The sequence below is a fragment of the Maylandia zebra genome, linkage group LG7 (assembly GCF_041146795.1).
Source record: "Maylandia zebra isolate NMK-2024a linkage group LG7, Mzebra_GT3a, whole genome shotgun sequence".
NCBI classification, from domain to species: domain Eukaryota; kingdom Metazoa; phylum Chordata; class Actinopteri; order Cichliformes; family Cichlidae; genus Maylandia; species Maylandia zebra.
Window position 1 is genome coordinate 61,055,340 of NC_135173.1, and position 57,204 is coordinate 61,112,543.

Below are 57,204 nucleotides of genomic sequence, written 5' to 3' on the forward strand. Positions count from 1 at the left end.
ACCCCGCTGGACACGCCATTGCAAATCAAATCACTTTTATTGTCACATCACATGTGCAGGTACATTGGTACAGCACATGTGAGTGAAATTCTTGTGTGCGAGCTTCACAAGCAACAGAGTTGTGCAAAATACAATAATGTAAACAAGCAAAATACAAGAATGGCTACATCTGAAACTAATAAATATATGTACAATATATAATAGTATATGCATTTCTGGATGTGTATACTAAATATTTTTCTACGTGTGTGTGTGTGTGTGTGTGTGTGTGTGTGTGTGTGTACACATATTTTACAAATTAAATAGAGTAAACAATAAATAAAATATATAAAAATATACAGAGTTGAGACATGTTGAGACACTCTCGATTTTTGAGAAAATTAAAGGATTTTAAGTGTGCCTTATAGTGTGGAAAATACATTATACAGAAGAAAAGAATATATCGTGATATATATCGTTACCGCACATGCTTCAAATTATATGCGATATGAATTTTAGGCCATATCGCCCAGCCCTAATTTCAAGCATCCGTACGAACCCTGTATACGCTATTGTTTGTTTTGTGGTGTTGCAAAATAAACTGTTTATGGCAATATTTTTTTCATGGTTTTGATGGTCACTGTAGTTGCTATTTTATTTCTTAAAGTTCTCTCCTTCTCTTATACTTACAATAACCATACTATGGACGGACAAGCGACTGTTTTTACGCGTACTTTCGTTACCAACAATGACGGTAAAACCATTGTATGGCTCCACCATCCGCTTGTTTATTTTCCACATAAACCTTTCACAATAAAGCTCGAGTTTCTGTTGAGACTTTTCAAAATAAACTGAAATGATATATATTATTCTCAAACATAAAATTTCAGAATATGCAGCAAACAAATGACCTCAAATAAAAACATCAAGTAACTATAAAATGGCGCTTACAGTCACCATGCAGATGAAGGCACAGAGAATACCAGCATGGCCAGCAAGGATGAGGCAGAACCAGCTAGCTCCAAGCAGAAGGACCAGTCAAAACAAGTCGAGGACCTTGTTGTTAAACCAGGCGCTACCTCTGTAGCATGGACATGGTTTGGTCATGAAAAGTCTGACACGGCCCAGAAAACTGTACTATGCAAATTATGCCACAAACTGGTCCCCACCACCACTCAAACACGACAAACTTCTTTAACCACCATTTTAACCACCACTTCTTTAACATGTAATGTATTTACATTACATTAATGTATTTAAAAAACATCGCATGAGAAAGTGTGTCCACCTTCTCATGTAATGTTTTTTAATTATTTTTGCTACTTTTTACATTGTATATACATACTGAAGACATCAAATATTGAATTGAATAAAAATAAAATTGAATTGAAATATATACAGACAAATGGAAGTTCGGGAATAAATTTATTGAGATATATACCCATAGCATGCAAAATATCACACAGAAAGTACTTTAAATATTTTTAAAAAACAGTTAAAGTGATGCTTTTTCATAATCAAAAACTTACATACAATCACAATTAAGTCATCTGTGTATACAGTGGCATTTGTATACACAACACACTAATTCACAGAAATGAGTCATACTGTTTAAAAATGCAAGCTTTTGCTTTCAGTGAATGTTCATAGTGTCTTAGATCCAATCATTTACCACCCAGTACTAACACAGAAGTGACTAAAGTCAGTTTTCATTCTATACGAAAAGAGTTGTAACAGTTCCAACACACTGCCCTTACTTCCTTATTAACAATCAATATATATTCATCAACAATCATGTAGTTCGGGGCAACTAAGATCCTTTGATTCCCTGTTTTAGTTTAACAGGATGATATAGAACCTTTACAGCTTACCAGACCAGAAAAAAATGAACCACTTGTGGCTTTTCTGTAACTGTAAAAAAGTCAACAAAAATAAAATGACACGAAAAGAGAAAATGTTAAGATTTAAATACAGATTCAAGAAAGAAAGTTCAGAAATACAGTTCTGTTTGATTTTTGGTTGTTCACATGAATACCTACAGAAAAACATTAATGCAGTTTTAACACGCAGTTATGCATTTTTGCTGAAATTTACTACAAAAGATAGAAAAATAGTTTTTGTGTTACAGTTGGCAGCAGAGTGGATGGGCTCAGAGATGATAGTAATGAGGAGTGGTTGGTGCAGCCAAGTCACATGATTAAGCAGGCTGTCTTGGCGGTGTGAGGCGCTCTCTGCGAAATCAACCAAATCTATAATCAAACTGTTTTATAGCACACATCGGAAACATTCATTTTTTCAAAAACTTGTATTTTGTTAAACTGTACCAAATCCCAACAAGTGTGACCCAGAATACTAGACTTGTCACATACATAGTTTTAGTTTGAAAGTCTGATACACAAAAATTATTCTAGAAATCCACATACATTTGAAGTGACATGAATCATGTCAAACTTGCCTCAGTTCCACTGTTTTGAAGGCAGATGAATTTGCCACCTCTGTCAATCTCGTCAGTATAGATGGGTCCTGTGGCTGAGGCAGTGTGCACTTTTGACATTGAGCTGCTGGCGTTTTGTTCCCCTATGTCAACACGCTTCCGCTTTCCCTGAGTGGTGCACACACTTCCACTGCTGGATGAGCCTCGAGACATGGTTTCATGAGATGAAGGACTTTGAGACAGCTTTAGCCTAAAGAAAAGCAAAGTTAAAGAGTTCTGCGTTATCAAAGCTTTTCAGAAGGGATGTCAAAAGATGAGCCAAAATTTTTGTTTCCTCACCTTTCTTCTTCTCCTTCCAGAAGCTTACGATAGATGTTTATCTCCATGTCCAGGGCAAGTTTAACATCAAACAACTCCTCATGCTCATGAAGTTGCTGCTGCATCTTTGCTTGGATCTCAGCCACCTCACGTTCTTTGTCTGCTAGCATTTTGCGGCTCGTATTTTTTTCCTTTACCAATGCTGCCTCCAGCTCTGCTATACGTTCACGCCAACCATGAGTCTCAATATTTGCAAAGAAGACAGAGGTGAACAAGCAAGTCCACAGTGTCATTCAGCAGTGCTTTAATTTTGTTAGCTTTGTGATCTGCGTGACAGCATTGTTCAAATGTATTTGGTAAATTTCTTTAGGATTTAGGTTAATACTAATCAGTATTGAAATGTAAGTAAGTTAGGATGTTGGGGTTTTTTGTTTTTTTTTACTTTAACTTTAAACACAGGTAGTTTTGTAGAGCCAGATTCTTTGGCATGTAAGTTATATTTTGGCATCATTTTTTTCATGACATCTTAAAAATGTCATAGGATTGGATGGGCTACAGTAAAAAATAGAGTTCTGACATGATCAGTATTTATGTCTCTAAACTTCTGCAGCTATTATGTCAATGTATAGAAGACAGTTGTAAAAACTCATACTGATAGCTATCGAGACAGTCATTATATGACATCAATCTTCTAAATTAAGAAACATTGAGGCAAACACCTATTGCTCTACAAGTCTATACATTCTTGCGACATTGGAATATGTATTATTGTATTGAAATTGTAAATGAAGAGCATTAAAAAAATCTCTCTGAATATCATATCAAAGTTTCATCTATTAATAGCTTCCTGAATTCTCTTTCCCTACTCATGCATGCACTTAACTCAGGGTGAACATATGTAGAACACTACTCTGATCATCCCTTATGGAACTGCAAACTCACCATCAATGTTAATCAGCTCAGTTTATTTCTAAACTCAGATCATTTAACATCCTTCCTGTAATGGAACCATGGTCTGTACTCACACTTAGAACTAAGAAACACAGGCATTTTGGCTGACAGAAATTAAAGCCTTATACGTAAGATAAAAAGCCAACCTCCTTCTGCAGATCAACTAGCTGCGCAGTGAGGCTCTCGATCGTAAGGGCAGACTCTCTGAGCTCCCCCTGAGCCATGTTGGCTGATGCGGCTTTCATCTATGATAAGCGATGCAGATCTTCTGGCTGGAGACAAATATACAAATGTTTCCAGATTCAACAACAGCAACAGTTTCACACCCTGAAAGAGGAACTAAGTGCCGTCAGTGACTTCCTGACATACAGGAAGTTATGTTTACAGTTCTCTTCGCTTTCGTATGGGTGCTACTTTAACATGTTACTTTCTCTGCATGAGCAGACTTCAGCTGGTATCAACATACCGCATTCTGCAGTATATTGTCAATAACTGTTTAACATTCTGGTGTCTACAGCAGATTGCATTCAGTTGATTTCATCTTCAGATCTTAAGATTTTAATTAATCAGACACAAATTTTCTACTAAAGTAAAATACTACATTTAAAAAGCCCTTAGAAAAGACACCAAATAAGAACAAACATTGTTGTAACTGTACATAAAGAGCCTGATGTAACCGGATAGTCCAGTAGATTCCTTCACGCAACAGCTTGCATGATAGCTAATATACAGGACAACAGCTTCAAGCACAGCTTAATAGTGATTGTAGTAAGCAAATCTCAGTTTCAACTGTGAAGGGAAGACTTCAAGCTTGACAGGACGAGTTGCAGCTAGAAAGCCATTGCTAAGACGTCAGAATAAGACAGATAAGCTTGCCTGGGCCTTGTACCACCACCAGTGGACTTCTGAAGACTGAATCAAAATTTGAAATCTTCAGTTCATCACACAGGATCTTTGTACAGCATAGAGTAGGCGAAAGGATGGTTCCACAGTGTGTGGCGTCAAATGTCAAACATGGAGGTTTAATGTCTCTAAATCGATTCCATGATTTGTTTGTTTTTTTTACTCCAATTGCTTATTTGTACTATGCTTTCATTTCAGAGTGCAATGAGACAAACTGCATAATTTTCAATAAAAATTTGGAAATATTGGGGTGTTCTAAAACTTAAAACCCCAATATCAAATAATACCATGTTCTAGCTATAAAAAAATTAAATTAAAAAAGAGAATAATTATAGTCATTATTATCTACTTTTTAAGTCTGAATCTTATTGTCTTAGTCTAAATTTGTTATAGTATTACAGAAATAATTGTTTTGTTATGGAGAATGTATACACTTTTACCTCGGTTACCTTTACTAATCAATTTGAGTTCATCTTCCAATGCTGACAGAAGACTAACTGCTTGGTGCCATTCTTGTGCTTCTGTAGACTGCAAGAAGAAGCAGAGTCCTCAAGTTTTTTACTTAGTGATTTCGAAATCATTTGTACTCTGGGGCTTGGGGGCTTCAGTCATGTGTAGCTGGTAGGGTGTAGATATGATATAATATGATGTTGCTGTCGATGAGTAGTTATATGCTTTATGTGTTTTTGTGCATTCAGGTTCATTTAAAGAATGATCGTAATAGATCATTAGAGTTAAAGGAACATCACATCGTGGACCCCACCCAGCAGGGTCATATCTTCTCTGAGCGTCGCATCATAATGGAGGTCCACAGTCCATTTACTATCCGGTCAGACTGACCTTTCATAGTGTATGAATTATTCTGATGCAATTCAAAATGTGCTACGCTGTTTCAGAACATCAAAATTATTCTCAAAATGATCAATAATATTTTTTTTCTTGATGTCGCAATCATACCCCTTCGTAGAGTGAGACAGGCAATCTATGTTGCCTGTGAACAATCAATGAACAGAGGGCTTGGCTTACTAGAACAACTGACATCACCTACAGTGCTGTTTTGAGATCCCCCACTCATATCTGGCATCAAGTGATCTCAATCTATAGACCAGATAAGATGCTTATCATTATACAAAATTATACAGAACAATTATACAAAAATTATACATTATACAAATGTGTAAAACAAAATTTTAGTCCACTCTCAAGATCCAATTGAATTCAATTCAGTTTTATTTTTTATAAAAAAATTAATGGTTTTTATCCTGTGAAAAGTGCTATATAAATAAATTGATTAGATTTGACTATTTATGCAGCAGCAAATCACAACAACTGTCACCTCAAGGTGCTTTATATTGTAAGGTAGACCCTGCAATAATACATACAGAGAAAAACCCAACAATCATATGACCCCGTATGAGCAAGCACTTTAGCAACAGTGGAAGGAAAAACTCCCTTTTAACAGGAAGAAACATCCGGAAGAACCAGGCTCAGGGAGGGGCGGCCATCTGCCGCAAACAGTTGGGGTGAGAGAAGGAAGCAGGACAAAATGCATGCAGTGGAAGACAGCCAGAGATTGATAACAAGTGTGATTCAGTACAGAGAGGTAACAAAGTGAGTGATAAAGGTGACTGACAAAGAAATACTCAGTGCATCATGGGAATCCCCCAGCAGCCTATTGCAGCATTACTAAGGGTAGCCCAAAGTTTTAAGCCTAATCTTAAAAGTAGAGATAGTGTCTGTGTCCCGAATCAAACTGGAAGCTGGTTCATAGAAGAGGGACCTGAAAACTGAAGGCTCTCCCTCCCATTCTACTTTTAAATACTCTAGGAACAAGAAGCCTGCAGTGTGACGGCGAAGTGCTCTAATGTGGTGATATGGTACTATAAGGTCATTAAGATAAGATGGGCCTAATTATTTAAGACCTTGTATGTGAGGAGCAGGATTTTGAATTAAATTCTGGATTTAACAGGGAGCTGAAGGGAAGCCAATACAGGAGAAATATGCTCTTTCTTTCCAGTCCCTGTCACTACTCTTGCTGTAGCATTTTGGGTCAACTCAAGGCTTTTCAGTGAGTTTTTAGGACCTCCTGATAATAATGAATTACACTAGTCCAGCCTAGAAGTAATAAATGCATAAATGATTTTTTTTTTAGCGTCACTCTGATTCTAGAGATATTGTGCAAATGTAAGAAAGCAGTCAATCAATTTTTGGCAAATACAGGAAATCAGTTTTTGTCAGCCGATCACTTTTTGGCACAACACCCGGTCGTGCACGTCTTGATTTCTGCTTCATATGGCAAGCCGTTAGAGCCATAAATCGCCACTTTCCTAACCCGTTTGGTTAAGAAATGGCGTAAAAAACGCCGTTTAATTATTCAAAACGCCGAAAAAAGCGGCGTTCTGTTCCGACAAACGCCGCTTTTTCCGCCACTCGGATGGCGCCCTGAACGCACCATCCGAGTGACGTAAAAAGCGGCGTTCAAAGACAGACGGAAACGCCGTTTTTTACGTTACTCGGCACAAAACGCCGTTTTTATGCATCTTTGAACGGCGTTTTTTACGGCGTTCTCTGCCAGCTGTAACGGCGTTTAAAACGGCGTTTTATTGAAATTATGCAGGGCACTCCCCATGGTTCCCTCATCCAATTACTTTCAACTCATTTCACCCAATCAAAGAAGAGGAAGTGCAGACCACACTAATGCATCACCGATTCACCTTGCTGCTAAGTGATTGCCTATTCAGTACCAGTGCTTGTCACAGTATTCACTTGTATTATAATCCCACTATGCATTTTGATGTGTTTAAGGCATGATCGAGCAAACAAACGACAGAATACTTTTTCTGAAACCTTAACTGTGTTACCTGTTATGGCAGCTAACAGGTAATGAGCAGAGCTAGCTCTGCTCATTTCTGAGCTTCTTTCTTATTTTCCTCTTTACTTCTCTTAACCTTTAACTTATGTTTTAGCAATCAGATCCTGCCATCTTGCATTACCGCTTCGTGCTAGTTATGTTGACTTTTCTCTTCTTTTGTCTCCACTTTTTTCACCCGTGTTTGGACACTCGGCGCATGGCTCCTTTGTTTACATTAGGGATCAGCTGTTAGCGCTGCGCCCTGCAGCTGCGCTACCGGCAGACAGACCCTACATCCCCAGTGAGGGAAGAAACGGGGGTGATGTCTCCCGAGGACACCTCACACACCATCTCTCCTTCCTGTAATCACTTTAAATGTGAGATCGCTCCCTGATATGATTGAGGAGCTAATGACGCTAACACGGTCACAGTGGCAGTATCCCGGCACTGCCCGGTACTCCCTCTGTGAGTAGGCTGCCCGGCTTCCAGCTGCTGCGGGCGGACAAGACGAGAGACAGCGGTGAGAGGAAAGGAGGGGGGCTGGCAGTGTTTGTTAAAGACGGTTGTGGTATCTCTGGGCACATCGCTGTGAAAGAACAACTCTGCAACACAGACATTGCGCTATTAGCGGTTAGCATCCGTGGAGGCAGCCTGTGACTCTCTGTGGTCCGCAGACTGCAAACGCAATCTCCGAGAGCTCTTCTTCTAATATCAGGGGACTTTAATCATGTCTCGCTGGACTCCACACTGCCCACCTTCACCCAGTATGTGACCTGCCCCACCGTAGGCAATAAAACATTGTACTTAATGTATGCCAATGAAAAAGTGGCATACAGTTCATCAGCTCCCCCTGCCCAGGGAAGATCCGATCGTAACCGAGTGCGTCTTGTCCCTGTGTGTGCAGCCCTTACTGTGCAGGGAGCCACTAATCACCCACGCAGTGCAGAGATGGTCCACGGAGGGCATATAAATAAATAATAAAAGCAAGTAAATGACAGTATGCTCTTTCTGAAACAAACGGAGACCTTAACTTTTATCAAAATACCGTTTTACTCAGTTTAAAGTAATACCACTGTATAATAGCCTTCACATTTAATAATGTTAACAGTATCTCATGAATATTTTTGCCCTTTCAACATGCATTAAAAAATAGATATACAGTTTTGAATCAGACCTGTATGTACGTTTTCTCAAAAGTGACATAAATAAGTAATCTCAAGAACCTGAAATAATAGTTTCCCATGTAAACTGGAGATGTCCTTGTCAATGTCATCAGAGTACTGTGGATGTCTTACACGAATTTGAAACATAAAACCAGAGTGGCACATGACAGTGTTGCACATAACATAACTAGTTTATATGACATGAAGTTATAAAAAAAAAAAAGAATCCATGTAACTTGGTAATGGCTTCTTTCTGATAACTGTCGGCTGCAGTGTGCATTATCTTGACAAAAGTATAAGATACTGAACCCACTGATATGATGTGGTGGAGGAGCACAAATACCTGGACACCCACATATATACATTTGCTGAACTGGAAGATCAAAACAGAAGCTGTACACAAGCAGTGTATGGGCAGGCTATTTTTTGTGAGCAAGCTTGTGCAGCGCACTTTGATGTGTTCTTCTTGGATCAGGAGAGCAAGCTCTGTGATTGGCTGCACTTCGGAAGCTGTGGTGGAGAGGAAGTGAGTGAACAAACTGCCATGCATCATGGATATTCCTCTCAATCCACCTCACCAGGTACTTCTCTAAAAGTGTGACTCAGGTCTGTTGCCCCAAAGGATACAGGAAATGTTAGATATTTTAGTATTTTGGGAGCATGTACTGAATACCTTTTTTGATGATATTATACAAAGGACCCTGTTTCTGCAATGCCCTTTGTTTGAACTTCATCTCCTCTTGCTGCGACCCCACGGGCAACTTCCTTTGGCCTGCTGGTCTGGAAAATCCAACAGTTCATCTATATGTAAAGAAGGCACTTAAACTGGAACAGGCATAGCTGCGTTGATCCTGCTGTGGTATAGTGGGACAGTGCATTCCTCGAGTGCACATCAAGTTTGCAGCCTGCTAAAGATCACACACCATTGATTATGTGCCTCTAGGTATATATGGTTAAACATTTCCTAATGCAAATAACTACATGCAGTATTCTACCATGTGCAAACTTATATCACTAAAGGATTCTAACTGTCTAGTGTTTAATGGACCTGTCAAAAGTATGTTGAGATTATAGAAGGCCCCTTTCAGAGCTAGGGGGAACTTCCTTATATGGTTGTAACTTGTAACTTGAAACTTGTTGACACACGAACCCTTCTGCCTATAAAAACCCTGCACAGAAGAATAAACTTTGAGTTGATTTTGGGAAAGCAGTCTCTGTATCATTTTGTTCTCCCAGGCTACTCCCGGCGCTGTAACTAACCCGCTGAACGGCATACCTGAGCTTACTTTGAATAATTAATCTTATACAAAACTCTGCTTATCGCTGCCCACGTCTCGAAGGAAACTGGATCCACGGATGACCCGGAAGGAGAGATTTCTTTCAGGAAATGCACTGATTTCCATGACAAAATTCACAACAACACAGACACAGGTCGGTTTTTTGAAACGGGTGTTTATTACTTGGGCCTTCTCTCCTTGGCTTCACCATCACCAGTACGGGAGGACAGGGAGCGATCTCACATTTAAAGTGATTACAGGAAGGAGAGATGGTGTGTGAGGTGTCCTCGGGAGACATCACCCCCGTTTCTTCCCTCACTGGGGATGTAAGGTCTGTCTGCCGGTAGCGCAGCTGCAGGGCGCAGCGCTAACAGCTGATCCCTAATGTAAACAAAGGAGCCATGCGCCGAGTGTCCAAACACGGGTGAAAAAAGTGGAGACAAAAGAAGAGAAAAGTCAACATAACTAGCACGAAGCGGTAATGCAAGATGGCAGGATCTGATTGCTAAAACATAAGTTAAAGGTTAAGAGAAGTAAAGAGGAAAATAAGAAAGAAGCTCAGAAATGAGCAGAGCTAGCTCTGCTCATTACCTGTTAGCTGCCATAACAGGTAACACAGTTAAGGTTTCAGAAAAAGTATTCTGTCGTTTGTTTGCTCGATCATGCCTTAAACACATCAAAATGCATAGTGGGATTATAATACAAGTGAATACTGTGACAAGCACTGGTACTGAATAGGCAATCACTTAGCAGCAAGGTGAATCGGTGATGCATTAGTGTGGTCTGCACTTCCTCTTCTTTGATTGGGTGAAATGAGTTGAAAGTAATTGGATGAGGGAACCATGGGGAGTGCCCTGCATAATTTCAATAAAACGCCGTTTTAAACGCCGTTACAGCTGGCAGAGAACGCCGTAAAAAACGCCGTTCAAAGATGCATAAAAACGGCGTTTTGTGCCGAGTAACGTAAAAAACGGCGTTTCCGTCTGTCTTTGAACGCCGCTTTTTACGTCACTCGGATGGTGCGTTCAGGGCGCCATCCGAGTGGCGGAAAAAGCGGCGTTTGTCGGAACAGAACGCCGCTTTTTTCGGCGTTTTGAATAATTAAACGGCGTTTTTTACGCCATTTCTTAACCAAACGGGTTAGGAAAGTGGCGATTTATGGCTCTAACGGCTTGCCATAGCTTCAAGGCACTGCAGCGCGTCGCATGTGGGTGAGAGCCCCTCTCCCCTGTCTGTCTGACCGAAAAGTGTACGAAGACGGACAATTTTGGGGGACCATAAATCCTGCAGATTAAGCATTGACCATTGGTCATTTTCAGTACTCACAATTAATTGCCCAATCAAATTACTAAACATAATTACATATTGACATAATTAGAGAGAGATTATAGTCAAATAAATAGCTGCTTTGACAATGAGCCACTGCTGGTAGCTAGAGTGTGTGTCTGTTCTGTTTGGACTGATCATTCATGCTGGGGCGCTTACACCAAGAAATCCGTTTGTTTGTTTTTTGTCCCAGGGCAGACCCGCCTCCAGCTGGACCAAGGCCCTTCGACCAGCCAATGAGATGCTACGTTACGTACGCACGCACGAACGTACAGCCTGAGTACGTGCCCGGTTGCATGGTTTGTGCTTCCACTGTTTTCTATGTTGTCGCGTATTATTCACCTTCTTATGGGTGTTATCTCGTGTTTAAGGAGCTTTGGAGCGTAGCACGGCTTGACTGTGGCGTGCGACAACAGTTAGCCCAGTGAAAAAGATGTGATAGGCAGACAGGCTAACGACTTGTGAACAAGCTGCTAGCTACTTTTAGCTTGTTAAGCTCAGCTGGAAAAGTCCGGTTCTGCCAAATATGGTTAGAAGAATCACTAGTTAGCAGCAAGGTTACTGCTGTTCTTGGCGTTTTAGTGCTGTTCTGAGGAGATACTTTACTCGGACAGTTAAATCTTAACGTCTTCATCTTGCAACACGGAGCGAGCGTGGTGGTGACCGTCCTTGACAGCTGTGTGCGCGTGGATCTCACTTGACTGTGAAACATCTGTCGAGTACTGACAGGAGTCAGTATGTGCGCTCCCTAACAGCTGCACTACGCAGGACCCTGAGTAACTCTAACCGGACCTTTGTGAAGTTTTTGGTTGTAGGTTCATTTAATAAGGATGGCTCGCCGTTCGGTGCTGTGCCACGGGAGTCGAGCCATCAGCCTGCTGTATGGAAACACTCTTCGCCCCCTCCACGCTTCACTGTGCAGCGCATCACCACAACCGAAAGCTGGGTTCAAACCAGAAAAGGTAGCAGTGGTCACAAAGACTACGCGGTATGAGTTTGAACAGCAGCGGTATCGCTATGCAGGAGTTTCTGAAGAAGATCTAAAGCAGTTGGTAAGACTGCATTCATGTGACTACCACAAAGCAAACACGCCACTTTACATTCTACCCTTCACCCAGTGTTTTACTTAATCTGTGTTCTACAGCTTGCTATGAAGGGCTCCAGCTACAATGGCCTTCTGGAAAGACACAACATCCACACTAGCAACGTGGAGCACATTGTGAAGAGCCTGCAGTAAGATACCGTCCAACAGCAATGTTTCTTAGAGAAATGGGAAGTGCTTGCAGCTGGGACTCTCTTTGTATTCTGTTTGTTTTCAGGAGAGAAGGCATTACTGTACAAGTGGTAAAAAGAGGAGAATACAATGAAGATGTAGTGCGGTGGGCAGATACCATTATCTCTGCTGGAGGTAGGAATATTTTGTCATCCTAGGTATCATTTGTACAACAAAGCTGTCTGCTTGGGAGAGTAATTCATTGTAAATGTAGAACATCAATAATATATGGCTTATATGGTCATTACCAGTATATATTCTGTTAATGTAATAACCACAGAATAAAAGGTTCTTCCTTGTCTTTCACTCTCTTTGTTCTTTAACAAAATCCAAGTTCAGTAACTGGAATTGTGTGGGGGTTTTTTGTTTTTGTTTATTAGGTGATGGAACAATGCTACTTGTGGCCAGTAAGGTTTTTAGCAAAGACAAACCAGTCGTTGGAGTTAACACAGACCCTGAAAGGTAAAGCACAGAACAGACCATTGTTGGATATGAATTGTATTGTTAAATTAAAGTGGACCTATTATGTTAGTGTACAACTCCATATTTTTGTTGTTGGGCTAGTTCTGCATAGAGCTGGGCAATGTAGACCAAATTATTATCACTATTAATGTTTTTTTTCTATATTAAACAATTTTGGTAATTATTGATATAGATGTAGGTACATGTTAGTATTCTAAGCTAGCTGTTTGTTTTAATACAAATTGAAAGTTGAAGAAAAAGTATTAATAACTAATAGGCTACAATTACCTGAAACATGGGGAAATTACTGGTTTACATGCATTAAAAAATACAATTAACTGGCAGTATAACACTGTGCTGTACTGTTTAACAGTGCAGGCATAAAAAAATGTAAATAGAATGTAAATGTAAATAGAAATAGAAACTAATGTATTGTATCTGAATAATTGCACCTGTACCTCCAATTAATAAGACTAGCCTGTTCACAGTTTGAAGTTTAATAGACATTCTTTTGCATATTTTTGAAAGTAATAAAAGAGGTGTGTCATTTTACTGAACTTTGTCAGGACCTGTCGGCGCTGTGTCTTTTTTAACCTGTCCATCTGCGCTCAGTCTAAATGGAGGAAACGACTTCTGCACTTTTGCCTTTTTGCGACCTGTATTATCTCTTTTTGGTATTACTTGTTGGGTATTATAGCCACGTTAACCTGTTGAACCCCATTGCCCCTGGTACCAGGGTTGAGAGGGAGAACATCTATTGGCCCGATAAGCCATGTGTATTGATTGAATTTATCATTGTCATCAACATTTTTAAAATGGCGTGATCGTTTTGTCCTCCAGCACTAGTGCTGCATGGTCTGGAGACGATCTTTATCGTTATGCTGGACCTTCATCCGCCCCTTTAGTTCATCCTCTGTCTTACATGTATTGGGGCTCTTCACTGTCGCAGAGCCAGAAGAAGGGAAAACTGTCCTGAAAATGAGTATTTAGAACAGCCATGAATTTTTTAGCTCGCAATAATTATTTGCAAGTACACTGACTTCATTCTTTGAAATTTTGGCCACATCCACTGTTGGAACAGTGTATATATACACAACAGAAAGTAAATGTAAAGCATAGTAAGCCCACAATAATAAAGACTGTGTGTTTTATTGAAAAACTCAATAAGTCATTAATGTAAATTTCTCAGTGCAGTGGTGTGTAAGTATTTAAATAAGTTGAATTTTTCATGGGATTAAGCCAGCCGATTGCTGGTTAACATTTCTAGGTGAGTATATTGAAGTTTTGTCTTTCTACTGAAGGTCAGAAGGTCATCTGTGCCTGCCTGTGCGATACACTCGTGCCTTCCCAGAGGCACTGGAGAAGCTGTGCCGTGGTGAGTTCAGGTGTGTATTTTTATCTACAAATGCTGACTGCTCTCACGCCTTCCTCAATGTTAGCAGCTTTTTCTGGCTCAGTAGTGACAATCTACAGTTATGGTCCATAAGTATTTGGACAGGGGCTGAATTTTTGCAGTTTTGCCTCTGTGCACAACCACAGTTGCTTTTAAATCAGGTAACTTACCAATGGAAATGGGGGAATGTGTATGAAATGAGTGTAGTTAAACAGTTAATGCAATACCTTTTGTTAAAGTGTAAAGTACCTTGAGTTAAAGTGAAAACTCTGCACTTTAATAACATGTTTGATTTAAAATGTACTGTGGTTCTGCGAGGTAAAAATGCAAAATTGTATCATTGTGTCTGTATTGAAGGCCCTGACAACTGCATTATGTTATTAACTAATACCAGTGGATTATTTTATGTTCAAAGTTGTACAGAAAATAGTCCATAACTCTTTGCTGCTGGCTACAGCGTACTGAACACCATGGAGTTGTTGACATGTCATTAGCTTAGAGTTCAGGAGTTTAAATCTGTATGTCTGGGGAAAAGTCACATGATGTCTAACACCCCAAAGCTGTGTCGTCAAACTCAGTCAGATATCCTAAATCCATTTACACTGTCCTGCTACTAGAGTTCACTGCTGCCCACTGTCAAGAGTTTTGGTAAAAGTGTCCAGTAAAAATGAATATGGTGATATTTGGGATGCTGTCTTAGTGTCACCGTTTTATTTCCTCAGATTCTGTAGTTATGTTTCAAAGTAGACCTCCTCTTCTCATAAAAGTGGTTTAAAGAGGATTCGGAGACAAATATAGAAAATGGAGAAATGGCGCAGACACAAGGCTAACGCCTCTTGAGACTGCAGATCTCGTCCCCTTACATTTCCCTGGCTGTCTTCAGGTGGCTGTGGCGTCAGAGGATCCGTCTGCACTTAGAGGGAACAGGAATAAATCCCAATCCAGTGGACCTCCACGAACAGCAGCTCAGCCTGGAGCAGCACAACCAAGCTCACCGCTTCACCTCCATGGACAACTTAAACAGTACGACCCACTCAGCATGCTTGTCTGATCCAGTCTCTTTTCTCCAGTGTCACTCAATCCTGAGTTTGTGCAAACATGGCGTGAGATTGGAGTTATATTGATGTTTTCTTGATTTCTTTCCCTGCGTCCTTTTCCCAATTCAATTACTCTTTCTAGGGACAGGAACACTACATGAGACCTTCCACAAGCCTAGCCTTCTCCCTGTTAGAAGCTTAAATGAAATCTTCATTGGAGAATCTCTGTCTTCCAGGTATTTTAATCACGGAAACAGATTCTTACTCCCATCTAAGCATGTTTGCATATTGTAATTTTCATAAATCCTCAGTCCCTTCACTGGCATGCTGCATGCTTTTCCAGCACTCATCAGGAAAAATCTCTGTCCACCACAGGGTGAAGTTAAAATCCTTCAAACCCCATGTTAACCTCTTGCTCCATAGGGCTTCCTACTACGAGATCTCCGTGGATGATGGCCCATGGGAAAAACAAAAGAGTTCTGGACTGAACATATGCACAGGAACAGGATCCAAAGCCTGGTACACAAAACAACTTTAAATGTTTAAAAAAGTAGTTCCTAATCACCTTCCTGCACCAGGAATAGCTCTTCCTGCACCATTTAAAGCTTTGATGCTTGAGTCAGGTGCAAATGAACCTCATAGGTTCATAGTCTCTTCACATAAGTGAGCAAATTCTTACTGGACTGTAAAAAGTGTGATGTGATGGGAAAAGTTTCAAGTCACTGGAAAAACCTAGGTTGTAACATCTGTATGAGCACAGCTGCACAGTAATAATAGCCAGTGGGCCTTTATCACGTTGTGTGGATCAACCAAACTTAAGTAAATTTCTCTTAGTTGGCTCCAAACACTTGATTCATTTTTGGTTGGTCCATGAAGAGCTTTTAATATTCAGATTAATATTATTAAACTTCACCTAACATTGAAAGGAGATGCAGGCAAGACTTAAACACACACAGATAGATATAAAATTTATATTGGCCCAGCTGTGATTTACTACTAAAAATGCTGATTCTTTACTTAGACATTGTTTTATTTTTGTCACGTTTTATTTTTCCTATAAATTATGAAAGCCATTGATGTAAAGCATGATATTGCCTTACAAATAAGAATGAAAAGAATCGTGTCTTTACACTTGTCAGCTCCCTCACAAGCTTCTCTCTTGTGCTCCACAGGTCATACAACATCAATAAACTTGCTGAACAAGCAGTGGAAGAAGTTCTAAAAATTGGTACGTACTGTACATGTGCAAATTTTGAGGTGCAAGACCCGCAGATATAGGGATGGGTATTGATAAGATTTTCACGATTCCGATTCCACTTTCGATTCTGTTTAACGATTCGATTCTTTATCGATTCTCTTATCGATTCTTTTTAAAAAGGAGAACACTGAGGTCGATTAGCTTAGAACTTTGTTTTTTATCTTCTCTTTGAACAAGATAGAAATTTAGGAGTAACATGGCCTTACAAACCCAACAGTGAGATCTTAAGAGATCCAGCCTATGGCTCTTCAATGTGGTGTCACAAGGTCCCTGGGGAAAAAATTGTAAATGTAAAATAATAAAATAAATATTCTTCTGTAGCAATAACAAAGTATAACATAAATTATTCTGTAGCAATTACACAAGAATATCCAGTAATGTCCCTGCCTACAATTAAATACATTCACTTACCGAAAATCGGGGACATCTGCTGTGGCAAATGGGTGCAAGCCTTTTACCACAGACTTAGTCACTGCTCGGTGACATTCGTCTATCCTGGCCTGAAAGGAGACGCTACCGGTAGACTGCAGCGAGAACTGCCAGCATCTGAGCCAGACTCTGTCTGTCTCATCATGGTCACCTAAATGCACAGTAATGGCAGGTTTTGTAATAAGGCAGAACGCGCTAACATAATATGCACTGTTAGTTGATTATTTACCTGCCGCATTAACGGGAGAGGACGTGCAAACGTTACCGCTGCTGCTGGGTTGAGATTCACGAGTCAAGCGGCATTAAAAACACGACATTAATTTAAGGTTATCATGTGTTTTGTGAGCAAATGCTTTTGCATATTCGTAGTGTTTCCTCCCTTAAATGAAATATCTACTTTGCAAGTATTGCAAGTTGCCCTGTTGTCATCCGTTCTCGTAAAGTATAATCAAACTTTTGAGCGTCTGAGCTGCTTAGGCGCCGTGTTTCCTGCCAGGTAAATGACGCTCCGCAACGTGGTGACGTCATTCGGGGCGACTGGAATCGATAAGGGAATCGTTTGCAAAAATGGCAAACGATTCCAAGGAATTGAAACAGTGGGAACCGGTTCTCAACAAGAACCGGTTTTTGATACCCATCCCTACGCAGATATCATCATAACTTTGCAGAGTAGCAGGCAGAGACTTGCAAGATGTGTCTGTCTTAATGTTCCTTATCAGCAAATGCAGCAAAATAGTAACACCTAAACTCTCAAGAAGAATGAGTAGTTCCATTTGCCTGGTTGTCAATCTAAACAATTTGTGTATATTTGAAAAAGAAAAAGACCACTTTCTTTATTTGCCCGATGCAGCCGCTCTCTTACTCACTGTCAACCACTCGGTCTGAAGCCCTTCACCTCCTCAATTCAGCTATGGTTTCCCCACTGCTCTGACACACCCCAAAATTCACTGTGATGAATAAAACTGTAATGATATATTGATGATTTTTTAAAATTTATTTATCACAAACTGATTAAATATGAAGTTCAGATTTTATCTATTTATTTAGAGTTATATGATTTTTGTTTTTTAATGACCCCTTGGCAGTTCTGCTGCTAAAGCCACCCTTCCCTTTAACCATCTTTTTCTGAATAGTTGACCCTTGTAAGCAGGAGCTTTAAACAGCAGGTGGGTGTAACATTACCCAGAGCTGTGTGCCTGAGGTAAACATACTGCACATTCTAGTGTCAAACAGATCCATACATACTAAATTGTCTGGAGTTTTTAGGGCTAAAGCACATACACTTACCTCATAACTTAAAGCTGTGGACAGGGGTAACACTGAGTATCCACCCAAGGTTATTATTATTGTTAACTAAGATAAAAACTAAAAATAAAAATGGAAAATAAAAACTAGACTGACGCTAAAACCAACTGAAATGATGTTGTTAAAGGAAAGAGCCTCAGTTTTAGTATGTGTTAGTCTGGTAAAGATTCTATTGGTACTTGCCTGCCTACAAGAAATGTTGCCTCTGACTCTCCACTTCATAGAATAATAATTTAAAAGACACTGAAACAAATAAAACTAAACATTCCACTCTGGAGCTGACTGAAACTAAATTCAATTAAAAGCAATAAAATATGAAAATGAAAAACTCTAATAACTCTGGTGTCCACCACTGGAACAGCATTCATGACAGAAAATAAGGGGAGGTACAAAAGGTCCACTTTCCACCAGCATGTGGATTAAGAGGGGAGAAAAAGAATAAAACCTGGTATTATTTTATTAGTAATCCTGAGGACCTTTCACTTAAACCAGCGTTCCCCAACCTTTTTTGCGCCGCGGACCAGTTTATGCCCGACAATATTTTCACGGACCGGCCTTTAAGGTGTCGCGGATAAATACAACAAAATAAAACTAGTACCAGTACCGAAAAAAGAAGATTTATTCATAACACACGTGAAAAGACCCAGGAAAACTGAGTTAACGATAAAAGCGATAACAAAACAACGCTGAAAACCGATAAAAACCCTGAAAACCATACATTTCACACCTGAGCCGCAACTCTCGCGGCCCGGTACCAAACGACTCACGGACCGGCCCGGGAGTTAGGGACCGCTGACTTAAACTGTAACACACCCAGTAAGGTTAATGCTAAACTTCCCAAATTTTCAAAACAAAAGTTAACAAACTGCAGTGATCCCACTTACCTGGAATCCAAAATGTATTAGATAATATTTGGCCTCTATTGTACTGTTCTGGAACTGTAGATTGTAACTGGTCCTTGCATGCATAAAACCCAATTTGTTTCCTAAATGCCTTTTTATTTTCTTCCAGGGAAATCCCAGTCAGGTCTGGATATCCCCCTTAACCAAGAATTAATTGAAAAAGGTGAGCTCCTATTTCTCTTGTCATTATTGTTGTGTAGTTTTATAGCCTTTTTTATCTTGCTCTTGCACCTGTGTGATCAGTTACAGAGAAATACAACAAGTCTCTGGTGTTCAGCCCAGATGACAGCCGTTTGTTCTACAGCGTCAGGGAGCCCATCGTGAACAGGGTCTTCTCCAGCAGTCGACAGAGAGGCTTTGCCACAAAGTCAGTGGTGATCACCAGTCTCAGGCAGAGCACAACGTCGATGAGTCTGTGCTGTAACTGAAGCCTTTGATCGTTTTGGTTTTTTTTCCCTTCTTTTCTGCCTTCAGGTTGTGTGTCCGCTCCCGCTGTTGGGATGCTTGCATGGTGGTGGATGGTGGGACTTCCTTTGAATTCAACGATGGTGCTATCGCTACAATCAGCATGAGCGAGGAGGACCAGCTCCGGACTGTTGTGTTAGAAAACTGAGACAAGTCTGAATATCTCTCAAGCTAACAGTGTTCACAAGTGGATGTGTTCAAAGGGAAGTATTTGTCCTTTGCTTTTGTTTTATTATACATATTTTACAAACAAAACCCATTTACACTTTCTTTTCATTTTTAATATTTGTGTCAATATTCCAAGCTACAAAGATGATCCCTTATTTAGATACAGTTTCTGATTATATTTACGGTATATCAGCACAAGCCCTAAAGTGAGCAGTGAAACTAAGGCCAAGATGAAAGAATGTAAAAACTCTTTGTAGACCTGAAGTCTTTTGGAAACGTCAGACATAAAAGCTACACTGATCCAGCAAACTGTTTGTGAATATTGCCCCACACTGAAACAGGACAAAGATTTTCAGTAGGTTTCACACTACTGAGTGAGCTTTACGAATATGGGCAAAGTTATTCAGAGTTATTGTTGTCAACAAATCCAAATTACTCTGCCTCAAGTTTATAATTTATTGCTGAATACACAAAAAAACCTTTAAACAGAACATGGCTGCAGATTTCTAAGGAGTTCAAACTTCTGATATTGATACATCAGGTGATTCTTTTTATACATGCATTACGATTAGGACAGTGTCACACTTTGACTTCCTGATTATCACCACTGATAGCATAACTTGAGCTGATTATAATAAAATGCTTGACTCATGTGAGGAGCTTTCTGGGAAATTGAAGATGAAGTAAAAGTGCAAGAACGTGGGGAGAGTGTAACCATAAATGTACAAAACCACACAATAACACAATTGTTATTGAATGTTATTGAAATACTAATGACAATTGGTGTTTCAGTTTTTAATTTTTGCTTTTTACCATGTTACATCTCCAATCTCTATATATATATATATATTATGTAGGCTAAAAGGAATCATTATTTTCAAACTGATTAGTAACTTACTGGCACAACCGTCTGACTCTGTGATGCGTTCCTGTTACATGTGATGCGCAGTGCTAAGAGGACTGTGGAAGTAAAGCCCCCTGCTGGTCAAACTGTGACAGGGTTTTTAAACACCCCACCAAAACAAAAGTTTTTTAACACTCGACATATGTACTGATGGCACAACTAGTATGGAGTTCTTTTCTGTTCCTACAGACCACTCAAAGCACTCCATTTTAAATATATATCTATATATAACTGGATATGTTAAGTTATTATCAGCCAATACTATAAGCTAGCCAGCTGTCTTCAGTGGTGGATTAATCCACATTTCCTACTCATCCTACTATCCTATAAATTGAGGGGGAAATAATCTACAGGATGTCTTGATGGTATTGAAAGAACATTCACTAATGCAAGTTTGTGGCCAACTGTGGGATATGCTACATCTGGCTTTGGTACAGTATTTGTTACCAGGAGACATTCTCTGTTGGTTTCAGGGCCTCGTTAACACTAGAGAAAAAATCTAGATTCATCAGTCCTGTCCAAGCATATATTCAATTCCGCTGTAAGTTTTATAATTGTAAATGTATGCAGAGGACTTGAAGCACAGCGGCTTGCTGAGTAAAGATATTTTTGGAATATAGTGTCTATTTTTCCTAGCTGTCTGAGCCACACAGAACGGTAAGTTTTAGAGGAAAAAAAAAAATGTAGTGCAGCAAAGAGAACTCCATGTTTAAAGGGTTGGGGTTTTTTTCTCTGGTAGAGTTAAAGGGGCTGTTTCTTGACACCTCCTAAGACAGGAAACCGTCTTGTCTGTGGTGGGCATGGCTAAAGTTATAGGTGAAATAGTATCTGATGGATACAAAGTTATTTTTAACCCAACAAATCTCTTGACTTGGAGCGTTCTTGCAAAAACCATGTTCTGTTTGAAAAGTTATCTGCAAAGTGTAACATGCACCATGCCAAAGGCAAGTTTCCCTATGGAAACACACGCTACTGGAATGTTTTGTTTTGGAACTCGATAAAGTGATATGAACTACAAGTGCTTCTGTGTGCTGCTTTTGTTCCCCCCCCATTAAGCTCATCTTATTACCTTCCTGTCTTCATTGTATCAAGCAGGTTGTTTTTCGTTGTGACTTTAGCAGGAAATTTATCATTTTTAATAATTAACAATTTGGAGGCTGAAATAATGGTCCAAATTGTGGGAGGAGTCATCCTTAATTTAAAAAAAAAAACAACCCAGATTTGAGAAGTTGTCTGCTGGAAGAAATGCTAAAAACTATCCGTCTGCAGCAGCCTCCCTTGTCCTTGATACATTTGGTTATGCTCAGTGCATTTAATCATCTGCACAGTGTACCATTTTAGGCAGTCTGCTGTAACTGCACAAGAAAATCATCTGTCAGCACTGCAAGTATGTCACAGTTCATGCCATGCCCACAAATGTACACTGTTCACTTTTATTTATGTAGCGCTAAAACACAGCAACAGTCGCCTAAAGGCGCTTTATACTGTAAAGACCCTACAATATTACGGAGAAAACTGAAAACCCCAACGGTGGTTCCTTTCCCACTTTGACAGTGGGAAAGGAAAACTCCCTTTTAACAGGAAGAATCCTTTGACACTGTTTGGGGAGAGGCAGCAATTTGCTGAAACTGGTTGGGCTGAGGGAAAGTAAACCGAACCAGAGAGCAGAGTGGTTCGTAAGCACAGAGAGAGGGAAAGAAGAAATACTCAGTGCATCATGGGAAACAGCCGAGGCCTATTTGTTACTCATCCGAGTAACTTCTTCAGTCTCAGCTGAGTGCAGGTTTCCCCAACCTTATAAACTGCACATGTACTGTTGTAAATGTACCGTTTATATGGTTGGGGAAACCTGCAGTCAGTTGAGACTGAAGAAGTTACTCGGATGAGTGAGAAAACATTTCTCACATTGAAAACACGATCCAGATGAACAGAATGAACCTTTTGGGATCTCTAATAGGTCTTTTATGATTTTTCAGGGTTTTCAATTTATTCACATCTCTTCACTCCTGTCGGTTCATACAAGTAGCAATCGAATCCAAGTTTAGTACAAGAAATCTAAAATATCTGCTTACTTCTTCACTGTCCAAATACTTTTAAGCCTTAAAACTGGACAATGTATAACAACTCATTTCTCTACAGGAAAAGCAATAGTTTTTAAAACTTAAATCAAACTTAACATTTGAACATCATTATTGATCTAATAATCCACTGATGCTGCAGAGGCAAACATTACATAAACATGTGGCACAAACTGTACATTTCCTTATCTTAAGTTTCCTTAAGTTAAATAAATCCCACAGAAAAATTCAATAGCTTTTAGTTTAAAGTGGTTTATGAGAAAGGACGCGGAGGTGAAAATAAGTCATTCACATGTTCCCCTAGAGTTAAAGCTGACACGAGGGCAAACACAGCCACACTATTGAGCTACTTGGATTACTCCAAGCAACACAGATTATTTGGAAGTCCATAAAAGGTAGTCTCTTTAGCAACAATGTGTTGAGACAGATCCACATATATCAGTTGTCATTAAAACTGGTTCAATTAAAATCAAATGTTCTCTCATTCTTACAGCTGACACACACAAAACACTTTTACTGTTAAATATGTCGACAGCTGGAGGTAAGGATGCAACTGATAAATGTTGGATTACAAGTTAAAATTATTTGGACGATAGTCAATATTTGACTTTTCTAAAATAGAAGAGGCCGTTTTAAAAGCTTATCAAAAGATCTGTGATCATTTAGGCAGCACAGTAAATGCCTCCTTAACATACCTTCATTATGCATTTACTGATTTCCAGATATTAGTGAGCAAAACTGATACGAGTATTTAGCCAATTAAATCACTTTACCCCCTTTTAAACCATGCTCAATACATTTTTTAAATGAATTAACACATTATTAGAACCTAAAACAATGTAACGTTTCACTTCACAACCCTGACATTTCTTCACAAGCTTGCGTGCTCTGCATTTAAGAGCACACAAATGTGCAAGCAAGGCTAGAAAGCATATTCTTTAGCAGCAAACACTGAAACATTGTTCCATTACTGCACACCAGGTCAGACCCGAATGCATTGGAATTTTGCAGGACAAAACTCTCTGCGTTACAAACTAACTGGACTAAAGAAATAAGGAGGAGCCATGGTTGTTACAGTCCAAACCGCAGTCGACACTTCTTGTTCCACATGGTGCGGTCGCTGGTGAATCCAACAAACCTGCTGGCCGGTGTGGGCCGGGCGATGCTTGAAAAAGGTCTGGAGTTGATGCTCACATGAGGCATCTCCCTCTTCAGAGAGGGCAGCTGGCTATCTTGCACCAGCCCAAACACATCCAGCTGGCTCAGCACAGGGAACATTATACCCACGTCACTGCAATCACACCAGCTAAAGTATTAATCGTGATTTTCAGCTATTCAAATATGATTCTATATTCTTTTTAGAAAACTATAAATTAAATTTAACAGATTTTCCCCGTTTAGGCCCCAAATAAAATCTAGACCAGCATTTAGTTTTCAGTATTCACTCATGCAAACAAGTCCCAAATATAGAGCTCGAGGTTAGAGCAGAGTTTTTGTACTAATAAAATCAAACTGTAAATGAACACCACACCTAGCACTAGTTACCAAACAGACTAGTGCTGTAATCATCATCCGTGTACTTTACTAGTAACTTAGACAGTGCGTTTCCATCTGAATAATAATCACAAACAAACATCTACATACCTGTGGCAAAAAAATAAATAAATAAGCTAGAAGATCCGATCAGATGGGACACACTAACTAGCAGTGACATGGATGGAGGTGGGAGGCAGACAAAAACTTACGTGAGAGCAGCAAGGTGAATGTGATAACAGCGGCTCAGGGACAGATGCAGCAGGTGCTTGAGTTGACTGAGGACAGGTAAGCAGTCAGCTGTCAGCAGAGTGCTATCACTGCGACACAGAAACAGATTTTAAGCTGCAGTCATCTGTGGCCACAGTAAAGACATTTTTCCATCCATGACAATTTAATTTGCAATAGCAAATAAAACGAGACAACTTAAAGAAAAACCCCACAGTTAAATACCAAACATAGAACAATGACTAAACTTTTACCTCAAATCTAGAGTTTTAATCTGGCGGCATTTTTCCACCAACACCTTCACATCTAAAAATGAGAAATAACACAGACACACGTCAGAATGATGCAACTCAAACAATCTTTAAGATCTAGATCGATCTATATATAGTTTTCACAAACTACAGTAATTTCACTTCAGCACCCTCAGTGTTACCCTTCAAGCTGTCAAGTGAATCAAATTACTGTATCATTATGCAGCTTGTTCTGTGTTACATCATTCAGGACAAACCAGCTGTGTTTGTTAGTGTTGAAATCAGTGACTTGAAGATCTCCACCACTCACCATTTAGGGTGAGGCTCTCTCTGTAACCGCTGAGGTTGAGATGTGTAACACTGGAACTCAGATTATCAACCACGCTCTTTATGTGATTATTATCAAAGGTGCACCATGATAAGTTCAGCTGTTGTATACTGAAACACAAAATAATTGCATTAGTAAATCTGAGGCAGAGGAGAAACTTAAACTGTGGTTACAAAGTAAATAAGGACTGAGCAGCTGACCGGGAACAGGATTTAAGCATCCTAGTGAGCACAGGAGCAGAGAAGGCAGAGCAGCCGCTGAGGTTGAGCTCCTGTAGGCGGGTGTTCTTTGCCAGACAGCTGAGTAAAAGAGATTAACAAACACACAGTACAAATTTAAGGCTCAAACACATTCAGAAAATGCATTTACTGAGAGGAATTTAGTGTTTTGCCAGTTTACAATCAACAGTCACAGCACGACTTTTCCATCTCTGATGAGGCTCTACTACAAACAGCATCACTGACTTTTCAGACAAAGGCATGTTTCCCTGGACATCTGAAGTCAGGAAAAGCTCAGACATATTTTTGATAAGAGAAAAGCAGCTGCAAAGACCCTGGGAATCAGTGACATCCCTGCTGCTCTAATCAGTAGCAAATGGTTCAGATCTCACCTGATGATGGTGTCAGAGAGCTGCAGACCCTCCAGGCTCAGACATTCTAGCAGTCTGCAGCGACAGATGATGTCTTCCAGAGCCAACGTTGGTATGATTGAGCTTGACAGATCCATCTGAACCACCTGCAAAGAGCTGTATAATGGAAAAGAAAGAAAAGAGCATTTTTCTACTTAAGTGCCACAGAACTTAATACTTAGAGCTCTTTGGTGTGAAGGAAAATTAAATAGTTAGACATTAGATAGTTTTCATTAGATTTTCGCAGGCAAGGAAAACTCAGTAAGTCTTCCACTGAAGAAGAAAATCAGGACAGACCACGATAAATGTGACTAACCCTCTGCCTGTTAAGTGCAACTCTTCCACAAAGGAGCGAGGGCAGCGCAGTCTGCGGATGCCAGTCCTCAGCACCTGCTGCAGAGCCAGAGCCGTGTGGGTCATCCCCTCTAGATCCACACTGTGCCACAGAGACTCGTCAAACCTGTGATGAATGCACAAGCAAAGAGGTGTCATGGAGGCAAACCCCTACAGCAGCCTGCAGTAAATAACCTGCACACAGCAACCCATTCTGTTAAATGTTAATGTGGGTTTCATTGTGTGTGTCATTGAGAATATCAAGCAGCACAAACTCGTTTGTCTACCAGTTTGTCAGAATTTAATACTTTCGAATGTGATGGTGTGCAAGTAGCTGTGACAGCTGTTTAATGGATGAACTAGGAGTAATCCTTTAATGAGGAATCCACAGGGCCACGGATTTCCATATTTTTGAATACTGTGATAAGCGTCACGAGATGTGAGAAAGAACCAGAGGCGTGGTTTGAAGTATGCAAACTCAATCTTTAGGATCCGCCCTGCACTTAAAAAAAAAAAATTAAGCGGGAAGAAGCAGGGCCAGAGATTTTGTTAATGATCATTATGACTCACGCCAAACGTTGCCAGCGCTTGCAAACTACAGATATTCTGACGAGGTCCTGCAGAGGAAGGCAGAAGAAAATCCTAAGAACAACCTCGTCTGGTAGTTGATCCCATGAAATGTCTGCAGAGGGAAAGAGAAAGGGAAAAAGGTTAAGTTGATCACAGGTGAAAGCCCTCATCTTAAACATCAGAAAAGCATCTGCTCCTACTTGGTGAGGAGTCTTTCCTCCTTGATCTCCTGCTAAGAACAAATTGATTGCTGTCATTCTCCTTCCCCTTGCTGAAGAGCCGCTGTTGCTTGCGCGGTGGTGTGAACTGCAGGATGAAATCTGTTGGGGTGCACTCAGTGTCCAGGCCCTCGCTAAGAATGCCTCTGGACTTGCTTTTCCTGGGCTGAGTCAGCATGGAGTCCTGCAGACTAAGGCAGGGACGATCCTGCAGTGGGACACTGTTGGAAGCAGAGGTTAATCAGACATGTGGGCATCGTTAAACAAGGCTTCATCATTACACAGACACCCCAAAGAAAGGCTACTTAGCGGCCTAGCTTCCTCTAAAGAACCCCTCCGTGCCCGCCATATTGATGTAGCTACCAGCGGAGTGACCGCGCAAACTGACTGCAAAACCAAACGACAGACACCGTCTCCTGTCTTTCAGTACAGACACATGCAGGTGGTCCAGGACGTCCACTCCTGCCCTGCGGTTAGCTTACAGTGTGTACCCCGGGAAGAAAAGAGCCGCTGACAGGCGTGGAGGGAAAGCGCTGGGGAGAAAGCGCGCTATCGGTACAGTTTTACACTAACGACGCTGACAGTCTACCGAACACACAATTTCGCATAAAAACCGCCTTGTTCACACCACTTTAGAAATGGAAAGCACAGTTTTGAGTCGGGACAGTTAAACAGCACCAAGCTAGCCTTGGGATGGCGGCTCGTTCTCACATGTGCAACACATCTGACAGATAACTTATGCACCGCTATACCTCAAATATGTTTAGTAACAGAAAGTAAGAACCACTGAGGACGATACCTGTCGCCTGGCATTTCCTTTAACTCGAACCAAGTACGATCCTACACGAAAAGTGCAAGACTGCTTGGATTGCAGCCCTCCAACCGAGACTTTAAATTCGCCGCCAACACCGGGGCGCCCTCTTATAGTTACGTCACGGACGTGCCTGCACGTAGATCGCGATACGTCATACGCATTAGTGCTTTCGCCAGGTGGCAGTTTTTTGAGTTATGTTATGTTATGTGCCATATCATTGGCTTTAGAACGGGTGGTAGACAGATTTTCAGAAGTAATAATAGTGATTCATTGTCAGCATTGTTAAGCGTTGAAAAATCGTAGATTTTGTGTGTGAAAAAGCAAAAATATAGTAATAATGTGGACTCCCGCTCATATAGGTATTGTGGGTAATGAAAGATCAGATAGGTTGGCCAAAGAAGCTATTAAAAAGTAGATATTGAAATGCAGATACCGTTGTCGAATTCTGAAGGGAAACGTTTGGAAAGAAATTAAGAATTTATGGGAAATGGCGTGGGATAATGAAGTAAAAGGGAGACATTTATATAAAGTACAAAACCGTTCACGTTACAAGAAATAGAGGAATAAGTAGGCAGGAGGAGGTAATTCTAATTATAAGTAGAATAAGACGAGGTCATTGTTTTCTAAATGACACTCTTTTTAGGAAAGGGAAGCATCTTACTGATTTGTGTAATCAGTGTAATGCACTTGTGTTACCAATTGGGTCAAAAGACGTATGAAGTAAGATTAGGGATGTGTGCGTCGAGTCGACTAATTGCGCTATTGTCACTAGTTGGTACCAAACTTACTAGTTGTTGTGTCCTAAATGTTATGCAGCCATTTGCCACCAGACGGTTGTTGAGAAACACCATATATAAGTTAATATAGCCCTGATCTTTTTTGCTGACCCTATTAGAATGAGACTGCAGATACAAATGGCAGAAAATAGCTTTTTCCTAAAGGGGGCTTTCCCTTAGTGACAGGGTGTGGGGTTCAGAATAGAGCCACTATTCTTCCACACCAATCATCAGTGTCCAACCTAACAACCCTCAGGTCAGTGGCCCAGCGTTTTACTGCCCATGTGTGTTTTATTTTATTTTATTTTTGCTCGTAAAAAAGCTTTTATTTTTATATTTTAAATATTAATGCAATTTATATTATTTCACTTTCAATCTGAAACATTTTATGAAAGCCTTGAAATTAATATGGTCTAGTGTCTTGATGCATGCTCAATCATCCAGATAAGTAAATCTCCAGAAGTTGATTCTGTTCATCTGGACGTAGGGTTAACTTAGTCTGATACTATGTTTAAATTATACAGCTTGATCATGGCTGACAGCAGCTGCCCGATTTTACATGGAAGCAAACAGGGGTGATAGTCAAGAGGGGCATGATGTACACTAGACCATGTTTCCAAAAGTTGATCTTCATCTGGATGTTGCGTGTTCAGTGGGAGAAACGTTTCGTCACTCATCCAAGTGACTTCTTCAGTCTCAGCTGACTGCAGGTTTCCCCAATCTTGTAAACAGTACATTTGCATAATGACTGAAACCAGCCCACTGAAGGAACAATGGGCTGGGATAACAGTTCATCTGCATATCTTAATACAACTTTTTGAGACTTCCTGGAGATTTCTCTCTGTGTAAAACAGATGTTGGTTGGTGGAGCAGCTATACAAAGTTTGCTTATCATGTCAGAGTTTTGTTGATCAGGTGCGTAGATGAAGGACTCCAGCAGCTTTTCCGTAAAGCTCTACCCGAGCTCACCACGATGTGCAAACTGACTCCGGCTCCGCATTAAACTGTGCCAGCGTCATCAACACTGCTACTGTTGTGTTATCAGTTTTTCTCTTCAAAACTGGGGGCTGTGTGGGCTTAATGTTGTCACAGTTTTTATTCACATACCATTTAGGAGCAGTATTACAGAGCCGTGCATTAAACGGAGCATTGAGGCAAAGGATTTGTGTCGAGAAGTTTTTATAATCGAATTATTCGAAATATTCAATGAATCATTGTGGCCAGTGCAAACAAAAATCACCATCCCTCTGAGTGCTGAATTCACACAAATAAATCCAAATTTTCATTTAAATTGTGGGCTGAGATGCATTGCAGCAGTATGTGTGCGCCTTCCTGTGGCTGTTCTCCTGATGAGACCATGCATGTGTCACGTTTCCACATCCTCCAGGTTGCAATCTGCCCTCTATCTATCTCCCCTTTTTCTATCTCTTTCTCTCGGCTATCTCTGTAAATAAGTGCACATATGGCTGGAACTAACCACTGTTTTTCAGGAGTAAGCATGGTCCAGAGAGCTCACAGGACCTGTTCTCTAACCTGCAATCAGTGATAGTACCTAAGCCCAGTCTTCTACACCACCTGTTCCTAGATTTTTGATCTACAACCGTGGTATTGCTGCTCAGGCAATTTATGATTCAGCAATTTAATTTACTTGCTTGTTTGTTTTCTTTTAATGGCCAGATGAGCAGTGCTTACCTCTCATTCTTCGTTGTGAATCCTGTTTGGTGTGCCAGCTAGAAGCCCATCCCGAATGTCTGCCTAATCTACTCTGTCACACGCTCTTCAGAAATATTTTGGATTTTCTCTAAACCATACAGGCTCAAATATATACACACGTCTCCCACTAATCCCCTTCTTCCGGCTTCTCCCTTTAGGGGTCGCCACAACATGTCATTTGCCTCCATTTCAGTGTGTTCCACACACACATTTCAACCTATTTAGAGTTATTTATCCATCTAACAGTGTCTCAGAGGCTGTCTGTGATTTTGAGTATGGATATATAAGTATGGGAAGCACAAATATTTATAGTTTGGAAAAAATGATGTAATTCCACCTCAGGTCATATGTGCGTAAGCTGCTATTTATAACTCTTGACCTTTCTCCCTCGTTCTCACACATACACGCAGTTGTGCACAAAGGTAACAGTCCCAGACCCTGACAATGACTAACAGGAGGGACAAGGTGTGTCAGATTTTCAAAATATAACTTTCTTATTGGAAGATTAGTATGCTTTAAAAATGTGAAATGTTCAAAATAAAAGCCCTCAGTTACAAAAAACAAATCTGTGTGATTTTTTTTTGATACAAGATAAGTACGTTTTTAAAATAATGTAATTTTGTAGCCCTAAGTCACAGCAGACAATACATTGGATGAAGTTTGAGCAGCAGCAACTATCCCTAACTATTATGCAACAAATTACATAGTCTTGTGAGCATGGTTCCACACTCTGCGAGTGGAACATATCTGTGTTTGGTTAATAATTTTGATGCATACTTAACAATATTCCAACCTGACAGGTTTTTCTAAGTAATTGTTTCTCACCAAAACCTTGTCCTGATTCAGAAAGTAACATCCAACTGCAGCAACTTTCTTCATATAATGAAATTCCTGAAGCTAGAATAGTGGTTCCATTTCAATTGTCTTCACATGTGCTCCCCACACATAGCATTTTAATTTAAATTATCACTGTTATCTAAGTGATACAATTGTATAACTATATTTGCATGTTCCCTCAGATTGATATCTTTCTATGTGTTTGATCCCTGTCAGAAGACAGAGTCAGAAGTTGCAGGTAAAGAGCAGATGTCTAGCTAAACAAATTAAGACACATGTAGCAGATCTGAGTTGTCAAGATCTGCTGCAGCAGATGGTGAGAAGTGGAGAGTGAGAACACAAATGCAGACAATGGAAGCAGGGAGTAGCTTTAACAAAAGACAAGCTGCTTATTCAGGCTGATTGACAAACACAAAATAAGAAATCCAACTAAACACTTGGGACATAGAGACACAGGTAGGTTAACAGACGCTCCAACAAAGGAAGACAGAAAAATACGCAAGGGAGAATGAGACAAGGGAAACAAAACTGGACATCATGCACATGAGACAAGGATTAACAAAATAAAACAGGAGGTTTCACAAACTTGACACTAGGATGGGGATAAGCAAACAGGAAGAGAGGAACATAGGAAAAGGTAAGGGAGACGAAACACAGAGTCAGACAGGGACACAGAAGGAGATCCATAACATAGAGACAAAATACTAAGGACATGATAGAAAGGGAAATGCTAAACAACCTAAAATAAACCATAATCCGTCGAGATAAAACATAATCAAAGCCAGAAACAAAGAAAACTAAACTAGGAAATATAATCAAGATCAAAACAACAATAAACAAACACAGAACAGAACTATGACAGTTTAGACTTGGGCCTAAAAATATATTCATCTGTGTTATAAAAACATCTTGCACAGACCTGCTAAGCCTAAAGGCAAGGGGTTTTTTAAGCTAAAAATGAGAACAGCACATTTATCAATCTACTTACATGAGATTTATGGGAGGTGAAAAAATGGCTGGATTTCATTTGTCTCTTTAGTCATTAATCATAATATGCATTAAAATGCTCAAGGCAAGATGTAAATATATGATATAGAAATTACTGTGATGCAATTTTTCCTTCTACTTTTTTTTTTTTTTTTTTTTTGGCTGCTGCCTTTCAGGGTCACCACAGCGGGTCATCTGCCTCAAAATTACCGTGTCTCTATAATCCTCCCTTTTCACATCAGCCCTCTGCATGTCCTCCTTCACTACATCTATGAATCTTCTCTGTGATTTTCCTATTTTACTCCTTCATGCCTGTTAACAGTATATCCATTGTCCCTGCTCGGGATGCCCAAACCACCCCAGCCTTGCCTCTCTGACCTTGTCTCCTAAATGCTGAGCTGCGATCAGTGTTGGGACTAACGCGTTATTAAGTAACGCGTTACAGTAACTACGTTATTATTGTGGTAACGAGCACGGTAACTAGTTATTATGCCAAAATCAGGAACGCGTTAGTCGTTACTGGGATTTAGATAGGGTCGTTACTCGTTACTTCGTGTGGTGGCTATCGCGGAGCTTCCACAGATTCAGTAACATTAGTGGTGGAGGCCAGCAGGTGGATGAAGGAAAGGGGACGCAGAAGGAAAAGAGACCCGAGGCGTGGTCCAAGTGTGAACTGAACTTCAGGTAAGAAGTTATGACCTGCAGTCTCTCTGGGTCAGATATGAACCAAGTTTAGGTGGAGTTTATTTTCGTTATTCTGACTTTTTCCGTACTGCGTGCTAGCTAGCATGACGGAGTTTCTATACAGCTGGGTGGGTGCTATGAAGTTCATGATGTTGAACTTTATTTTGTTCATAAGTTATTAGAGTTGCCAACCTCCCGTCTGGTATTCAGAGAAAATATTACGCGTTTCTTATTGAAGTGAAAAGGAACAGTTTGTCCCGTAATTCAGCTACAATGGAAAAGGCACAAAGCTGGAGTTACTCTGTGTTTACGCTGCACAGCTGCCTCTTCTTCTCTCATTCTCTCCCCCTCCCTCTCCCGTTTCTACTTCAATCATGAAACTGATCAATGATCAGCTGATCGGCTCTCTTGTTTGTTTATCGCTCACTTTGCGCCAGAAAGAGGAAACCAGCGGATGTCGCGCTAAACAACAGCAGCACGTTTAAGCTTGATCAGCTGTTGTTAGAATTTATTTAATATTAATTTCTAGTATCAGCTGATGTTTGCTGGAGCCACAGCTGTAAACCTGCTGGTGAGGATGTCGGTTTGGATATGTGGTGAGAGGGAAACATGAAGATGAAACCAGGAGATGTCCTTACTGGATCATCAGAGCTGAACAGGTGATGGAGAAACAGGTTTACCTTTTAGGTGACATGAATGAGTTGAAGGGAAGTTATGAACTGTTTCTGAGAGACAAATAACACCAGGATCCTTTTTTAGGTAGCTGACAGCTGGTAACTGTGCAGGGGCGGGTCTAGCAAAGTGTTGCCAGGGGGCCAGGTAGGGCATTAAAAGGGAAAGGGGGGCACAAAGAAATACTTTTCTTTCTTATTCTCATTTCAAATGTCTAGCTTTTAAAAAAATAATTATCTGAATCTTACAACAAACGATTGATAGATTGATGCATATATACCATCAAAACAGTGTACATCACTGTCACAACAGTGTTTATTATCATTCAAAGGCTTTATGATTTTTCCTATAATGGCGGGCCGGTCTCTAGTCAAAATGTCCGGGCCAATTTTCTGTCCCAGTCCAGCTCTGTGTGCAGCTCATCTGCAGTCTGGTGTTACCTACATCTTCCTATTCAGAAGGCAGAATTTCTGAGTTCTGAGTACAATCGAAAGCACCACAACTGCAGTTTTTGTGTTGGATGTAAAAGGCGCACATGGCGCTGTGACGTAGGCTAGAATCATGGCAGCAGTCAATGACGGTCCAGGCGTGGGATTTCTCTCGTGGAAATATGCACATTATCTTTTCCTTTCTATTGGTAGGTGGCACAGTGCACTTGTGGCAAGTAAGCAAGCTAGAAGACTGCAAAGTTATGGAAGCAACACATTAACAAGAGAATTCTGAGTAAAACCAAAGTTACTTTCCCTAGTAACTCGTTACTCTGAAAGTAACGAGTAACTTGAGTTACTTTTGAGAGAAGTAACTAGTAATGTAACTAAGTTACTATTTTAAAGTAACTTACCCAACACTGGCTGCGATGTACTCAGTTCTATTCTGTCAGTTCTCATCAGTCACCATCAAAATCTTAGCATTTTCAACTTTGCAACCTCCAGTTCTGCTTCCTGGTCACTGCCATCGTCCAAACCTTATGCCATAACAGGTCTTACTATCATCTTGGAAATCTTCCCTTTCGCTCTTGCTGCTATCCTCCTGTCAAACCCCTCTCCACCCACTCCACACTGTCGCCATGCTCCTCTTCCTCTCTCTTATGCACTCTCTGTTGCTTTGGAGATTTGACCATGGATATTTAAATGTTTCCACTTTCAGAAATTCTATTCCTTGTACACTTTTGTGCTGCTTTTTGAAGGTGAGATGTTGTATTAGAGTAGTTTGCTTTTATGGTGTAAAATTTGATATGTCCCTGCGCGGGATGCCGTGGTGTCCACATCTATGTAGTCAGAGGAGACATGCTGCACATGACTGATTATGCCTCGCAGGTATAATATTATATAGCACTAGATAGTGTAGAGGGAAGACTCAAACACGCAGCTAAGAGGCCAAATAGACGGCATAAGACCGCACAGCCATCTCTGTGTTCTGGGTTTAACTCATGACTGTGTCAGCTTATAAAGCATCTGCCTCCTTATGCTTTTGTTAGTTGTTATATATGTAGCCATTCTGTGGTTGCACCATGTATGTTTAAGAATAGTGCTAAAGGGATGTGTTAAATGTAGCAAGAATTGTCCATAAATGGTCCATAAATGTTGGGAATGAGATCAGGTTTCTTGATATGAATCAAAGCAGCAGGCTAAAGACAACTTACCACAATGCTGTTCACTGAACAGTATCGACGTGTTTCTTTCAGTTCACTCAGCACCTCCATACAAACTTTTTTTCTATTATAAAGCTTGAATTCAAAAACAGGAAAATTAGTTTGTTTTTGTGTAAATACAGAACTGGTTTATTCACATGAAATACCCCTGAATATAATGGTAAACAGAGAGTTTATATAAAAGGCACATTTGCAATGATTAAAATTACAGCTAACTGTCCATGCTATGATGGACCGCTGTTTTTTGCAAGCACACCAGTGTATTTTACAAATCATTGCAATCCTCAGTGTCCTGCACTGTTTATTACAAAAAATATCAAACAGTACTGAATACAAACTAAAATATGTAATGTCCATAAAAAATATGCATTACTGTAAGTGAACCACAGTTTATATCACAGAGACTTTTTGTTTTGTTTACCTTTGTTTATGTTTTTAAAAATTTCACTCAGTGGTTTTCTGAGGAATCAGCAGACAACCTTAACACTGAAAAGAGCAGATGTGAGGCATGTGTCTGTCTTGTCTACAGAACCTTAAGTAGCACCTTAAAAATTTAAGATTAACCACAAAGCTTCATTTATTCTGGATACTATTTAGTTTAGTTATAAAAAAATAAAATGGATAAACTGGATTTGCAACACAGGCTGTCAGTGCCACACAATGCAAAAGCAAACCAATCGTTTCTCACATCAGGCCAGCGCCAGAACAACAGTTTACCTCTGCTGAAGCTGAATAAAAGGCTAGAAATTGCTTTTGTGAACAATTACATTATTATAGTAATGCATCATTTCCTGGCTGGTCCTGATTTTTCTTTTAAAGAAATGACTTGCAGATCGTTTTCCGAGGGGCTAAATGGCCCGTGGATGAGGTCAAAGGAGAGTGAAGCAGTAAAACCACTAACCCAGTTTCACAGGGCCAGCCACACACATGTATGTACAAAGCCAATTCCAAAAGGTAAGTATATTGTGTTAAATCTAAATAAAACAGAAAATAATGATTTATACATCTTACAAACCCATATTTTTATTTGCAATACAATATAGGACATATCAGCCCTTTAAACTCAGAAAATGTACCTCTGTAAGAAGGTTGGCTCATTTTGAGTTTGATGCCAAAAACATGTCTCAAAAGGGTGGGACAGGCAACAAAACGCTGGAAAAGTAAGTGGTTTAAAAAAAAAATAGCTGGGTTAATTGGCAACAGGTTAGAAACATGACTGAGTGTAAAAGAAGCATCTTGGAGCTGCAAGTAAACATGGTCAGAGGTTCGTCTATCTACAAAAAAAAAGTCTTCAAGTTGTGGAACAATTTCAGAATAGATATTGTCAGTGAAAAACTTTGAATATCTCATCATTTTCAGTAAGTTAATTATCTGTTGTGCGAAGAAGGAATCATATGTGAACGTGACCCTAATGTACCAAAGCTAAGATAAAATGGACTGAGGTAAAGTGAAAAAATTCAGAACACTTTGAAATACGTTTTTGGAAACATGTCCTCTGAACTAAAGAGGAAGGAGGAATATCAAGCTTTTTATCAGCACTCAGTTGAAAGCCTGCATATCTGATGGTCTAGATATGTATCAGTGCCTATGAAATTGGCATCTTGCACAGCTGGAAATGCTTTATCAATCCTGAAAGACATATCAAGGTTTTAGAGTAACGTGTGCTCCACCAAGATTACGTGTTTTTCAGGGAAGGCCTTGCATGTTTCAGTAAGAAAATGCTGAACCACATACAGTACCTGTTTCAGCAGCATCGTGGTAGAAGAGTGCAGATGTTGAACTGACATGCCTGCAGTCCAGGCTTTTCACCAACTGAGAACATTGGGAGCATCATGAAGTATATGGCAAAGAAGACCCAGGACTGCTGAGCAGCTATAATCCTCCATGAGACAAGAACGGGACCACGTTCCGCTCTCCTCAGCTCCCACACAATTACAGAATGTAGTGAAAAGAGGAAGGGACACTACACAGATGTAATTATGCCCCTAAGTTTTCTGAGATGTGTTGCTCCCATTAAAAATACCTATTTCTTAAAATGGTACATTTTCTCAGTTTAACCATGTTTTGTATCTTCTACTTTGAATAATTTCTGGGTTTATTTGCAAATGTATTTGATATTTGCAAATCATAATTCTCTGTTTTTATTTACATTTTTCACAGTGTCCACAGTTCTGTAAAACTGGATTTGTACATGTTTATATAGACAATGACAACACACATTTGGGGACAGCTGAGGGGGAATTTAGTTAAAGCAATTTTTCTCAGAACTAAACTGTGGTTGAAGTTACTACTTAGGAAAACCTTTTACATTTTTATTCATTTTTTATTCTACTCAGAGAAAATTTTCTTTTTAAAAAAAACATATCACAACTTGTAGCGGCCAGTCCTCTGTACAATCCATGCAGCATTTGGTGAGATACTTGAACCTGCCATCTGTAGAGCTATTCTATTAGCACAGCTATAACCACTTCTTATAACCACTTTTCCAATTAGTAGATTACCTGCTCTACCTCCCGAGATGTAGCCACCCCTAAACATACATGGTCAGATATACACATATATACCACATGACCAGAATACAGTGAATCTGACCTGGGACTCTTTGCTGCATGTCTTCCACCCTCTCTCTCTTTGCTTTCCTATCTGTCTCCACTGTTGCTATCAAATGGCAAAAATAAGGCTCTGCAAGCAGAGGAGTTGCTCCCTGCTGAACATTGGAGTAGAATTTAGGATTCAGGCACATCCACACTGACTTCCCTCTTCAAACCAGGAAGCTACATCTATCATTTTTAGATGCAATCTGTGGTTGTAAGCCAACAAACAATATAGTCGGTGGCTCCAGTAGGTGTGTATGGTTAATGAACAGCTAACACAACAGGAGAATACTCTTAAATATTTTTAAAGCGTGTAAATAACTCCGAATCCTTGAAAGTGAGTTTGAAAATTTCAATCAAATCAAAACTACACATTTTTTTTATTGTTGTTGTTTGTTTGTTTCTACCACTGACGCAACTCATCAATAATGCCAGACTAATGTAAGAAAGTGTTTGCCTTAATCCCTTAATTAAAACTATTCAAACACTCAAAAGAACAGTTTATGAGTGTGTGGGTTTTGAATACTCAGTGCATGAGTACTATGAGTTATCATTTTAAGCAGTTCCAGAAAGTTAATTCTGTTTATCTGGATGTAGAATTTTCAGTGGGAGTTTTGTTCATCTTCCAAGTGACTTCTTTCATCATTGATCAATAGCCATGATACCATTTACAAAGACGGGCCTGGGAAACAGAAGAACATAACATCAAGAAGGCCCTGAGTAAATGTGGTTATCTCAGCTGGACATTTGTCAAAGCTGGGAAGGTGCTTAAAGAAAGCTCCAGCCGATCCAGGAGAGAAGACAGACAACTGCTGCCTAAGCAAAAACCCTTAGTGAACCCTTATGTGTCACGAGTATCGGAACAGCTGAGATGCATTTTCCCAAAACATCATGCCAATTTGCATAATAATGACCATGAAACTGACCTCACAGCCCATTGTTAGCCACTTGTGCCAGTTTTAGTCATTATGCAAACGTACTGTTTATAAGGTTGGGGAAGCCTGCAGTCAGCTGAGCTGGGGGGATATAAGCTTGGATCTGAAGTTTTTATTGAACTGACACTAACAATTTTAACTAGCTTTCTCCAGATTGTATTCTGACACTGACAGAAACATTTCTGGCTCTGCAAAAGGCAAATAAAGACACTTCCTTTAGAGTCAAATTCATGAAATCTATCAGATTGAATATAGCCAAAACATCTTGAGTGTTTTGTATGGGAAATTTAACAGAAAAATTGATCTGTAAAAGTAATGCAGATGTAACTTATTTGGACAGAGAGGCAGAGCAGCCAAAGAAATCCATGCCGATGCTCCGGGGGTAGCCTTCCAGTACCTTCAGTTCCACAGGGTCAAACTTCCAGTAGTGCATTCCACTCAGGAAATTGGCATAGCCTGTCAAAGGGCAAAAGAATGCAACAGTGAACTCCAGACGTACATGTTAAAACTTTCTCTAGACGTATAAGTCACTAAGTCAGAGGCAGAGATTACACTCCTCACCATATCTGTCCAAAAAGGCTCCATCGATGTGGCTGGGCATTCCCCTCCACTCGTAAATGCAGCGAGGGTGTAAGTCATTAATTCGATTATCCTGAATATTGAAGGACCAGTAGTAACTCGACTTGAAGAAGTAGACTTTCTCAGTATGGTCCTCTTCCCACTTCAAAGCTGCTTCAATGTCTGTTACAGGAAGACCCAGCCGTCTCACTGAATCTGGCCCTGTTATCTTCCTTTCAGCATCAAAAACCCAGTAGCTGTCACCTGATAAGTAATAATTAAAATTAATTAATATAATTAATTAATTTGTTGCATTAATTACAATTAATAAGTCACCAGGATGTTGTTTCTAGAAATCATCCCAGCTGAATACATGTAAAGCACATCCTTGTGAAAAAGAACAACCATGTAACAACAACATTCAAGGCTACATATTTCTACCATAAACTCGTGTGTCACTGTGAAGATTATTATTTTATTTAACCTTTTTCCTCATGTTCCCACGTTTCCCCAGATTTACCTCATTTCCTCTCTTCACTTTCTCATCACTGATTGGCTCCCGAGTTTCTTTCTCCCTTAACTGAACTCACCAGACACACATTTTATAAAGACTTCACTCCCTTTCACTCACTATTTTAACTTCCACGTGGCAGTTAAGAATTTTACAGTCCATCTCTATCTTCCTTTAAGGTAAACTACATTGGCAAAGTCATTGATAGCTGTTTTCTTTACATTCTGACTGCCTAACAACTTTAACTTTCAGCTTCCTAATTAGCAATCCCTACATATCATTAAAGTTATCAAAATCACTTTTGCTTGACTAGTTTTGAGGAACAAAGGATATTTTGTGGAAAATACTTGTTTAATGTGTCCCCCAGAAAAAAACTGTCTAGTTCGCGTCTGTACCTTGGAAGAACCAGATGTTGCCAGACTTGTCTTCAAACGCAGCATCAATGTGTTCTGGAATTCCTTTCCAGTGGCGTGATGATAAAGCTGGATAGCCAGCTTGTAGCTGCCCATCACGTATTCGCCAAATATATTGAGACTTAAAGAAGAAGAGCTCTCCCCTGATCATGGATACAGCATCAAAGTTTGTTTTGCAAGCATTTGGCTGGAACACAGCAACAAACTTAGTCTGAATATTTTTGTCTATTAACTATCATGCAAAGCAGCAAAATACAGAATGGCTTATATTTTTCTAAGTAAATACATGTATTTTCAAGGGCCTCACCAGTTCAGTCTCAATCTCATTGGTCTCTGTCATCACAGGTGGCGCATGCCGAGGGGATCCGTACAGATACTGAATGCCCCTTTTGTCATCCTCACTCAGCTGCAGAGGGTAAGCGTCACTATAGAATGGGCACATCACAGCATCGGGCTCAAGGGAGTGCTGCAGGCCCAAAACGTGGCCAAACTCATGAGCTGCCACTTGGAGGAGGTCTGTGCCTAAAAAAGCAAACAGAGGAGGGCAGTCAAACTGAGAGTAGTTATTTTTGGTTCCAATCAGCTCAAAGCTTTTCAAATGTACTTACCAGCATTATTGCCCACTGTCCAGTGCTCATCGTAGTCAAAGTGGACTTCTCCCTCTCTCTGTGTCTGGGGGAAATAGGCGTGAGCAAGGATTCCTCCTGGACCATCGAATGGTAAGTTGTCCCCATGCCAGTACCTACACAATTACTTCTTTTAGAGGACGAGGTAAACCTACCACATATCATTCTTTTGATGCTCTTTCTCTATGCTAAGCATGTTGCAAATTGAGTACAGTGCAACTCTTAATTCTAAGTATTAGTTCTAAATAATACACATCATTCAGTGACCCTTATACACATCTAATTGGCAGTGTTGTGCAGATACATAAATCAACAATCTTCCTGTGTGTGTGTGTGTGTGTGTGTGTGTGTGTGTGTGTGTGTGTGTGTGTGTGTGTGTGTGTGTGTGTGTGTGTGTGCATTCTACTATACTTGTGAGAACCAACAGTCACTTGTGAGGACACACTCACCGGTCCTCACCAGTTTGAAGGCCTTTTTGAGGCTCAAAATGTGGTTTTAGTGTCAGGGTTACAATCAGGTTATGGTTAGGTTTAGGGTCAGGGTTAGGCATTCATTTTTAATGGTTAGGGTTCACCCAACTGCTGAACGGCAGTGCTCATCCACAAAAATATTTTGAAGCACAACATTTAATGCATTGCCAATCCCTGAAAAGGTTCATTTTGTTGTCATATGGTAATAATGAGAACTGCTTGTGTCCTAAATTAGTTTGCTTTTAGTGATATTTAGTAAATGCTAAATGGACTGGTTTCAGTTATTGAGTCATCATGTTCAGGACTGCGAGGCATGAAGACATGTGTAAGAACAAAATTAAATATTTATCTTACTTTTACAGTAGGACATGACTGGTATAATTAAATATGCCAAAAAAGTGAGTAGCTGTTAAAGGGAATGTCTTCTTGTAGAATTATACTTGGATTGCATTATTTAGCTAGAAGAAATGATACAATGGTCAAACGACTCTTTATGTGGACTTGTTGACTAGTTGAAATTTCAGTGGACCAACGTTTCTGTAAGAAAACTATGTAGGACATGCTTTGACATTAAAGTATGTCAATAAGCTACATATTAGGCACATGATGCAATTCTACGCTGCACCCAGTAAACTAGTGGCTAGCCTATTTTAATGTGTACAAAGTATGTTATACAAAAATGGTCGCGTGATAGATTTTAACTGAGTACATAATATTAAACACAATATAGCAGTAGTTCTAAAAATGACTCATGAAAGTAACATGTACACAAGTTAGAACTTGAATTGCTGACAAAGTGAAGTGTGGCAGGACGCTGAAAAAGAAGAGAGCTGTTATGACATTGTAAGTATCATGAATCTGATGCCAAATGACTCTTCTGATTTGATACAATATGTAGCCAGAGGCATGCTATTAAAAATCCCACCAAACAAGTCCTATGTTGCATTTGTTCCATAATCCTCTCTCAGTCTTGGCTGGGAGACATCTGGTTTAGTGTTTCCTGGTTTACTATGACAGCAGGAGTCATGCCTAAGATTTGTGCCTGGGTCTTTAAAAAAAAGTTGATTCTGTTCATCTGGGCGTAGCGTTTTTGGTTGGAGAAATGTTTCATCCCTCATCCAAGTGACATCTAGTCTCAGCTGACTGCAGGTTTCCCCAACCTTTTAAACTGTACATTTAAATAATGACTGAAACCAGCACCACTGGCAAACACTGGACTATGATCCAGAAACTGACCTCACAGCCCATTGTTCACCATTGGTGCTAGTGCCAGAGAGTAAAAGGTCTTTTATGTTTGAACTGATAAAGAGTGCTATAACAGACCTTATCCGTATTTGCTAATAGTAAATCATCTTTATTCCTAACTAAAGATATAATCCATATATAAGTTTGATTAATGAAAACTATTCTAATGTCCAGATTGTGTCTGCACAGACATGATCCAGGTTTGACCTTGGCAGCTTAGTGTCTGTGTGTGTTTGGAAAATGCCTAAGATTTATGTGTGTCTGGAAAAACGTGAAAGATAAGAAATGTGCTGCCAACCCATAATAATACATGATTCTGAATAAGATAAAGTAAGAGAAATGTAATTGAAGAGAAATACCATAACTTAAATAAGGCATGAAATGAAGCATATTCATGTGTGACTGAACATTCATATGTGCTGGAATTATTGACAAATTAAGTACTGCATAGAAAAGAAAAATAATGAAGTGATTTTTAAAGTTGCTTTAAATAATATATCTGGAAAAGTCAGAGAGAGGGGTGAGGTGAAAAAGTGATACAGGGTTCTTCCCTTTGTCTTCTGCATGATGAGCAGTTCAGAAGATCGGACCTAAGATGTTGAAGATTCCAGCAGAGACCCCAGAGGGATCGACTGCTGGACTGTGAACCTGCAAACTGTTTTTGTATTTATTTTGGCTTTTTCTCTGCTCCTTTTTACCATGTTAGAATATTAATTCAAAAGGATTTGGATTTAACTTGTTTCCCGTTGATGTGTCTCCTAATGGGTCATACCTACATGGAAGAGATAAGGGCATCAGTGCTCAAGGCACGCTCATTCCCCCTAACCTCCTCCCTCACAAGGATTAAAACAAGGTCAGCATTAGCTCAGAGTTGGTTAATTAGAAAAGTATAATTCTGCCAATTTCAATATTATTTCGTGATTGTTATTAATTGATGCTTTGCTCTTGATAAATTGCTTTAATAAAATGTCCTGCAATTAAAATCCAAATTATAGACATTCCCATTTTAACCCTTTGTGAATGTGATGGCATCAGCCACACATGGGTAAATCAGTCCATTTGTTCACTTTATTAGTTTGTTTTGCAGTTTTCTTCATTAATATAATTCATTAATCATTTTATTTAAACCTAACACTGATATTATGAGGCGCACACATAGTGGCATTGTGGGGTTTTTCTAAAAATGTTTTGTTATATTAATTATGTTTCTTTCTTTGAGTTACCTGGGTTTGGGCGATGGCTGTTTCCTGTCTGGGCAAAAGGCGTGGCTGAGGACTCTGGGAACAAAATGCCTGCTCAGCAGGACCAACCATGGGCTTACCAGGAGCAGGGGTGTTTTAGGTTTACTTGGGTTATTCTGTGCTTAGTTAATATTAGTGTGTATTTTTGTTTTCCCCCTATTGTGTGTAAATGGTTTGGCCAAACCATTATAAAAGCTACCCTCTTTATAATTAGGCCAGTTTGTGAGTTAAACAAACAAAGTGAGATACAACTTAAGTTTCTGGAAATTACTTTTTGTAGATTTATATTTAGTTGACCTCTTTTATGGGCCTGCTAATTATGTTTTTGAATTTTGTCATTTTTGAAATTTTTGAGGGATAAAATAAAGAAAACCCTCTTGCTAAGCCTCTGCCTGAACATGTCAGCATTTGTTTAGGAAGTATGATTTTAAAAAATCTTAAGGCAAATGAACTTTTGGTAAAAACATAGGTTACTTAGTTTCTTGCTTTTTGTTGAATTGTACCAGCTAGCTTCTTACCTTGCAGTTGCTCTGGAGGTGTGCCTGTGTCTACTGTCTGCTTAGACTAGCATGTGTGCTCACCGCTCCACACCACAGCTACATCTGGGCAGGCCAGAGTTTAAGTGATTTGATATCTAAATAGTGATGCACTAGTTTTGTTGTTTATCGCAATTCTGAAACTGCTTAATGCTGATTACGATTTGGGGGTTTTAAAGGACTAGAACATGAAGAAAAGTGCAAACACATCATGTGTGATTACTGTACACATTGTTAATGGTCAAGATTTCATCTATACAAATATTTAAATCTGAATACTTGGAGCTGCTTCATTCGACACACATGCTTAAGATGGCTCATCTAGAATTTGGCCAAGAAACAACAAATCACAGAGTTCCTTTATCACAGCTTTATTTCTGCTGTATCTCGTCTTCCATCTTCACATTATTGACAGTATATATCAAAAAAATCTGAAGCTGAGCTTGAACAGGATAATCGTACCTAATCACACAAGCCATTACATCAGGGAAAAGTTAGAAAAGTTGAAGTTGAGGTTCATGAAATGCCCTAGTCAAAGCTCAGATTTGAAACTCACTGAAAATTTGCAAGTGGATTTGAAATAGGTAAAGCATGCAAGAAAGCATTTAGTATCTTGCAACTGGGGGGATCTGGAATGGTTTCGAGGATTGCTCTGTATTTTTTATTCCTGTCAATATTTTTGTTGAATAAATGAGTGAAAAAGCAAACTGTCCTCGGGTTGTTGTCTTAGGTAAATCAATGTCTCAGTTTAGCTGAATTTTTATTCTTAAATGCCAGTGTTGTGTTGCTCACTGGTGGACATTTCTCACCTGTTGAAATCAATGATGATGTCAGCATTCTCACTGGTTACTTCACTGAACCTGAGAGGAGTAACAGCACCCCACACACCAAACGCCTTCTGGAAAACACTCCGCACTTTGTCCTCACTCATCTGCCAGGGAAAACGTATGATCCTGGTTGGCACAAACACATTAATATCATGTTTTATCAAGCTTTAACATAAATTTAATATATATGTGCATGTGGTATGCTAGACTTCTTAAACTCTTGGAAAGAAACTGGTCCAAATCCATGTGGATCAATAGTATTAATCAGCATCGCTGCCTTTGGCTCGTCTCTGTCTATTTTTGATTTGCATATGATTGCTGGTGTTCTGTCCCTGGTAGGCCTAAGTGGATTCCCTTAGGAGTCTGTTGGGTTTTTATTTATTTATTTATTTTTAATTGTGGTGTCCAAAGTGGTTAAAGCAGTGGTCTTGGGAATACATTCAAGGCCATTTTGGTTGCTTTTTCCAGGCTTATGAGTTTCAGTGCTTAACTAGCACCTGAAGACTAGGGAGGAGCTTCTTTTGATTCTGGTTAGGCAGTGAGAAGGATCGGCTGTGGTGAATTCTGTTGCTAAGCTTCTGCTTTTGGTCCTTCTGTGTCAGTTTTGTGTATTTGGGCAATAGAGTAGAGCTTTGTTTCTGTTAGCAATACCAATTAAAGGCATGCATGTTTTTCTGGGGAATAACTTGGTAGTTAGTCCACCACCCCCAACTTTGATGACTTGTACGTCAAGTTCAAGTTCCTTTTATTAGTACCCTTGTTCTTTATTTTGCAATTATGAAGTGGTACCCTGCTCAAACACAGGCACTAGTAAATCTGTACAAGCACCACACTTCTTTAAGACTACAAAGAGCTGCCATAAATAGGTAAATTCAGGTTTAAACAAAAAATTGAATAGCTTAAGAAACTGTATCTTATATAAAAAGACCTACCTTCTCTTCAGTTGTCTTCTTTTACCAGTCCCTACATTAAGAGTCCCTACTCTCACCTCCACACTCCATTCCTGCCTTTCTTTCTCTTGTGCTGCCTCATAACATGCCTTCTTCCTTTCCTCTATGTTTGTCTTTGGCCACCAGCACCTTGTTGGCCACCAGCACCTTGTTGGCCACCAGCACTTGGGAGTGATATTAAGAGTGAACTGGTTTGTGGCCCATTTTTCAAACAGTAAATTTGAAAATTCATCAATAAAATACATTTCTTAGCAATAAAAATATTATTCTGATTAAAGAGCTTGTGATTATTCGTGGATAAACCATTATAGGTGCTTTGTCGTTGATGTAAATATGTAAAAATTGTGTGTGTTTCTGTTCTTTGTCTTGTGTACTGTTTGTTGTATATGTGTCTTTCTTGCTGCTGTTACACCCAAATTTCACCTTGTGGAACAATTATAGGATTATTCTATTCTATTCTATAGAAACATAACAAGTTATTATGGTAATTGCCAATACTGTACATTTAGGGCAGTTATGGCATAAACCTCATACTGGTTGGTGATGTAATAAATTTGCTAAGCTTAACGTTCCAGTGCTTCCACCATTTATAAGATAGCTGCCAGTTCTTTTGACAAATGAAAACTAAAAACAAAGTCTTAATGTGAAACTAAACAAACATATTTGTTTCATTAGATCCCCATACTAAACTAAAACCATCAGCTTTGCGTTCCACTCCTGCAAATTATGGTCATATAGGCAGCCATGTAACTCATCAGCAAAACAAACAAACAAGTCACTGTATTTAGAGACTTTTTAGTGTTTCTTACTTGTAAGTTAAGTCTGTCTTCTCCCATCGCCTGCCATAGAGCGCAAATCGCTTCCTGCGCTGCTGTCTACTCAGGGTGTCCCTCCTCTTTTTCACATTGTTGTATGTCGTGCTGAGCTGCGTTAAGGTAGGATAATCTGGGACTCCACAGCGAGGACGATTCCACAAATCTGTGTCATTTGGGGACTTGAAATCGTACTCTTCATTTAGTGTGTCCTGTTCATGACTTGGCCTCTTCTTCAGACCGGCATGACTGTTGCTCCATCTCTGGGAGAAAGAAAACAGAGTCAGAGTACTTTTTAGTTTTAATAGATACATAAAGATGTAATGTTGGCTATGTACCATTTCTGCCACCTTTCTACTGGTAAATTCCAGATTATCCTTGGCTTTTGACTTCATACACACTTCTTTGAAAGTAAATCATCACAAAATACTGATGCTGATGACATAACGTTCATAACGTTCACACCCTCCTGGAGAATTCAAAGTACCTTCTTTATACAAAATGCCTCATTTTGTGATGGGTGCATTCACCCATTATACAAGCACGTCTTTCTATGCTTAAGTGCTTCCTGTCTAACATTCACACATATTCATACTCCAGTAGATGCATCAGAGTGCAATTTGGAGTTAGTGTCTCAATGCATGCTCAAACATCCAGGTAAGTAAATCCCAAAAGGTTGATTGATCAACAACCACTGATCAAAGCCATAGACCATTGATCACTGATCAAAGACTATTGATAAATGGCTATGAGTACCATTCACAGAGAGTTGAGGAATGGCTGCAAATACAGCATTTTAAGATGGAAAAAATCAAATCTCATGATGTACCACAATTCACGGATCGCATTAACTCGGTGGACCAACAGATCAAATTCACCAGGGGAGATATGAAAAGTGGCAGGTTAGCCTTCTTAGACTGTGAGATTTCCATCAGTAATGAGGGACAGTTAAAAGTTCATGTGTACCGGAAACCTACGCATACGAATCAGTATTTATGGTCTAACTCTCATCCACTGGAGCACAAACTGGGTGTCCTCAGGACGCTACAACACAAAGCGAACACCATCCCCAGACACAGCAGCCAGGGAAGCAGAAGAACATCACATCCAGAAGGCCCTGAGTAAATGTGGTTATCCCAGCTGGGCATTTGTCAAAACTGGTAAGGCATCTAAAGAAAGCTCCAGCCGATCCAGGAGAGAAGGACAACTGCTGCCTAAGTGAAAACCCTTAGTGATCCCTTATGTGTCAGGAGTATCGGAACAGTTGTTACAGTTGAACAGTCTAAACACCGGGTCTCTGTGGCTTTTAAACCTCAAAACATGCTGCACCAAAAATTGGTCCACCCCCTAGGATCGAGTCCCCTGACACAAACAGAGTAACATAGTGTACGCTGTTAAGTGCCAGGAGGATTGCCATGATTTTTACATCAGTAAACCAAACAACCTCTGGCGAAGCTGATGGCACAACACAGAAGAGCTAACTCGTCAAGCCAGGACTCCGCAGTCTATTTACACCTACAGGCCAGTGGACACTTTCAATGATGAGGATGTAACATCCTGGACAGGGAGGAACGCTGGTTTGAGCGCAGAGTCAAGGAGGCCATTTACGTGAAAAGGGAAATACCATCTCTGAATCGAGGAGGGGGCCTAAGGGTCCATCTTTCACCATCTTAGGCTACGTCCACACTAATGCATTTTCGTTTGAAAACGCATCATTTTCTCTCCGTTTTGGCCTCCCGTCTACACTGAGACAGCGTTTTCCCCGAAGAAAAACACAGCGTTTTGAAAACGCTCTTGAAAACAAATACATTTGAAGACGGTGCTTTCGCGTCGCAGTGTGGACAGCGAAAACGGAGACTTCTGAAAACGATGATGCATTTTAGTCATGTGACCAATTAAACAAAGATAGCTGAGGACATTATACAGCAGTTGTTTTGTTTGCTCTCAATTTTGACAGCACTATTAAAGATTAATATCAGTTTGTACATGTTTCAGATAGCTTTTCTTGAAATTCTTTAATTCTCACTTTGTACTTTTGTGTTACTTGCAGCAACAACAACACCTCATTGTTAGTCCATTTTAAAAACTCGGTGCTTTTCCTCAACATTTTGCTGCGACATTTCAAAGAGCCGGAAAGTAAATAAACGGCAGACAGAAATGAGGCAGGCCGAATCTTCCTGCGCTTCAAGCATGCGCAGTACTGCAACGTAAACGTTTTCGGCCGTTTCAATGTGGATGCACAACTCTGTGAAAACGACTGAAAACGCTAGTGTGGACACGGAGCGTTTTGAGACGAAAACGCCCTTTTCAAATCTATTCGGGCTAGTGTGGACATAGCCTTAAAATGCTGTGATTGCAGCCAATTCCCCAACTCTCTGTGAATGGTACTCATAGCCATTGAGCCATTGATCAGTGATCAATGGTCTTTGGCTTTGATCAGTGGTTGTTGATCAATAGTCATGACAATTTGCATATTAATGATCAAGGAACTGACCTCACAGGCCATTGTTCATTCAGTGGGCTGGTTTCAGTCAACATGCAAATGTACTGTTTATAAGGTTGGGGAAACCTGCAGTCAGTTCAGACTGAAGAAGTCATTTGGATGAGTGACGAAACGTTTCTCAAACTGAAAACGTTACGTCCAGAATCAACCTTTTGGAATTTGTAGTTAGTATTTTTCTCAAGGATATTTGGAATGCAGACTGGAGCAGCCAGAGATCAAACCATCAGCCTTACGAGATGAACCTCCTGAGCTCCAGCCACCAAGGGCATCAGTGTATGAGCTTCAGCTCAGTTATCCATATGATGTTTGAAGTGTCATAAGTTGCTGCGCTGGGCGTCTGTCACACTCCTTCATTACATGCTGACGTCAGCTGCTGGCTCACTTGTGTTGGTTTTTGTTGTCTGATGTGAGGGATGTAAGTTGGCCCAGGCCAGCCTATGATTGTTGGTACAGTTCAGTTTCAGAGTTGCTGAGTGGCCTGTTTTTCACTGAGAAGACAGTTAGCTGTGCTAATATGCTGCCATGTGTAGTTTACGCTGCTGTGACAAGGAAAGAGATCTGTCAGCAAGACTCTTGACATAAAATGTAATAAATAAATGTGTAAAATTGCGAATAAGGCAGAAAATTGCTATTATTAATGAAAGGATGAAAGTCAAAGTAAGAGGCAATTCAGTTTTTCACGTGAAGTGTACTTTTGGTCTACTTTTGCTGCTGGTTCAGTAAATTTTGATCGGAGTGATGAAACCTGCAGTTTGAAATTCTGTGAGGTGTTTGCTTTCAGCACCAAAGGTATGTCCATGTATATCAGGTGAACGGTGGGAATCCACGCATTGTGTTTACATCTTGCGCTTACTTGCTTTTTAATCATTTGCCGTTTCAGCTGTTTAGTGGTTGTTGAAATTACTTTGTGAGCTTTTAGCTGAGATTCTGATGTTTCTGTGGATACCACACATGTCTATATTTAAAAACACATCTTACAGTACATCCCATTAAACCAGATGTTTAATGGGATGTACTGTACGCCTCCAGTACCGGGAGCATTGGGGTTCAACAGGTTAATTGTTTATTGCTTAATTACGTTGTGTGGCATGAATGGCCATAAGGGAGGTTTTTGTCAGTAGGAAAAGCTGCAAAACTTATGAAAATACAGTTAAAAGTCCAACATTTCAGCTTGTGCTTGTTTGCGGTGAGCAACAGATCAAACAAGTCAAGAATTATAAATTTCTTCAAGCACTGTAAAACTCATTTAGACGATCAGACACCCAATATCCCTGAAATGCAGCCAGATGCTGCTCGTTTTACGTTTTCACTTGTTTTTTCACTTCTTCTGACATGCTTGCATTTAAATCCGGCTCCTCGTCTCCCTGTGTAGGCCATGTCCCTCAACTGTGAAAGGGTGGAGTGCTCACTCCGGATCAGGGATGAGTGCCTGCCTCAAGTGGAGGAATTTATGTATTTCACAAGCAAGGTGAGAAGAGAGTGGGAGATTGGCAGGTGGATTATATCAATTGCAGATACTTAGAGAAGCTGTTACTATACCAGTCAATCTGTCCCCGCGCTCACCTATAGTCGTGAGCTGTGGGTAGTGACTGAAAGAATGAAACTGCAGATGCAAGCTGCATAAATGAGCCTTCTCTGAAGTTTGGCTGGCCTCTCTCTTAGTGACAGGGTGAGGACTTAAGTCAGAGAGCTACTGTTTCTCCACATAACAAGGAGCCAGTTGAAGTGGTTCGCGGATCTGACAAGGACGCCTCCTGGGTGAGGTGTTCCAGGATGTAATAGGATGCATTGGAGAGAAATACGTCTTAGCTGACTTGGGAATGGCTCAGTGCTACCCCGGAAGAGCTGGAGGACGTGGCTGGGGATGGGGAGGTATGGACTTCTCTGCTTAAGTTAGAAAATGGATGGAAAGATAGACTCACATACTTTCCCTGTCAATTCTGAAGCTACATTGATCTATATTGCTTTTTGGTACTCTAGCAGAGTCCAAGTATAAAAGTATGAATCTTGAATTGAACAGCAGTTCAGCTTTGTTCAGCAGTGCTGAACCACCGCCACTGATTTAGACCTTTACTTTACAAAAGACCTTGGTGTTTTTGGTTTTTGAGGCTCACTCACAGCAAGCAAAGCTGTTAATCATCAACATCAAATGTCAGGTCTTAATCCGTTTACTATACATTCAAAAACTTTGAAGCTTTAATTGTGCTATTTGATTTTAAACTTATAAAGGCCATTCAATAAAATAGAGACCATTTAATTCCACCTTACACTGGGTGGAGAGCACTTACTAACATGACGGAGGTTGACTGAACTTAATTCTTAAACTGACCCTTTGTCTTATAAATCAGAATGTCCCTATTTGCTTTGCACAACAAATAGCATTTGTGTTTGTCTTTGCTAACAGATTAATGGCTGCTAGGGCTTTCCTGCTATAGGTTCATACATCATAACTTTAATCTGACAGGCAATTTTTTACAGTAGTTCAATCCACTGAAACTGTGGGAAGTGGAACAACAGTTGAAGACTGCAATCATGTCTTCCATTACTAATATACTAAAATGTAACGTGATCAGTAACTGAAGATAAGGATTCACTACCCCTATTTGGAATTCAGTCATTTTTACCTCATGCCTTATTCGCACATCAGTCTATCGTTGTGTAGTGTTGTTGGCCACAGTTTTGTTTTTTTCCCAAAAGATGCCCTTTGACGAGAAAGCCTATTTTGTTCCATTCAATACCCAAGAAATTTCAGTTTTCACAAATTTCAGCAAATTAGAAAAATGCTTAGCTATGTGTCTACTAATAAAACCTCTGTAATTTTGTGAAAAACTGAAAAGTTTCTATTTTCTATTTTCTACTATAGAAATTTCAGTTTTTTACAACTACAAAAAACAAACAAACGGGACAATCTAAACAATGAGCAACCAAAACTTTTTCTGAAATTTTACACATTTATTTCTTACATTTAAGTCCAAAGAGTCATGGTCACAGTTTCTTTCCTTGTCACAGCAGCTTTTTCTTCATCATGTAGAAAAAAAGTTAAATATGTAACTTCTTTATACTGACAAAAAGGGGATTTTCACTGGTCCGGCCTGCTTAAAATGCTTTAAACTCTTAAAATGAGTTTGGCACCCCAGGCTTAACAGTTTGAACAATGCTGAAGCCAGAGCCATGCGTTCAATTTAGGATGAGTTGAGTGACAAAACTATAGTTTGTTCTGTAAGTATGTTGGCAATGAGTACAGGTTTGCTTAAAAGGCATAACACAGAGTCACATGCCACTAAAAGAAAGCATTGTGTATGCTTGGGAATCCTGCCGATGGGGCCAACATGTCCGCACAGGATAGTGTGATTCCTGCTTCCCAAATCAGTGTGCCTGAGATACAAGCCATGTGTACTGCTGGGAACATCTGCAGAAAGGAGCATTATAGTTTTATCTAATAGGTGGTTACACTGAGGACTCTTTGTGGACGATGTTCAAACATGCAACTACACGTATATGTGCAAGTATGAACCTGCACACAGAAAAAATGTGCACACACACAGATGAAAATGTGTTCATCAAAGCTACAAAAAGCTGCATCACACACAGTGAGCAGATGTCTGGAAATTCCCTCTTCAGTCATGACATCAGGTCACCTGCACTATAATACCGGGGGTGTTTTATGGGAGGTTGTTAAGGGTGGTAATATAAACATTAGCGAGAATTATCATTTTTACAGTGACACAAAAAACAAGCAGGACTTGATTCAACTCCCTTTTAAACACATGCTGTGAGATATCCCACAGATATCCCTTGGCAGATAAAAAGTAGCCAAACTTTAGATAAATGATGCACATAGTGGGAGAAATTTCTCCAGGGTAAATATTTAACTACAAAAAGTCCTGAATATCAGCAGGCTGTAAGTGTTTTGCACACAGAGAGCTGACTGTGCTAAGTGTGGGGAATGTTTGCAGGATGAAGGGTATTAGCATGAATAGAGATGAGAGGCTGCTTCTCCAAGGTAAACATCTATCAGTAAACCTTCAGTCAACAAGCCCCATCATACTCCAGATAACATCAGCTTTTCCATAGGAACCTTTGAAAACATTGCAGTTTCTGTGTGTTGTGGTTTCCAATATGAATGGTTAGTTTTCTCTGTCCTTTGTGTTTTTGAAGGTTTTCCCCTCTTCTGTTCTTTCTGTGTGCCTGCGTCTGCCTTTTTCTCAAATCCTTTTTAGGTTACTTCCTGTATTATTTTAAAACTATTTTGATTATTACATATTTCTGTCTGATTGACCTGATTGTTGCCTTATTACCCCTCTCTCCCCGGTGTCTATTTAGTGCATGTCTTTTCCCTCATTTTTTGATGCACTTCCCTCACATGCCTCCATCGTGCTTGTTTCTCCTGTGTGATCCGTGCTTTTTTGGATAGTTTTTTTTTTTATTGGACTTTCCTGGCTCACTACACAGGGCCTGTCATTAAACCAGTCATTTGTTGTTTTTATTTCCCCCCCCCCCCCCCCCCCCCCCCCCCCCCCCCCCCCATGTACTTGCAAATCTCTGTTGTCTGTATATTGGATGCTCTTGTAAAATAGACCTTAACAAACTTCAGCAGATTTTAACCTTTTGTCCTCATCCCACACTGTTTTAGATCACTCTTTTGGCCATGTGTGGACAGGGAAAAACTCAGACGTTTGGAAACAATCAAGCAGGCATACAGTTTGCTTTTTGATTAGATTTTATCGGTCCCAAACTCCTTTGTTCAGGGTGGAAATTTATGAGCGTATCACGCAGACCCTGCCGATTTCCTTTGATAAAAGTCCCCATCCATAATTGAGGATGTAGGGCAGAGTGATTTCATTTGAAAACAGTTTCCAGATAAAAGTGCATAAGTGTGATTATAGAAACAGTGTCTCCAGCAGTGAAAGTATTTGGGTCTGTGATTGGCTCAATACCAAAATAAAACTACTTCTCTATGTCTTGCATTCAAAATACCATTATAATATATTATCCAGATGATATATTATCATGAGTAGCAAAAATACTAGAAGTGTCTAAAATGAGAGGTACTGTAATACAATGAGCAACTTTTTTCAGTTCTTGAAGTTAGACTTAGTTTTAGCTACTTTATAAGCTCCATCCAGTGTATACCCAGCTCAGCAAAAGCTTTTCTTATTTTTTCCAAGAGTCCAAATTGATGTGTTCAAATGTCTTGTTTTGACTAACCAAAATAGCGCACCTCTCTCACCAAGGAAACAATTAACAAGTCCATTTTTAACAGTCAACAAATCAAATCATTTCGGTTCTGGTCGAGGTTACTTGAAAATCTCAAATAAATCTAGAGTACAGAGTAATGGAGGGAAAAAATTAATTTAATTCATAAGTTTAAAGCTAAATTTACATTTAAAACTATGTTTTCTTGTTTTCTTTTGTCCTTTCAGCTTCTAACATTCTAACATCTTCTGAACTTTTTGGTGAAAGACCTCTAAAACATGTCAAGAGGCCCAAACAAGACATGGCTTCAAAGGCCACAAGCCAAACAGCATGATTATCCCACTTAAACTGCCTCTTAAAATATGTGAGTGAAAACAACGTGATAGTACAGCCAACTTAAGATTATGCAGTGCATAAAATGGACAACAATATTGCTTGTTTTTATAGATGCACACTCTGGTCTGACGCGTCTGAACAAGCTAAGTTTCTGCAGTTAAAAACACAGAGATTTCCTGTGTGTTGCGTTTTACATCATTGTTAGAGGAGTATGAACCACAGAGCTGTCTTTGTCGTCTCCAGGTTTTCATATTGTGAAAAAGTACATGTTTGAAGGATTCAGATGACCTATTCTGCTCAACTTTTACCTCATTTTTATTCTCAGACATCATATACCGGTATACAAGGCATTTGTGTAGCTATTCTGTCTCAAACTTTTATTCTTTTATTTCACTTTAATCAGTTTTCTTCTGATTAGATGTTCCTCATAAACAGAAGATTTGAACATAATGTGGAGAGTTTGTCTTTCTGTCTAAACCTGAAGACATGTTCTTCAGTGTTGAAGCAGCTAAACACTTACTAACAGCAATGATTGCTGATGGTTGGTTGCTATTTTAATGTGGATTTTTAACAATTGTGTCAGTCTCCAAAAATACTTGCACTTAACTGTAACTGTATACATTTGAATGAAGACCTTTTTTCGTTAACCAGACTCAAACACATGTAAACTAATGTGTTTACATGATCATAACAAAGAATATTAGAGCATAAGATGTTACGTTGGATAGTCAGGGAACTACACAGAAACTGCAATTATAAGTATCACTAAAGTGGATTTTGGTATATTAATCTACTTTCATAAACTGTGACTAAAAAAAAACATCTTTAAAAAAACTTTTCATTATTTTTAAAGTTGAGCTTTTGCCTTGACTGTTATGAGCAACAGCACCTTTTCTGGGTAACAGGGTTTGTATAAAATGCTAGTATTTGACTTAATGGTTCTGCTGCTTAACCTGCAGATAAACAGATTAATTCATCATTGACAGTCCAGAAGGAAGCCTCCCACACAAAAGAATGCCAGGGACTGATTGTTTGTTAGTAACATGAATCTGTCACAAGCAGCAGGTCTGCTTCAGCTATTATGATTAGTCACTGGACTCAAGGAATAAATAGGAATGCCAGACAGCTGCACAGGGTCCTTTTTGCCAGGGTTCCTGTCTGTGGACACTTAAAGCTTACAAACAAGTCTTGGTGGTGTTACTCTGCTGCACACTGCCTGTTTACCTCGTGTTTCTGTCTTTAAGTAGTTATCTGCGGTTTTTCCCCTGAGTCAGCAAATAAGTAGCGTTTGCACCGGAGTTACCAGGTGCGTGCCTCTGCCTGCATAATCTGACTCTCACTCACCGGAAAGCAGCTCTGGCACCCTCCAGGGTACAGTACACAGTAACAACAATAAAACTTCTTCTTTTTTTTCTTTCTTTTTTTAATCCTTCACAAACAGGACCGACCGTGTTATTCCAAAACAGAAACACCACACTGGTAATCTGAAGATGCTATAACTATGAAAATCATAGTTTCCTGAGTCAGTTGTGACAGAAACTCATGATAGTTCACATCTCACAAATCTCAGCTGTTCAACCATCAACAGCTTTCAGTGAGAACATTTATGTCTTTAAGGGCAGCGCATGCAGAAACATTAAGGTATGCAGAACAACAAAGGAACTTACAGCAGCATCCCTAAAATGAGTGGATGCGACGACACATGCAGCACAGTTTTGAACACACACACACATTAGAAATATCAGGTAACTTTAACATGTTTAATTCATTTATTCATGTCAACTTCTGTATTACTGGATGTTTCTTCACCATTGCATATGTGAACACTTTCCCATTCATAAGGATCTCTGAAAAGTGCATTTACGCTTTGACTCACCTGCAGCTGCTTGGCGGTCCTGTGGTCGTGTACCGGCAGAGAACAGACGCAGAGGAAAAGGTACAAAGGCAGGATGCTGCCGTAAAACACGGCACCTCGCAGCATCTTTTCAACGCTGTGACGGCGACCGTGCAACAGAGCGGACGCAGGAACTGCGTGGATGGAGTGAATGAATGTCGGCCCCGGTGTCTTTGTCCTACTCAGGTAACAGGTTTACTACACACGTGATTTAACCCCTTACACTCCCAGCGGTGCAACTCGTGGGTTTCGCAAACTGCTGTAGTCTGTAAATCAAAGCGAGTATAAGGACCACTGGGAGGTCTTTTGGATTCTTTTTTCCGGAATTCTAAGAAAAAAATCTGCATTTGGGTTTGTTTGTTTTCTGAATTCTGGAAGAAAAACAAAATCCAAAAAACGCTCATTTGTTCCTCTCTCCGGTCGCCCCAGTCCTCTTCCGTAGCACTCAGACTGTAGAT

General features: G+C 39.8%; 4 protein-coding genes across 5 annotated transcripts; 1 reads left to right on the top strand and 3 right to left on the bottom strand.

The window, feature by feature from the left end:
• Positions 1-1,391: 1,391 nt before the first annotated feature.
• On the bottom strand, positions 1,392-4,020 carry LOC101474119 (lamin-B1.S). The gene is made up of 4 exons (XM_004575039.4): positions 3,829-4,020; positions 2,753-2,973; positions 2,435-2,663; positions 1,392-2,210 (listed from the first exon to the last, which is right to left on the bottom strand). Exons 1-4 carry the CDS (start codon positions 3,925-3,927, stop codon positions 2,169-2,171), a joined length of 591 nt encoding a protein of 196 aa, XP_004575096.1. The 5' UTR covers positions 3,928-4,020; the 3' UTR covers positions 1,392-2,168.
• A 7,392-nt stretch (positions 4,021-11,412) lies between these two features.
• Positions 11,413-21,816, top strand: nadk2 (NAD kinase 2, mitochondrial). Of its 2 annotated transcripts, none has more exons than XM_004575040.4 (12): positions 11,413-12,254; positions 12,347-12,435; positions 12,522-12,610; positions 12,856-12,937; positions 14,239-14,322; positions 15,214-15,353; positions 15,510-15,603; positions 15,743-15,886; positions 16,540-16,595; positions 19,371-19,424; positions 19,505-19,628; positions 19,736-21,816. In XM_004575040.4, exons 1-12 carry the CDS (start codon positions 12,033-12,035, stop codon positions 19,872-19,874), a joined length of 1,317 nt encoding a protein of 438 aa, XP_004575097.1. In that variant the 5' UTR covers positions 11,413-12,032; the 3' UTR covers positions 19,875-21,816. The 2 variants fall into 2 exon arrangements, with proteins under 2 accessions (XP_004575097.1, XP_004575098.1); XM_004575041.4 differs by having other exon boundaries at positions 11,418-12,254; positions 15,791-15,886.
• A 942-nt stretch (positions 21,817-22,758) lies between these two features.
• skp2 (S-phase kinase-associated protein 2, E3 ubiquitin protein ligase) lies at positions 22,759-27,922 on the bottom strand. The gene is made up of 10 exons (XM_004575043.2): positions 27,765-27,922; positions 26,948-27,186; positions 26,748-26,859; positions 26,161-26,304; positions 25,827-25,961; positions 25,417-25,515; positions 25,199-25,326; positions 24,892-24,943; positions 24,622-24,729; positions 22,759-24,167 (listed from the first exon to the last, which is right to left on the bottom strand). Exons 1-10 carry the CDS (start codon positions 27,776-27,778, stop codon positions 23,948-23,950), a joined length of 1,251 nt encoding a protein of 416 aa, XP_004575100.1. The 5' UTR covers positions 27,779-27,922; the 3' UTR covers positions 22,759-23,947.
• Positions 27,923-35,200: 7,278 nt separating this feature from the next.
• On the bottom strand, positions 35,201-56,935 carry LOC101475345 (stromelysin-3). The gene is made up of 8 exons (XM_004575044.2): positions 56,729-56,935; positions 46,815-47,080; positions 45,038-45,181; positions 40,719-40,852; positions 40,418-40,632; positions 40,093-40,297; positions 39,190-39,450; positions 35,201-39,084 (listed from the first exon to the last, which is right to left on the bottom strand). The coding sequence occupies exons 1-8, from the start codon at positions 56,831-56,833 to the stop codon at positions 38,957-38,959; spliced, it is 1,458 nt and encodes a 485-aa protein (XP_004575101.1). The 5' UTR covers positions 56,834-56,935; the 3' UTR covers positions 35,201-38,956.
• Between the last annotated feature and the right edge of the window lie 269 nt (positions 56,936-57,204).

Excerpts from the sequence above, each read along its gene's own strand:
- nadk2 (XM_004575040.4), top strand. The coding sequence starts at position 12,033 with ATGGCTCGCCGTTCGGTGCTGTGCCACGGGAGTCGAGCCATCAGCCTG. Across the intron at positions 16,596-19,370 it reads GGAAGAAGTTCTAAAAATTG|GGAAATCCCAGTCAGGTCTG; the intron begins GTACGTACTGTA and ends ATTTTCTTCCAG. Across the intron at positions 19,629-19,735 it reads CAGAGAGGCTTTGCCACAAA|GTTGTGTGTCCGCTCCCGCT; the intron begins GTCAGTGGTGAT and ends TTCTGCCTTCAG.
- LOC101475345 (XM_004575044.2), bottom strand. The coding sequence starts at position 56,833 with ATGCTGCGAGGTGCCGTGTTTTACGGCAGCATCCTGCCTTTGTACCTT. Across the intron at positions 40,633-40,718 it reads GACAGTGGGCAATAATGCTG|GCACAGACCTCCTCCAAGTG; the intron begins GTAAGTACATTT and ends TTGCTTTTTTAG. Across the intron at positions 40,298-40,417 it reads ATGAGATTGAGACTGAACTG|CCAAATGCTTGCAAAACAAA; the intron begins GTGAGGCCCTTG and ends GCTGTGTTCCAG.
- skp2 (XM_004575043.2), bottom strand. Across the intron at positions 26,860-26,947 it reads GAGGAAAGACTCCTCACCAA|ACATTTCATGGGATCAACTA; the intron begins GTAGGAGCAGAT and ends TTCCCTCTGCAG. Across the intron at positions 25,516-25,826 it reads CTCTCTGACACCATCATCAG|CTGTCTGGCAAAGAACACCC; the intron begins GTGAGATCTGAA and ends TCTTTTACTCAG.
- LOC101474119 (XM_004575039.4), bottom strand. The coding sequence starts at position 3,927 with ATGAAAGCCGCATCAGCCAACATGGCTCAGGGGGAGCTCAGAGAGTCT. Across the intron at positions 2,974-3,828 it reads TAGTTGATCTGCAGAAGGAG|ACTCATGGTTGGCGTGAACG; the intron begins GTTGGCTTTTTA and ends GCAAATATTGAG. Across the intron at positions 2,211-2,434 it reads TTCAAAACAGTGGAACTGAG|AGAGCGCCTCACACCGCCAA; the intron begins GCAAGTTTGACA and ends TTGATTTCGCAG.